The following is a 72089-nucleotide window of genomic DNA, read 5'->3' on the forward strand; positions in this document are numbered from 1 at the left end:
CCATGATTTGCTCAATGTTGTGTGCCCAAACTTGAATGAAAATGATGCTTGAAAAACACTTTGAAGAAAATGACATAAAAGCTAGCTTTGTGTAAAGCAGTCTTTTTGGTATGTAATCCTATCAGGACGACAAGCATGGCACTCCTTCCCAAATTCTGGTTTTCTTGGAGCTAAAAATAAAGACGCTTTTATGCTGTCCTGGTCATCATTCTGACCTGACGTACCCTTTCCTGTGAGTCTTCATCCACCACCCAGAATAACCTAGTGGGTATCACACCCTGGCTGAAACATACGCTGTTTCTTCACAACTGTTGTTCCCTACTTCGCTTTGTTCCTCAAAGGGAGAAAAACTTCTCTTTCCATGTTTCACATGTTCCTTTGAAAATACCAGTGGAGAAATTTGCCCGCCGGAGTAGTTAAAGCCTGGTGAAATCCCTGTGGTGCTGCAAGTCCCCTATGCTCTCATAGTCATTCTCTCCTGAAAGAGCAGAGTGGTTTGTGTTAGGCACAGACAAGGTCCTGTCTTCTTCTTGGCTCACTGACTGGATCGCTTCATAGTCAGGCTCCAGCTCCCCATTTGGTCTGTCCACTGACTGAGGCACAGTGGTAGTATTTAGGGCGTTCTCAAAGTCCTTCACACTTGCATAGAGGCCGCTGCAAATGGACGGGGACCTCTGAGATGCAATTTCTTGAATACAGGTGTAAGGAGAATCCAGTGCCTTGAGGGCCTGTCCCGGCTTACTCACTGATGAGTACATGGCTGAGATCTAGGAAAAGGAGACATGTGCTAAGTGTTTAAGCATGGCATAAAGCTTGTGTGCCATTTTGTACCCCTTCCACCACAAGGATGTCGGTTACTTAAGAAAAGACAGGATCTTCTAATAAAAAATATCTAAAAAAAAAATTCTTCCAAACCCTTTCATTTCTGGCATGTGTTTTATAAACAGATTTTCTTTCAAAAGAGAAAGAATATTTATAAATGTAAAAATTGATTGAACATAAATCCCTTGCAGGCACATGAGATGTGGGACAAAAGGGAACGGCTTTATGAGCAGGAGCTCTTACAACTTTTGCTATGGTCCTGGAGCCAGCTGCCAAAGGGATGATCAGGTTTAGCTGCTGTAATGTAGGAAAAGGATGCTGACTGATCCTTGGAGGTTTAAAAATTATTAATAATTTTACTGGTAGTGGCTACATTTAGAGACCCCAACAGGAGAGTAGTTATTTGTTGTGTTCATAGGCAGGACCAAAGACGCACCAAGTCATGTGAAAAAATATTAAAAATCAGGAGATAAATTACCCACACCAGAAAATAGCAAATAGTCAGTGCTGATCTTGAAACACAAAGTCTGTTCCATTGACTAAACTGCCTTCAAAGAGAAGCTGCATCTCAGTCACTGTGTATCAGTGCTTAAAACTAAAGACTGAAACCTTTCAGCTACTATAAACACAAGAGAGGGAGCTGGAGTCTCTGAGGAGATGGTATGCTTAAACAAGTGCACTGAGGTGACTCTTAATGAAAAGCTGAAGGAGAAGCCAATGTCCACACATGTGCCTCTGTTCAGTGCTCACCAGGGTTGGCACTGGGTGCAGGGAGCCACCCTTGACTCCCCCTCCCAGTCCAAGTGGATACCAGCCCCTGCACAGGGCAGATGGATGAAATTCCCTGTGCTGCTTCTCTGCTACCTAATACTGCAACAGCAACGTAGATCTTCTCTTACATTTAAAGCCTTTCCCAAGCATGCAAGGCCACTCTGGATTCGTATCAATGCAATTAAAATAGTATATTGGCATGAAAACCTCCACTGCCATTAACCACCACTGACAGATGCAGATGAACCAGATCACTTCTGTTAATTCTATATGTTTGTTTTTTTAATAGAGACATCCAATTGCAGATGGCAATATGTCTTACTTTTTACTGCTTTTAGCCAATCAAACAAAAAAAATGCTTTTCTGCCCATCCTTACTTAACCCTCTCCAGCAATCCAGTTCAAGGATCGATTCATTCATTAAAGCCTGGGAACACTTCACCCAGCAGAAAGCATTAGCTTGCTCAGCTTATTGCCAAGTTTGTGTTTACTTTTATGTCCAGAAACATTTTTATAAATTGCATGTGTCTACTGGAGATGATCACAAGCAACCTCATTTCTGTCTCACTTTTCTTTGTTCCAATCTCCTCAATTTGTTCTAATAACAGTTTATGTTCCAGTGCTTTTATTGTGCTTCTGTTAATTTCCCAGAGCCCCAAACACTTTGTGTGGGGAAGGTGGAGCATGTTTCAAAAAGCTACTGATTATTATCCTTAAATAAAGCTTGTAATCCCAATCAAGAATCACCTGACCAATGATCAGCTAAATGTGGCCTCCTGTTATTTTATGACACCATTTTTTAACTCATTGGCCTGATATAGCCATATGCTAGAACAGTTCTGATTTCAGGAATGTGGCAGTACAAACTGTGCAGAGAAACTTCAGCTTTCATTTTCCTTTCAGACAAATTTCACCTTTCTTAGATCCTGCTTAATCATGCATATCTCATGCTAATTTCTGCCTATAAAAAGGTCTCTAGTTGGTTATTGAATTTTGTGCAAGAAACCTACCTCATCTTCTGTAAGAGATGGATCTTCCTCACGAGACTTGTAAGACATCGAACTATGCCTCTGTAAAAAAGGAAGGAAGGAAGGAAGGAAGGAAGGAAGGAAGGAAGGGAGGGAGGGAGGGAGGGAGGAAGGAAAGAAGGAAGGGAGGGAGGGAGGGAGGGAGGGAGGGAGGAAGGAAGGAAGGAAGGAAGGAAGGAAGGAAGGAAGGAAGGAAGGAAGGAAGGAAGGAAGGAAGGAAGGAAGGAAGGAAGGAAGGAAGGAAGGAGAAAAAGCTCATTACCAGTCAACAGTGAGAAACATATAATAAAGTCTTCCTATTACAATCAATACATTATATTTTATAGTCATTTGCTCACTTGTTCCATTTTACATAGAGAATATCCCTAATATCTAGAGTACATTTCTGGAGATAACAGCCCTGAGGATACTAGAGCTTTTTAATGTATCTGCTCTTGTTCTGACCTGAAAAAGGTAAAAATAAAGTAATGGTTAAAACAAACTCTGCTCCACTATATCCCTGCCTTTACATTTCTAATGAAGCAAGAAAGAGTCTGCAAAGGCTTTTGAACTGTTAAAAGTCAGCTGTTGTGACACGCTAGTTGGCCTTCCATGTGATTTTCAGATATGTTTTCAGATGACAAAAGAACAAACCTGACACCTTCCTGATAACTATTACCCTACAACCAGTGGATCCTGGAAGTGCTGCAAGGGAGGTGCTGTGTCCTCTTCCCACAGGAAATGCAGCAGCTGTGCACAGATCATAGAATGTAGATGTGGTTTTTCTTGATTTCAGTAAGGCATTTGATACTGTCTCCCACAGCATCCTCATAGATAAGCTAAGGAAGTGTGGGCTTGATGATCAGGTAGTGAGGTGGATCAAGAACTGGTTGAAAGGAAGAAGGCAGAGAGTTGTGGTCAGTGGGGCAGAATCTAGCTGGAGGTCTTTGACTAGTGGAGTCCCTCAGGGGTCGGTGCTGGGACCAGTGCTGTTTCATATTTTCATCAACGACCTGGATGAGGGAACTGAATGTACCCTGAGCAAGTTCGCTGATGACACTAAACTGGGAGGAGTGGCTGACACACCAGAAGGCTGTGTTGCCATTCAGCGAGACCTGGACAGGCTGGAGAGTTGGGCGGGGAGAAACCTGATGAAATTCAACAAGGGCAAGTGTAGAGTCTTGCATCTGGGGAGGAAAAGCCACATGTACCAGTACAGGTTGGGGGTTGACCTGCTGGAAAGCAGTGAAGGGGAAAGGGACCTGGGGGTCCTGGTGGACAGGAGGATGACCATGAGCCAGCAATGTGCCCTGGTGGCCAAGAAGGCCAATGGCATCCTAGGGTGCATTAGAAAGGGTGTGGTCAGTAGGTCAAGAGAGGTTCTCCTCCCCCTCTACTCTGCCTTGGTGAGGCCGCATCTGGAATATTGTGTCCAGTTCTGGGCCCCTCAGTTCAAGAAGGACAGGGACCTGCTGGAGAGAGTCCAGCGCAGGGCAACCAAGATGATTAAGGGAGTGGAACATCTCCCTTATGAGGAGAGGCTGAAGGAGCTGGGTCTCTATAGTTTGGAGGAGACTGAGGGGTGACCTCATCAATGTTTACAAATATGTAAAGGGTGAGCGTCAGGATGATGGAGCTAGGCTTTTCTCAGTGATGTCCAGTGATAGGACAAGGGGTAATGGGTGTAAACTGGAGCATAAGAGGTTCCATGTGAACATCAGGAAAAACTTCTTTACTGTGAGAGTGACAGAGCACTGGAACAGGTTGCCCAGGGGGGTTGTGGAGTCTCCTACGTTGGAGATATTCAAGGCCCGGCTGGACAAGTTCCTGCGTGATGTACTCTAGGTTACCCTGCTCTTGCAGGGGGGTTGGACTAGATGATCTTTTGAGGTCCCTTCCAACCCTTGATTTTCTGTGATTCTGTGAATGACAGAATGGTTTGGGTTGGAAGGGACCTTTAAAGACCATCCAATTCCAACCCCCCTGCCATAGGCACGGACACCTTCCACTAGACCAGGTTGCTCCAAGCCCCATCCAACCTGGCCTTGAACACTGCCAGGGATGGGGCAGCCACAGCTTCTCTGGGCATCCTGTGCCATTGTCTCACCACCCTCACAGGGAAGATGCACAGCAGACATGCAGAGGTGCGTGACAGCAGCACCTCACAACTGCTCAGACTGCAAACTCAGAAAAGGCCTGCTGCAACCCACACTGAGATGGGCAGCTCAACCCCCAAAGCATCTGCCTGGATGCAGTTCACATTTCAAAGTTCCTAAAGGGTGAAGGGTTTGGTTTGGTATCAAGTCTCACTTCAAACTTGTAAAGCACCATGTAGAAATTAAGCCATGAAACACTGAGGGAAAAGGATTTTGCTCTTTTGAAAAATGTCTTATGGCCTTCATGGCAACAAAATCCCTTGCTTCGTCAGAGCAGCCATGTGATTCCTCCTCCCTGGGGCGAGAAGGCTTTGCTGGACTCCTGCTCCACAGTGATTCAGAGGGAACCTTCCAGCACTGTTTCTAAAGGGCCATATTTTAGAGTTTCATAAAAATTCTCCACCTAAAATACTTCAGACTTCCCCCAAGTGCAGACCAAGGTGGAGAAGCAGAGCCATTCTTAGCACAGTCAATTAAATGCCGCTTTCAGGCACATACTAGACACACAAGACCTTTTTTTTTCTTTTCCCCCACAGAGGCTCATTACAACAGATTCTTTCCTACTTCCATTTTTCTTGTTGTTTTTAATTCTGGTAAATACCAAACTTCAGACCCCTGGGGCACTTGTGATGAAGACCCTGACCCAAAGCGCAAGTCTGTGGGCTGCTCCCCAGGAGGCTTCCCTCCCACCTAACAACTCCCTTGTTTCTTTATCACTGTTTGGAGAATGCACTCTTTAAATTGTGGTTTGTTTACTCACAACAACAGAAAAAGAAAGATGAAAAGGAGAGGTTCAAGCGGATTTTGGCCTTTTCTGCTTCATTACAGCAGCTCAGTTTAGTCTTTATTTGCAGGATATATTTTACTTTCAGGAGTAAGTTACTAATTTCATCCTCACACATTAGAACAAACATGTGCTTGCAAAATTCTTCAGAAATTATTTTCTCTCATCAGTTTGTCTGTAAGCACCATGTGTCAGGACCTCTTCTACAGTTTCCCACTCAAGTACTGACAAATACCCCAGGGTGCTGGCAGTCCTGTTCTTGTTTCCTTGAGACCCAGAGTACTTTATTCTAAATGTGAAAGTTGTGACACATCAATTTTGAAGGATATTGTCATTTTAGAAACTGAAAAAAAATGAACTTGCTCCTAAACATTTTGTACCTAGCAATGTTATAAATTATGCTTCAAGCCTCAGCACAGCAACACAAACAAGCATGTGTCCTTATTTGCCTTCCACTTTCTTTTTGTTCCTCAACAGCATTTGATTTTTCGCTCTTTGGCTCAGCTGCTGCTCCAGACTTGGGCACTAGAACAAGAAGACCATTCTCCTCTGGTGCATCTGTAAGAGATGCTTTGCCCATCCTCAAGCTGCACAAGTCTGAAATCAGATGGCAGCAGCCAGATGGACACATGGAGAACATTTCTACCAGTGCTCACTCCGGAAATATTTGGGTGAAAAAGGAGATCCACACTTCCTTTCTTGAGTAAAGAAGGAAGAACTACAGAAAAACTATTCTGCCTCTCTAGTTTTATTAGAACTATGTCCAAGTTTTTCCAGGTGATAGAAGCCTGTAAGAGCCTTGTGCTATTAAAGGTGTCTTGCTTCACCAAAACTTTCCAAAGGATTTGGTTGGGTCATGGCCCATAACCAAGTTAGATTATTTTTCAGCAATTTTGCACATTTGGCTCTGGAAATGATTACTTATCCTTTTCAAATTGTTATATACTGGAACAGTCTCTGGCTTGATCCATCCAGCTCTCTCCCAAACGAGTGTGCTTCAGGAACTGGCATGGACTGGGGATCATCTTGGCTGCCCTCATACAGGGTGAGACTGAAACAGCTTGGACATCGTCTGTTTTCTCTCTGTTGGCAGGTACAAGTCTTAGTTACACGAACAGGCTTCCCACCTGTCCCTTCTTTGTGCCCTACTAAAGCAAAGCCTAACTGTGGGGAGAAAGACTCCCACAACTTACACCCACCCTCTCTCTTCATCAGGGTCAGGGCAGAAGGTTGAAAAAGTTTGGGATATGGATTTAATATTAAGCAGGGAGGCTAAGCAAACTCGCAAGAGAGGAAGCAAAAAGAGACACCTCTGGAGTCTGTTTAACTAAAAGAGTTATCAATATAACATACATTTCCATAGATACCTTGCTCTTGGTTGCCACACTGGAAATAACAGGCATTGCCCCGCATTTTTGGAAGCAGCAAAATAGAGGGAAAAATTATCATCATCACAACAAAAAACAATTCCGCAACCACCTCTCCACACAATGCCAACAATAATGACATTTATATATTCCATTAATTACCATTTCCAACTCTGCTGCAGCTGTAGCTCTCAAGGACAGGACAGGAACACGCTTCAATGCATAATGCATGTACCTAGCAGTGAATGCAGGAATGATCTGATGCTGCTGAAGCTTTAACTCAGGATGGCTTTAGCTCTGAATAAATTTTAATTAGACAAACACCTTTTTTCTGGCACTTAGGGGACTGCATGTGTCATCTCTTGATTAATCCTTCAAAACCTGAACCATTTTAATCAATTCCCACTCCATGCAGTTACTGACACTGCATACATGGTGTGCTGGGGAGCTACAGAGTTGCAAATGCTTTTCCTTTGTATTGGTGCCCAGGAAATACAATGATTTTCTGCAAGTCTTTTCACACCTGGTAGGAGAAATGTCACTATTACGGAAAGCTGTTTCTCTGAAAGTTTAATTAGAAATTACATATGGCCTGAATTTGGGAGGGGGGAGTGGTGGTGGGTTATTGTTGACAATCACATCTTAATTTCTTGCTTAACGAGCTCATTATATGTAAGAACTGAGGAGTCCAGATAAACAATTTTTATATCAGGAGTAATCTTCAGTTAATTCATTTTGACTGTACTGTGCTTCATAGGTTACATGGTTAGTCCGTTTTGTAACAAGGTATTTTCCTGCCCTCTGCCTGGATTACTGAAATACCTCAAATAAGAGAACAACCAGAAACAAGTAACACCACCTCAGCTCTGTTATGATTTTTCAGGTAAATGTTTACATTAAAATTTCACATTGCATCTTAAAGATTTTTTTTTTCCAATTTTCATCAGTGCCTATTATTTGATGCCACAGACACTAAAATTATATTAAGCTGATAAAAATCACAGTTCTTTCATTCACAATTACTAAGAAGTGACCTAAACTAGTTCTGAAAAATGCACAATCAACAGTTTAGGAAAAATCTATGCAATGATCTGAAAGCATCCTTTAAATTAATTCTGGTTAAAAACTAAATATGGGAAAATAAATTGTTGAAAATTTCATCATTCTATTTTTCAAGGAGTTCCTAGGCTGGGATGAAGAATAAGCTGCTGAGAAAACATAACTTTTGGCCAAGATTTCAGCAGGTAGAAATTTATTACTCTATTTACATGTGATGTACAGAACTTGACAAATACAAAAGCCTACAGTTGCAATCTCTTTCTCTTGCTGTCCCTCTCTCCTACAGTGGGAGATGAGACAAGTGGCTTTGAGCAGATGCTTAACACTTGCACAAGCTAAGTCAAAGGAGCCCAACAAAGGAGGCACATCTAAAGTTAGGGAATCTACCAAGAATTCTCCCCTCTCCTCTCTGTAAATTGGGGTTTCATTAGAAAAAAACAAGGAAGGAGAGGGATTCTGAACACGATATAGATGCTGACAGAGATACTGGATACCCATTGTAACAGTTCCCACAAGTATAATACCATTAAATAAAGAAGCAGAGTCCTGTGCAATTTCTGCCTAATATCTGGGGAAAGCCTTAATGGAGTGCATACTGCAACAATCCGAAATACGAACAGGAACAGAATGAGTGCATGCCTATAATGCAAAGACTATACTGTACATTTTCATATTTACATATTTTACAGTCTTGCATCACCTTGCGTGTTTTTGTTGCCTTGGCATTTTTTTGTTATTGAAGAAAAATAAATCCTCTCCCACCCGTATGTTCTCTATCATTATTTGGTTGTTTGACAAGTATCTGCAGTATTTACCTTCTCTGGTTTACTTGCTCCTTCTGTCACTTCTTCTTCCACTTCTTTTTCTTGCACATTCTCATTTTCATCGAGAAGCTTCATGGGTACTGGCGGGGGAAGCTCATCTTCTACATCTGGTGTGTTGTCAAGAGGGCTTTCTGAATTAGCACTTTGGCGACTTTTCTTATTTCGGTCAACAGATGCATATTCTGCTGATTCAATTCTGCACTCAGGAATCTGATTCTGACCTTCAGAAACTGTCAGTGGAGCCTTTGATTTGCTGTTACAGCTCCCTTCCATGCTGGCTACTGCACCAACATCTTTAATTTCCTTCACAGTTTCGTACAAGCAGTCTTCAACTATGTTCTCCTGAGAGGAGCTGTCTTTCAAGACTTCGTAAGGCCCTTCCGTTCCAAGACCTTGATCATTTTCTGCATTTCTAGCTGAGACAATGGTTTCCATGGTGGTATTAGGGGGAATACTGGGTAGTTCTCGGCTCTGGTGACATTTTATAGACTTTCCAAGACTATCCTGTTGATCTAGCAGATCAGATGTCTGTACTTCTTCATACGGCTGGATACAAGCAGCTGCACTGTCCTCTGAGAGTACTAGAAAAAATTATAAAGAAGTATTTAAAACAAATGTGTAACTATAAGGTGAGTATAATTTGGTACCTTTCTACATCACTTTGGTTTTGCATCTCATTGGAGAGGATAAATGATTCTAATGCCTGGAAATGTCTAGTGGTCATCATGTTTTTTGTTGATCGAAAGGTTTCAGTTACAGAGATTTCTGCACTCTACTGTTAAAATATCTTTCTCACAATATCTTAAATACTCTGTGCAGCTCCAAGTCATGTTATACAGCAACAGCATTCACAGTGAGCACAGGAGACAGGTGGGTAGGTGCAGCTGGGTATGGATGGTCATCTGGCTTGTACTCAGTTATACTGAATGCTTACAGACTGCCCAATAGTCTCAGATGGGGAATGCTGGTAAGAGGCTTCAAAGCAAGCAGCTTTGAAAAAAGCCTTGTTAGATTTTCCTCCTTTCATTTCCTTATCCTTTGGAATCAAAAAGGAAAGCATTCTTGCTTCCTCCCTGCCCAGCCCTTGCCTTGTTTAACATGCTGGACAAATTCTTGTCTGTGTTCAGCCCTGCCGCAGTCAGCTCCCCACACGCTACACCAGAAGCTCCTCCAGTGGGAAGGCTATGCCGTACTTCTGTTAGTCTCACAGCACATAATGTAGGTTGACAACCTACTAATGAGCCAGCCATATACACAAAAGAGAAGACTAGGCTTCAGAAAGCAGTGTTAGGCAGAACATGTTATTTTATGTCCCAGACTGGGCTATATGTTGCTGTCACTAGAGGGACTGAGATCTATGGGATTTCTCATCTTACGGTGCACATGTATGCATATTGCCTGCATTCAGGATGTATGCATGGGCATGTACAAGCATGTTCCATGTAGTATATAGCATGTAACTGTATGTCACACAATTCTTTGAAAAATCACTTCTGAATAGCTTTACTTTTCTTAGTACAGTTCCTATGGTTCCTACTCTCTAAGCAAAATCAACCCATTCTTCCTTCAGCATGTTTGACATGAAGACATGAAGTATTGCTGAAGCAATCAATACACTTGATTTTGTGGTTTGCCTTCTCTAGTGCTCAGGACATGCAGACTCAAGCAGTCAGCACCCACAGGGAGCTGTACCCTGACAGCAAAACTCAGGTTGGAACTGGGAGATATGAGATGGCAGTAGCTATCTGAATGGGAGACGGGAGGAGGAGAAAAGGAGAACTACCTTCTCCATTCACTTGGCTCCTACATACCACCTGGGGAAGAACAGGAGAGAGGCACGGTGTCCTACTTAGTCCCCAGGATGTCTCCAGACTTTCTGAAGGACATCAGGAACCACCCTGGAGAAGCTAAAAGATGTTCTCCCTTCCTGGCCCTTGCTCCCAGGCATTTCTGTGCTGTGCAGAGCACCATCACAGGTCCCAGAGAGCACCCGCTCCATTCAGCCTGAGGGGGATAATCAGAAGCAATGAGCTTGTGTTTCTGTGCTCTTGTGATTATGGGTAGTAGCACAGAAGGGGTTGGTGTAGACAAAGGGTTGGCATGGATAAACACAATGCCTGTGGGTTGGGTAAAAGAAAAAACATTTGATGGTGCTGCTTCGATAGCCTTGCCTCTGTTCAAAAGGCTAGAAACAGCAAAATAAAAAGAACTATTAACAAAAAAACACATGAAGTATAAATAAGAAATTGAAGCACATTGGTTCCCATTTTTCAAAAGGGTTGTTATGCAGAGTGTAAGCTCTGCAGTATCAGAGAGTCTGAAAACTGTCTGCTGGTTGACAGCACACCTTTCTGTAGCAGCTTTGGCAGCTGCATGTGTGGTGTCTTATGGCAAAGAGAAATGCTTCCCTTCTGCAGGGCTTTGCTCTGCACATGAAGTCTCTTGGTAAGCCACATACCTAAATACACAACAAGCCAATGGATGGAAGCAGCAATTAGCTGCAAACCAAAGTTTAAAATTTTCTTTGCATACTCGTCTCTGAGGGGGAAGGACTGAATACCTCTGGCCACACAAGGAGATGAGGAAGTGAGCTGTAAGTCAGGAGCATGGTCCCAGTGTTAGTGCCTAGTGTGGAGACAACAGTTGGTTCCCAGTGGCTCTGAGCTGAGAGCCAGTTTATTTTTAGGTGCATCTGAGAAAAATATTTTCCAGTGATACTTCAGTGTGAATCATTTTGGTTGTTCAGCAAAACAAAGACTAGAAAAAAAGAAAAAAAGCCTGTTTATGTGGATTGCTTAAAAAAACAGAAAAATACAAGCAATTACCAGGTCAGAAGGGATCTCAAGGATCATCTGGTTCAACCTTTCCAGGCAAAGCATGACCTAGATGAGATGACCTAGACTAGCACCCTGTCCATCTAAATCTTAAAGGTATCCAGTGTTGGGGAATCCACTACTTCCCTTAGGAAATTATTCCAACAGCTGATTTTTCTCATTGTGAAAAAATTTCCTCCTGTGTCCAGTCAGAATCTCCCCAAGAGCAATTTGTGCCCATTACCCCTCAACTTTTCCATCTGACTCCTTGTAAAAAGGGAGTCTCCTTCTTTGTAGGCCAACTTTAAATACTGGAACATGCTGATAACATATCCCCTGAGCCTTCCTTTCTCAAGGCTGAACAAACCCAGTTCTCTCAGCCTTTCCTCATATGGCAGGCTTCCCAGTCCTTTGTGGGGAGGAGGACCTGAAAGACTTCCACAGTCTCCTGGAGTGCTTTTGAAGCTCTAAGGTGTGACTGCATCCTCTGATCACATCCCAGTTCCACTGCTGGCCAAGATTAGGGAACACCAGTCTTTGCCCGATGGCCTCGTCAATCTGCAGGTGTAGCTTTGGTGGCCCAGAGGAGGTCCTTAGCCCTTCCCCGGTGTTGGCTGGTGCAGAGGACTGGGAGCTGGGGTGTAGTGCTATGGCAGAGCATGCCCAGCAGGGAAGTGGAGATGCAGCCTAAAATTCCAACATCTCCTTGGGATAGGCTACTTCCCAGCAAGGCAAACATGCTCATGTGAATTATGTTCTGTGTGCCCTAACTGCCCTCCAGAGAGCTGCATGCCCAGCCTCTAACTTGGAATACAGAAGCTGATCTGGTGACAGACCTCCAGAGATGAGCAAAGGGAAACAAAGGGTATTCAGACAAATGGCATGACTTTGTGCTTGGAAAGCTAATCCAGAAGGCTCGAGGGTTCACCACTGTAGGAGCTGTGAGCAAGGGGACGGTGATGCTCATTCATCCCACACACAGGGTCTGCGCTACTCACCCTCACCATTGCTGAGTGCGCCGTTCTGGTCAGTGCTCGGAGGGGGTTCAGTAGCTGAACTTGTGATCGAGTGGCTGAACACCTCCTTGTCAGAAGGCTGGAACACAAATAGTGAGATCTAACCACTGCTGGATCAGAATACGTGTCTGCATAAATACATAGGTGACAAATTTTGTTCTGATCTTGGGAGCTGTGATTCACAGGTATTATTGGCAGGAAGAGTCAAACCACGCTGACTGTACTCAAAGATTTAGGTACTTGGGTTTACAGATGTAAAACCAAATGAATGCAAGTATGCCCAGAGTGATCTTCATTTCAAACTTTGTCACAATAGACATTACCATGGCTTTAATCCATGGGAAGGGTACGCAGTGCCCGTGCTGCAAATGGAGTGAAAGGCAGGTGGGAGACCTGGAGTACAACAGTGGCAGAAAGAGCACTGAGAAAGTGCAGATTATTGGGGTCTACTCAGGTCCCCTCCTCTTCCTGTTCTGCAACTTTTAAAGTTTCCCTTCCTCAACCATCTCCAAATTCCTGACTTATTTTCCAATCTACAGTATTTTGCAGGGAGCTTGGTACAAACCAATTACAAGACAGACACAAGCTGCTAGAAATAAATACTTACCACATTCATCAGATTTTCATGATCTCCGTTCTGATATTTGGCCTTCTTTTCCCTTAATGAAGAAGACATATGAACTGTTACTACAGATTATGCTAAAATACAAATGTCAATCATTAACAGACCTTATACTCCTACAGGGAATAGAATCGTGGTTCACAATAATATTGAAAACAGAGTAACTGAAAATTATTACAGGGACTGGTATGACCTCTGTGTGAGGTCCCAGCCAAGAAAGGCAGGGTGGTATCTGAAGAGGTACGTATATCACCATCCTTTTTCTCATTCAGTAGAAGGTCACAGTAAGCAGTAACTGATTATAATAAAAATAATATTATCCCAAATTTAATCATATCCAAAATGCTCCGAGATAAATGAGATACCTGTTTTGGTGACAGACTACTTGGGAAGTTCCTTAAACTGGTTCAGCAAAAGGTATTTATCTTATGAAGAATTAGAAAAGGCCCATAAAATCTAGCTTATTCCCACACAGGATGCTAGCAACAGTTAATAATAAGCATGAGCAGTTCAGGAAGGCCCACAAATTTCATAGCAGCAGAAGCCTTAATTTCAAAATGAGTCCTGCTTCACCAGGTACTTCACAGGACTCAAAGTATGGACCAAGTTTTCAGTTTTTACCATTTTGGAAATACAGTTCTTATTCTGAAATACTGTAATAAACTATGAGCTTAAAACAATTACAATCTTTTCCCTAGATGAAAAGCCAAGTAAAAAGGTGAGGAAATATTGACAATATGAAATCTGTGCTGCTTCTGAAATCTGCAGTGCACTGTAGTTCCCACATTAGCAACTGTTAAAATTCTACCTAATTGGGAAATAAGAAATCAGAGAAAGTAAGGATCAATGCAGAGCAGAGTTAGAGTTCAAAACTACTTTATTTCCTCTGTGGAAGTTTTTTTTCTTACTCTGACATTACAGAAAGAGCAGATTTTGTTCAGTTTTCCATATCCACAACCATTTGTTGAAATTCTACATAACTGCATTTATGCATAAACAACCTGCCCTACAGAATGATCTGAAATAAGAGATACTGCGTTCAGACTAGCAACACAAGAACTTAATAAAGAGCATCACCAGATAGTTTCTGATAATCTATCTCTGTAACTGCAAAGATATACTCAGTGGTTTGACTCTGTTTTAAAAACGTCTTTCTAGAGATGTTTCTAGCTTCAAAGACTGGAGTGTTACAAGGCAAAGCATGGTACCTAGCGCAATGTTTGTGGGCTTAAGGATTTTTAAATTAGATTTTATACTTTTAAATAAATAAAAAAATTACATATTTCTACTGTTTTTACACAGGTATCACAACGAACTGTGATAAATAGGAATGAATAGGAAGTGTTCAAGGTCAGGTTGGATGGGGCCTTGATCAACCTGGTCTAGTGGAAGGTGTCCTGCCCATGGCAGGGGGATTGGAACTTGGTGATCTTTAAGGTCCCTTCCAACCCAAACCATTCTAAGATACTGAAATGTTATCTTACAGCTTACAAAAGCATTTCTCCTGAGTCACATGAATTTACAAGTTCCAACCTATGTTTTTAGGGTTTCCACCAACTTCTGGGGTCTAGTCTTTCCCATGACTGTTTTTTACAACATTGACAATAGAGAAATCCTGCTGAAAACCTTCCACTGTAGACACATGTAATGCCAATGCAGTGTACGTTACAGTTGCACAGCTTCCTCAATGCTCTCAAGGTTGAATGGCTGAAAGAACATGCTCCTGCAGGCATAAGGGTGCTGCTGTACTGAGTTATGGATAAGTTTCCTCTCAACACACACACTTGGCTGATTGAGCTATGCTGGCAAAACATAGCAATATGGACCCCAGCAGTTGTGCTCCTCATTATGAAGGGTCTGACCTGGTGGAAGGGCACTGCAGATTAAGCACAGGCTGCCCAGCTCCCTGTACAATCAGCAGGGCTCTGCTTAAGTGTCCTGAAGGGGCCTTGAAATGTGACTCAATAAAGTCAGTAGAAATGCCTGTATTGGTAAAATTGAACCCTCTTTTGGAGAAGAAAATAAGGATAAGGTATGAATACGAGACATTAATTAGTATAACTGTTTCAGGTTAGCAGCGTGCTCTGCTATGTCAGTGTCTGCCTGTGCTCCAGGCCTCAGTGTAGGAGAAAGCACCTAGCAAACACAACAGTGTTTTGTCTTCACAGCAAAAGAAAAAAAAAAATTTAGATTTTAGAATGAACAGAACTCTTCAAACTCAGGTTTGCTCCAAAAACACGTTGTACTGTACGTTTTTATTTCTGTACCCAAGTCCTCACTTTCTAACTAGTGTCTTTCTAACTAGTTATTAGTGAAGTTATTTCAATCCCTACACTATTTGACTCAAGAACCATTTCTCTCTGCTAAGCTCTTGACCTCACCTGTTGCAGCTGGAGCAGAGGAAGATGAGGAAGGTGAGGAACAACAGTGTTGTCATGGCTGCCAAACTTCCCCACAAGATGATGTGGACCTGACCACTGCCTAAGAAACCACCTTCTGGCCCCATGGTACTAGGAGGAGCTGGAGTCACTTGGGGATGAAGAGGTTATTCCTTGAAGAAGGCTGGCATCTGTGCTGTGTGCACCTTCTGTTTCTGCAGAAAGAAAAACACCATTAAGAGGTTAATGTAAATTTTTGAAGATAATGAGTCTGACAGCTACAAGTCCGGCAGGAGAGATTTTCTAATCCAGATCTTACAAAAAGACAGTTTCAAGTACAAGCCATCCAGCCAAAGAGATTTTCAGCTACATTTCTGACAGTGACATAGAACAAACCTTGTCAAATATTAACACAAGCTGTTACTTATCTACCTTCTCAACATGAATAAAAGGTAGTACAGTATCTCTGTACTCTTATTTTGAGGAAAAAGACTATAAATCCTCTTTGAGGGATAAAGCAGTCTATTTTGCAGTGATATTTGTTAACTTCATTGAAAAGTGAGCTTTCAAACCAACTACAGCTTCTGCAAAACTACAGACCAAAAGAACTGAAGCAGGCATTCACCTCCTTCCCTCTTAATGTCTCCTGTCTCCACATGATTCGGTGACATACAGTGACAAATATGCTAGGTAAACCTTTAAAAGGAGTACCACAAAAACCTATCTTGTAGTGGATCAGCTCTAGTCTTCTTTCTATGTGAAGTGCTTATTTTCTTCATAGTATGTCTGGAGAGTAATAATAATGAACTTTCTTTTTTTTGCTTCTCCCCACTGAGTCTAAGAAAATGACTAACAAGAAAAGTAGACAGAGTGGCTTTCAAGAACTTGAACAAACACAACTTTTGCTTCAGCACATCAGCACATGGAGAGACATCCTGGCAGAATGCTTTGGGTTGTAAGAGACCTTCAAGACCGTCTAGTTCCAACAAGTTTTGGTATAAAACACATTCTAAAATTTTAAACACATTCTTAATGTAATATATTGTAATGCATGGCAAAAATCGAAAGGTGTCTTTCATTCTGCACTGCTGAAGATATCAATTTAGGAATTGGCTATGCAATTTAGGAATTGGTTATGCAAAGTGCATTTACAGGCTTTCACCATGTCACCATTTTGTTATTAAAAATCTTATAAGAAAAAAAGATTACTTTTCAGAAAAAGGCCATTCACATCAAAGGAAATCTGGTGAGTCAGCAGAAGAAACTTGAGCTATGTGACTGGGTAGCTTTTACAAATAACATTTCTGTTTCTACATAAAATGAGCTCGTTGGTTTCTAGCACAGATGTGTCTTACTGGTAGCCTTGAGCACCAGCATTAAAGAGCCACCACTCATTGGGGATGACCACTGCCAAGCAATGCACATCTCTCATTAGCTTGGTAGAGTTCGAAAAATTACACATTTAAAAGCAATGGCAGACAACTCTAAAAAATACATATATTGCAGATGTGAATCTGATACAGCTCTGCATCATCCCTATTATAAAGCAAAACTTGGGTTATTTCTAACACTGAGTCACAGTCACACCACTGACTGTGAAATGGAGAGACCTTAAGAGAAGCTGAATTAGATTTAGTCAGGAGAAAACTTGGTGTAATGCCCACAGAGACCTCTCTGATGAGGTGCTAGGGTACTGTGCACTGGGATGGATTCCTGCAGAGGCAATGGACTGTTCTCATTTAGAAAACTCTACAAAGCCCAGTGCACTGACTGCCTTAACTAGCTCCAAACCTTTGTTGAGTGTTTTGAATAGAAAGTCTTTTTCTTTACAACTTTTAATTTTTATGAATTTTCAAAGAAATTTTCTGCCCTGCTAAAGCTTTTTAGTTATTTTTAAAAAATCTTTTGCCTTCTTTTTCACGCCCTTTTGCCTTTAAAAAATACTAATTTTCTTCCTTCCTTGACAAAAAAGGATGAAAATGAAATGTGAAAAAAAATGAAACCAAATTAAATCTTCTGTGAACATTTCTGTTGTCTTTTTTTTTCCTTAGTCTTCCCAAGAAATAAAAAGAGAGAATGCAAATTAAAAAGAAAGCTTTAGTCTTTTTTTTTTTCTTCAAATATTGGTCAGAGAAAAATACATGGAAGAGAGATTTCAAAATATTTTTCTTCTTTCTTAAACCAGAATCACAAATTCATTTTTTAAAAAGAAGACATAAAATTGTCTTAAAAGATATAATTTAAATAATTTCTAAGTTTATGAACTTATACCTACTCTGAAAAACAATATTACACTACTCTCATATGACTAAATAATGTATCATAATCTAATAAGGTAGGAAAAGTTATTCTTTTATTATATATACTTAAGGCTGCTGTCCTTTATATAAAGATAATAGCTGATCCAAGGAAAGCTAAGGATGCATGGGGAGCAGCTCCATGGGAAAGCTGTATCTTTAACGGCTTCAGTATAGAGTGAGGAAATGTGGGGAAGAGCAGGAGCAGATGGAGTTGAGACTGAGCATAAAGAGGAGTGAGATCAGAGAGAGAGATTCAAGGGAGACCTACATGTGAATGTCAGGAGTGAAGTGCAAGATTGAAGCTAGACCCGAGACATCCCGCCAAATGGAGCTTTTTTTTCTCTTTGCTAAATGGAGCAAAGAGACCGACCAAGGACAGAAGATGTAGTTACTGTACAGCAAAAAAGCAGGAATTCAGATACCAAAGCTTTGGCTGTAAGTTGAGAGAAAGAGGTCAGAAAAGGTCAGAAAAGTACAGTGGCACTTGAATGAGGGGAGGCAACTGCTGGAGACACCAGTTACCAGTGCAAGCAGAATAGAGTAATAAATGGGAACAGACTGATGACGGATGAAGCCCTTCATGAGGGAAGCTGAGCAGGTAAGATGTGACCAGTGACACCTCTTAGCTCCTTGAGTGGTGAGAATCTGGCATAAGTGCTAGAGTATCTAGAAGCTGTCCAGCATACAGGACACCCAGAAGAAAATATAACACAAAAGAATCATGACCGTGTTCATCCTCTGTGCACCCTTCTCATGAAGTGCCATCAGAGGGCTTACTCCTACTGTTTAATGCTACCCGAACAATGAGGCTGAAAGAGTATTCACCCAGGTTGGTGCCTTTAACACAGGAGAGCTTCTGAAATACTTGAAGCTGGACAAGCACCCAGCAGGTGCCCTGACTAGCCCTGGAGAGAAACCTGGCAGAGAGATAGATTGAAAACACAACTGTCAGGACTCTCCTTGCTTGCACGTGGTAAATCCCTGGACCTTAAAACATTAATGGATGTGTAATACAAAGGACTGTGGAGCTGATTTAGAGGCCAGCTTTAAAAAGAAACTTATTTGCAACCATGACTATGGAACAACAAACAGCTAATTTCAAAAAGCTTTTATACAGCTGAAATAGTTAACTCCTACTTTTACAATATAAAGTGATATTATGCTGCCCTCTGGTGAATCTCTCCATCTGGGGACAGGGATCCGTGGTTCTGATGAGGGTGCTTCAGAGATTGATGCAAACCATGAAGTTTACATGGGGCCGTTCTTCTGCTGGGCTTGAAAAAGACCTACTTCCACCCCTGCAGACTGCCAGAATTGAATAGTTTACACAGAGACATGGCTAGGAAAGAATAACAGACAACTAAACTGTATTTTTTTTAATTATCATTTTTGTATGTGACGATCTTTTAAGATGAAGATTTCTTGCATTGTGCCCTTTCCACAGAAATCTCCACACAGATTGCTGGTGATGCCAAAGTCTGAAAAAAGAGTAGTAGAGACAGGCCTGGAATACCTGGATAAGAACCTTGGTTATTTCACTGAAGACAAAATGCAAACAACAGCCTGCACTCACATTTCAGAGCCACTATCACTTTAGAAAACCAATTCTTACGCTATATTGAATAAAATTTCTCCTACTTGTGGGAACTTTCTCTTGCTTTTTAGACATCAATATTTGCCATTAGTGGAACCTATATGACAAATAACACCTGTAGCCATTTCCTCAAAATTGCACTTAAATGCCCAATTACGTCTGCAGTTTCAGAAATACAGGTATTTCACTGCATGACCTGCACTTCCACGGTGAAGAATGTGTTATTTTTCCTTGCAGCTGTTGAAGGGATAAAGCAGAGCTGAGGCTGTGCAGACAGATGCAGTGATGTAGGGAGTGTACAACATGCAAGTATAAGTTTGTGGCCAAACAGAAGAAGAAAAAGCTGTATCTGGGGTGAAGCAGTTTTGAGCCCAAATGTAGGCTGCAATTTTAGGGAGCACACGGAGTGAAAATTTTAACTAGTGGGGAAGCTGCTGCACAAACTTGGACTGAAACCTGGACTTCTGAAGCTCAGGAACTGACCAATCCAGTGTGCTTCAGGTCCAGCATCTGACCTGGGTTTCCTGAGCAAAGATTTGCCCAAGCTTGTGGCAGAACGCATACGGGATGTGCTTTGTGAGAGGCAGACACCATGCCCTGGTGGCCTCGCAGGAGATGGCAGCATGTCGCTCTCCCACCACCCTCCTCTTGGCTTCTGGGTTTTATGGCTGCTTCATTCACACCCTGCTGCAAACCATGCTCAGCCCATGTCTTCCAGAGGGGAAGGAGTGGGAAAAACTGACTGCTTCACCCCTCCGGGTTTTTTAATGAATTATAGATGGAGTGAAGGCAAGAGAAGAAATTATTCTGACAACTGAGTGACTCTGAATGCAAGATGCCAAATGTGACAGGACAGGAGAGATTTGGGGAGGGCTGCAGGATCACGACTCCCTGTCCTGGGCTGTCAGGCCTGATTCGGCTAACATGGGCACTGCCCAGGAGCTTCACATGCTCGCCTCTGTGCAGAGCTTCAGTTATTGGGCTCCTTCTCAAGCTGCTTGGTCTCCTGCTTCTTTCTTCTCCTTCCCTCCCGTCATGTTCCCAGTGCCTTCAGTTATCCACTGCTAAAGTGCAGAACAGATCAGTGAGATCACTCAGTTCAGAAGATCCCCTCCATCCCAACAGTGCAGACCTGGGAGGGAGAGGGGAAAGCAGGGAAGAAGGTTGTAATTTTTAAATGAGATTTTTATTGCTCTGGTAGCACACCCTCGAGAGCTGTGTTAAACCAGAAAATGGCAAAGTATGAGATATGTGGAACCAGAAACTGAGGGAGGAGCTGAGAAGTACGAAACTATCATCCCCTTGTCTGCATCCAGCTGCAAACATCGTCATTCAAACACGAAACCAGGAAAGAAATCTGGGCTATGAAGAAGAGGCAGTAGCAGAAACAGTCCTGCAGGTGTGAATAACTCCCCTGAACCTAGATCCTTCTATCTTCCATTCCTCCAAATCCTCGAAATGGACTTTCTCTATGAAGCTAGCATCCTACTGGAGACCGAGAGAGGTCCTGTTACCTTACTCCCTCTCCACAAATCTCCCTCTGCAACTTCAGACCCAGCTCAGGCATCAGTGGGTGCAGTATATCTCCAAGTGCCCAAAGACTGAACGCATCCTCAGGCCACCCTAAAGAAAACACCCCAAGGCAAGCAGTTCATTACCTTGCCATTCTAACTTCATAAAAGCAGATCCTTCAAATCTCAGACTGAACATCTGATAACAGTGGGTCCCCTTTTGACCTCAGCCCCACTGTGCAAGAGCTCCTTCCCTTTTTTTGGTACTCCATCACAGGACATGCCCAGTGTTCTACCCACTCCTGCTCCTCTCACCAGCTGCTCTCTCTTTTCCCAGTTCCCAGTTGTTTGCTGTCAGGGGCAATCACCTCTATTACAGGTGACAAAAAACATATTAAGATATCAAAATAGCAATAAGCATGCATGAGTACTTAATAAAGTACAGAGATACTGAAATTTTATCAAAAAGATACCACACAGATAATTCTCAGGAATTGTTACATTAAAATAGATAGCACTGTGGAACAGCCTGAATACACAAACATTATCCTTGTTTCAAATTGCTGCTAGGAGGATAAGCACAATTAAATGCTTCTGGAGACAACAGGTGACAGGACTGCTGCTTACCACCACAGTGTCACTAGAATCAAGATTGCGACGTTTCTCCAAATGCCCTGTAACAAAGTTGTAAGACCGATATGCATTACTGTTTCTGCACCTGTGTTGCCTTGTTTTGGCCTCTAGCTGCTTGTATGTAGATCCAGTGCTGAACTACACAAACCTTAAGATCAAGCTCACCTTTTTCACGTGGTACCTACTGCATTTAACTCTTGGGGTTCCTACACACTTAAACCAGGACAAATCCTTCCCTACAACAGATTAGAACTCCTCTGGTGCAGTTGTGTTTTGAGCTGCTTGGCTTGGCAGCATCCATTTAATGAGAACGGTTTAAGACAGACATGTCTTACTCCAAGCAGTGAAGACCAGATGTGCACATAATTAAGGCCTGGTCCTGGAAGCCCGGTGCTGGAAGGAATTACTGATACGGACTGCGCTGCTATTGCAGGTTGTCAGACAAGCCTTGCAGAAACTGCGTGCCGTAAGCCTTCAAAATAGTTCATGTTTCTGCTTTGTGAAGCAGCAGAATAATGAGGTTCTGATCCAATTCCCCACTGTATCTACTTCTACAGAAATCATAGCTGGCTTATCAAAGGATATGTGTGCTCTATATTGCAAAAAGAGATCTAAGACAAAACTGAACAGGCCCAAACCACTGGTCACTCTTAACCCCTTCTAAGTCTCAACTTCTAAAGAGAAACCAAGTCTCTCTGAAAACATCTATCTGTGGCACTGCAGAAAAAATAAAAAAGGTTTTGCAGCAGTAAATGCTGATCTATGCCGCAATCTGCATTTAGACTCCAATCAACTCATTCATGCCTTTGTCAGACAACATCACCTCAAGGTCAACATATTAAAAGTTGACCTGACTTCTCTTTCCATGCTTTCCTTTGTACTCCTACTAGAATTTTAGCAATTCCACATGAGCCTGCATTGCAGGCTCCCTTTCCTCCTCAGAAAGACATTTGGGAAAGTGGGAAGAATCAAGGAAGTTGTGTGAACAATCAAGTGTGTGAATTCAAGAGCTTGCTTTAAGGCAGTGGAACAGTTTACATTAAAATAGTGGAGAAATTCAGAACATAAGAGATGTCACTAGCAAGGTTTTCTAGCAGACTGTAAAATTAGATTTTCAAAGGAAGGTGAGCATAATTGCATGTGAACATGATTATGTCCCCGTGAAACACATCTGCATCCCGGGGTTAATACATGTGCATAATTATGGACCTAACTTGTCATGTAGCTAGTACATTTATTTCCCACATTCACAAGGTCTTTCTGTGTATAAACCACACACGCTCACAAATCTCCAATAAAGCTACCTTCCATTATAAATCAGGTCCCGAGCAAACAGGTTTTTAAACTAATAACTTAAAGCTTACAAATTCCTTCCATGGTGGGTAATAACATTACCCCCATTCCACTGCCAGCAGTACAAAACCTTCAGCACAAGCAACGAAAAACGGAGCACTGCGGACACAGCTTGCAAATGCCGAGCTGTCCGGACTTGGCCAGCTGCTGAGGAAGAAACCGATAATGAAGCCTCTGTGAAACAGCTCCTAGGAACACCACCACATATTTTCCCCAGGCTTTAGCAGCCAAATAATGACTGTCTAGAATGCAACAGCAGAAAAGCTTTATCTGATGAGTGACCATGCCAAAGATTATAGCTTAATTGTAGCATATTATGCTCTTTCCCACACCCCCACAATATCCCATATTGCTTTCTGGCTGTGGTGAGGTAATTAGACCATGATTACTGCATACTTTAGAGCATACAGAAATGAAAGCTGTCTTTGTGAAGTGCTTTGCAGCTCTGACACAACTACTCCTGATATCTTTGCTTTTTCTGGAACGAGGTGCTATTTCATATTCAGCACAGCTTGTTTATAATTGCACTTTACTGTTTATGTAATTCTACCATCCCAAGTCCCCTTTCAGTCTTTGCAGTGAAAGAACATTTTCAGCAACCCTTTTGCAAACTCAGGTAATAATAGAAATACAGAACTCCTTTAGCCTGGGAAGTGGGAACACACAGAGATTGCCTCTGTCATCTGACCTAGAAGACCTCTAAAACCCATGGCAATCAGATTTGTTCTCAAAATGATGTTTGAATCAGGCCCATGAAACACGACAGGCAGTACTTTTCCAGAGACCACTTCCAATTTCCAAAGGACCCTGAACATAGAAATACAGAAGACTGCAAAATACACAACGGCAAACCACAATGCTCTGATTGTCCCCAATGAAATGCTGCTGAAGAAGAAGTTGGAACTTCTCTTAAAAAACAAGGCTCTTACTTAGAGTGGGATTCAACTTCTTCACATTAACTTCTCTAAAAGCAGGCTTCTCTTCACCAAGATGCTGTCTACGGGATCCCACCTGAGAGGTCTCACCTCTGTTCCCATCACAAGAGAAGGCTAAATGACTTCCATTGATGCTTCACTTCTAGATTGCTAAAATTTTAGTATTAATAGTTAGATCAATTCTACCTAAACTGAGAAATTTAAAAAGTGCCTTGTATCCAACTGTCAGGGCATTACAGCCTTAATCTAAAAAGCCCAGATTACTGAGTGCCAAAGATAGCAGGTATCTATACATATATAAGTCTGGAAGACAAGAGTGTTCCAGGGAAGCTAAGTGATGGTTTTTAGAGGTAGAGCACAAATTACATCAGAGGGACCTATTATATATGATAAAATAATCTTGAAGCAAAAGGAGTTAGTGAGAATTGAACTGTATAATATCCCACAGCAAGACAGGCAGCAGTCAGTAAGTTAGGGACAGACCAATTTTAAGAAAACAGTGTTCAGCTTGTGATGTGCTCTGTAAAGCTGAAGGGCTATTTCAAGCTCAAATTTCTTGTTATTCACTCTAATTGATTCAGTAAAATTAATTTTAACTTTCTAGCATTTGTATTTCATTAGGAATGCTAGCTTTTCTTAAATATTTGGTGTAGATATAGGTGCAGAAGCCTTCTTCATTGCTGATAATGCTCCATGTCCTGAAGAGTTTATATTTTACCTAGGTAAGACCAAAGTAGCAGAGGAGAGACTCCCTTTTCATGAATAAAAAAAAAAAGTCCAAGACAGAGATGGATTCAGTGGTTTTCGAAGAGCTCTTTGGCAGAGATGAGAACTGCTCCCAGTTACTTGGGGTCCCTTGCCAATGCCTCATCTACGTGATCTTCCTCTTCTTCTTTGACTTGGAAGCATGGAAATACGGTCCTCAAGGACTACGTGGACCTTGAGGAAAGGTGCTGCCTTAACTTCAGTCATCTAAAAATAATCTAAATTGTCTGCATTGTCACTGAAGACAAACTTCTGCCTGCAGGGAGAGGAGTACCTTCTCAGCTAGAGGAGACTAGGAATGGCCTTCACAGCTGGTCATACCTAGTCTCCTCTTATAGACCAGTGAACTTCCAGACACCTAAAATAAGGAGAGGAGATATCTATACATCATGGGCAAAAGCAGGGAAGTTAATGTGAGGTGACCAACTGGGAAAGGTCTTCAGATGCACTCCTTTGAGTTGACTTCCTTGGCTGACATATCAGAACAGAAAATGTGGCCTTTGTGTAGTGGGAGCAGCACTGACAGACCAGGGCTTTTCACGGCCTCATGTTGTTGCACCATTTCATTGTAATTTCTCCCTGACATTTACATGATGATGTCATTCTGTCCTTTCAATGGGAAGCAGAGCTGGGGCAAATGAAAACGCTACTTTCTTCTGACAGCACACCCTGCAACTTCACCTCCCCACTGGGTTGCAGGCGCTGCTCTTCTTGCCAGCTGGAGCAGCATGGGGTAGTGAGGCAAAATAAATCCAACCATTTCCTGCTCCCCACGCCAACATCCCGGCACGTGGCACATTTTATCCTATGGAGAGGGAAATAAAAACTCTGGGCTTGATCCTGATGGACTGAAGCAGTAGAAGGTAATCATGTATCCTGTGGGAATGATCTACGAGCTGGGTCTCTCCCATGCACACCCAAACCCCTCACTCCCTCATCATGACTCACAGCAAATACAATTATAAGATCTAATGAACTGCAACTAATGTAATTCTGAAAGTTTCAGAGCTAATGAAAACCAGGTCTTCCCCTTCTTGATTTAAGATGTTTAGTTCATACACTGTGGAAAAGAAGCTGTCCATAAAGCTATGTATGAATATTGCATTTACATACCCAGCAAATGCAGTTACCTGTCACAGTGTTGGACTCTTTCTCCTAACTGCTGGATATTTAACAGTAGCAAACTACCTGTGAAGGGAAATGGACTTCAGAAGATGCATACTTCCTCACACTGTTTCAAGGGAACTCACCATTTTTAGTATCATCTACTAACTACCACTTTTCAATCTGAACTCGGTATAAACAGAACATTTCCTCAACATGAATAAATCATGATCATTAATAAAAATACACCCCTTTTCCACCTAAGCAAGAATCAGAAGACGGAATTTGGCCTACAGCTTGTAAGTTTGAATATAATGACTAAAAAAACCCTAACTTTTTTCCCTTCCCTCCAGTTAGTTCTTTTTGCTGCCTGTTGGCACCCATTTTTCTCCAATTTAAGCATCACTAATGCTGCAAGATTTCCCCTGCCTCTCTGCTTTCCCACATTACTATCATTAACCTTATTTCAGCAGGAAGCACTACAATATGGGAAGCACTTCAGATAGAAGGGTAAATACATCATGCCTCCTGCAAGGAGTTTGAGTTAGTACTTTGAGTTACAAGCTGCCAAAGCATGATGACAGAGAAGCAATTGCTGGCAAGCAGGACAAGCAGAGCACCATATCACAGAGTCAGCAATCAGCCTGGCTTTTCTTCTTACAGGTTTTGCTTTTGTGCTGACCCAAATCATTACTTTATCCCCACAGAACTTGGTCTTGTTAAGGCTTTGAAGGAGAAGAATAAGACTCGAATTTGATGAAAACCCTATACTGGATACAAGGATAACTGCTCTCCAGGGACAGGAGAGCAATCAAGACAGATCAGGTAAGATGAAGAACAGTTTCAGACTGGTGATGTATGAGGTGAAGAGCAGAAAGCAAGCTCAAAACCTCTGTACAGTAGTCCGATACGCATAGAGCTGAGTCTTTTAGCTGCACACATGCAACCATAGTGTGCATGCACACCAAAGCAACTACTGTCTCCACTCCTGCACAGACAGGAAGCCTTGACCTCTGTTGTCTCGCTTCCTTCTGGTACCTTCAACCACCCTCTACCACCAGTAAAGCCTTGTTCCTTCTTCTGTAACCACCACCTCCTCCTTTCCAGAGGCTACACCAGTGCTGCTTCAGTGCCGCAGCTCCACAAGGGCATTAGCTGAGTATTTTTCACCCTGGACAACACTTTTGGTTTAGCACTTCTTCTTCCCCTAATTATTTTTCTGTAATAATATATCGATCAAGCAAAATCACACAAATTCCTTATAAAATTACCAGTACAGATATCAATATCTATTGATTACTTCAGATATGGCCTATTAATACTAATGAGAAGTCAGCTCAAGAACATATACAGCTACAATACACCCCTGAGCCCCCCAGCAATTTCAACAGCTAGTTATCTTTTACAATTTACCATTACTTCACTGCTATAATACCCTGTTCAGGTTTGATTTTCCTTCGTCAAGCAGTCCAGATTTCATCTGCTTTATCTTTATTCTTTGAGAAATTCGCCATGCTCGGGCTTTCTGTAATACCCTCCTGAATGTGGCTCATTTCAAAGGATAACCTAACACTAAGTGGTGAAAAAACACTTTATCTTTTATCCTTTTCCATCACTTCAGGATACAGCTTTATTGTAAAGCAATCAGATTCTGCAGGAAGAAACAGGTTTCAAAAGAAACCATTCCCAAATCAAGAGGGTGACCATTAGTCACTGGAAGCTGAAACATTTACAGGTTAATTTGGTGGCAGCAATAGCAAATTCATTTTCCTTTTGCTGAAAGATTTTCTCAGCTACAGCGAACAGTGGGCAAACTGCCTGAAGAGCAGGGGTCATCAGTTCTGCGCTTACTTAGCACAGTGTCAAAATGACACGCTACTTTCAGAAACACAACTGTGCCATCCTTCTAGAGAACCCTCTTTGAATTTTCAGCTGGCTTGTAACACATGACCACAGACCTTAGTTTTGGGCAGCTGCTAAACTACTTGTGTTGCTATGTATTCCCATGAGCTATTCAACCAACAACAGAAACACAAGACTGAGTTTGCCTGGAAGAAAGCAAAACCAACAGAAGGACTCATCACTCTCTTTACCTCAGTTTTACAAGTCTAAAAATAGCAGAAGGGAGCTAAGAGATATAACGTGGGCAAGAATGAGAACCAGACTAGCAAGGGAAAATTTATTCTTGGAAAATCCCTCATTTTGGAATGGTTCCACACAGTCATGCACTGACCCAAATAGATTGTGGCTCCTATCATTCCCTAGTGCATGCAAACAGATAAAATGCTGACATGCATCAAAACGGTTTGAGGCAAAAAAGCCAACAAAATCTGCACAGAAACTGCCAAAAAAAAGAAAAAGCACAGCAGCTGGTGCACAACTTCTAATAGGCAAAGACAGCACTGCTGGCAAACACTGGTGAAACAAAGGCAAGGAAAAGGCAAAATGATCATGGAAAATCCAAAGGTCAGCCCCAAAAGATGGAGAAAACAAGCAAGTTACCATAGAGTACCTACTGCTGCCTCAGAAGGACAGTCATTTGACCCATTTCAGGACACCCAATTTATTCCACTGTGGTGGTGCTGCCCAGTGATCAAGCCTCAGGGCCACCAATTTCCCCCTGGTGCAGCTTTCTGACTTGGCTTGATTGCCTGTGTTGCCATTCTGTGGCTCTGCAGATGAGACTTAAGAACAGAGAGATCATGGGTCAAATCCACAGCACGTCTCACCAGCTGAGATACAGAGCACAGCAGAGCAGTAACATGGACAGCAACTACAGTTTTCTCTCCTTTATTCCTCTCAACCCTTCCACAGTTTCTAATTTCCTATCAATGAAGTCCCATGTGGCACTGCAGGCTCATGTCACATGTGTGATGCAATGGGCGGGAGTCAGCCACCCATCATGAGATGTGAGACGCTCAAGTGTTTTTATGGGCAAACAATGCATTTGACCCTCCATGTTCCGAGGGGCTACAAGGCAATGGAGCCTCGCAAGGGATGCAGCTGACCAGCCCATGGGAATGCTACTTAGTTGCCTGAACACTGGCAGATAGGATCACCTGAGCTGCCACGGGCATCCAAGCTATCTGGATGTCCGTGCAGATATGTTCATGGAGGTGGACAACTCGATGCATGAACTGCGGGACATTCACGCCTTCTGAAGTGGCAGCTGGGGGTCAAGGGGCATAGCCTGTATCATTTAAAACAGCGTTAAGTACCTTATCTCTAGGCAGATGAAACCTGCATCTGGATGCCATTGGCAGACCTGGCACAGGAGCTACAGAAAACTCTCTCATGTTTCTAAAATAGCTTTTGGAGGCTATGAAAAACATCCCAGGGCATCTCAAATGGCACCAGCTGCTTCTGCATGGGCAGCTGAAGGGGGCTCTTACTGCTACTGACTGTAACAGGGCTTGAAGATGCCTTGCAGGTATTTGCCTAAATTTGGGAATTTTCGTTTGCACTTCAATCTCATACCAGTAACATCATGCTAATTTTTACACAGATACAAGCATCTTCCTCTACAATAATTTCCTAAACAAGGCTGAATGCTTTTAGCACTAAATAGTTCTCAGAAAGCTGTAAGGATTTATGCAGGGATGAAACATTTTAGTCTAATATCAGAAAAACACTTTTCTTCAAGCAGAACAATGTCACAGCATCACACTCCTTCCAGCTGGCAGGATGAAAAATGAATGTCCAGAATTTCAAGAACATTCACTACCACAGACCCTGTAATGTTTAATTACCTGATGGTGCTTAGGACTCCTAAGTAGAGAAGAAAAGCAGCAAATAAAACCACATGAATCTAGTCACTACAGGCAACTATTTGCCTAACTACTTTACACAAAAGTAGAATAAATAACAAAGCCTCTTACTATCCAGTTAAAGAGCCCAACAACATTTACAAGGCTTCGAGAATTCAGAGACCTTAAGAAAAATACAGAAGTATTCTTGCTGTAACAGGAAATTCCCAGTAAGTCAGGTCATGGACTTCTCTTGTAGTCTGTTCTTGCTTTGCCTTTAATACTGGTGAGCTGCTATGAAAAAAAAACCCAACAGCTAAGTGCCCTGCAGTTAGTGCTAAACATTAGTTATTATTTTGTAAAAGTAAGTTGAAACTTAAATGTCATCTTTCAGTGTAAATCTGCTGAGATTGAGTCTCTTCCTAGGGTAAATCTATTACACTTCAGTAAATAGATGGGATATAAATAAAGTAGGAACTCGGCAGAGTTTAAAACAGGAACTGCCACTGTATTACCATGCTTATGGCAATGTTACTTAGAAGTATTTGTTTTAAAGTCTCAGCAGGCTCATTCTGCTGAATGGTTTGTGTAGAACATCTACCAGACAGACAGAATTGATCTCTGAGTGTGTCCTGCTTGGTTTGTAAATTTACCTACTGTGACTAAGTACATAACTCATTATTAAAAACCGTCAGACCTGGTCTTTCCTGAGGGTAAACTAATGTTTCCCATCATCCTTAAGAAAAACCCCACACAACAAGAGATAAGGAACAGGTAAGGCATTTAAATAAGAGCCGTGATTTGAAAAGCTTACTCCCATGGCCTGAATCAACATGCAAACACGGACTCCCAATCATCTTCACAAGATAATTATAATTCATAATTGGTAGTTCCAAAGTGTTTTCACAGAACTGTGCAAATATTGACTAATTAGCCACACCAGAATCCTGTGGGGTAGGTGAGCAGATACATTAACCCCTCTTGCCTGCTGAAAGGGCTGAGAAGGTGGCGAGGTTTCCAGCCCCATCCCCCTCGTTCAGCCCATGTTGCTCCCTCCACTGATGTGATGAGATGAGCTCTGTGTTAACAGAGCTCTGGAAACAGTGGCCAAACCTCAGTTATTCAAAGTCTTGTTAAACAAAAGGTATAGATATTCAAATGTCAAAATAAAGCCTGAGGGTTTGATACAATTTACATGTAAATGGTAGCCTCTTCTGCTGAGGAACACTCAAACAATTATGTACTACTGCACAATCATTACTTATTCCCAGGAACAAAATATTACACAATTCCTTGTAACTGAAGAGTAGAAGAAGAGCTCTATATCAGCGGAGTGAGACACTCCTTCACTTGAAATTCAGAGGAATCTACTGTGTACTCAAAATGAACTGTGAAGAAACTGTGGAAGTCCTGATAGAGCCTCCAAGAAGTTTTACCTTCCTCATATAATAAAACACACAAGGCAGGCAGCATCACTAGTCTAGAAGAAGGGTCTAAAAATGAAGTGAAGATCTTCCATTAAATCTATCTCTTCAATTAAGTTGCCCTTAGGAAAGCAAGTCATTAGTGTCTCAGGTTTTTTGCTTTAAACCAGCAAATACTAATGATGGCTTTATTCCAGAACTTTGTTATTAACCACCACTTTCAGGGGTGACAATCAGATCTTTTCCAAATAATTGTATTATTGCAAGCTTACAATGTATATAATATACATCATATGAAACATTTTTATTTGGTGTAATCCTGTTTTGTCTATTGAAGCCATTGGTTTTGTGTTGTGTCTAATTTCAGCTACAATCTCCTTTGGGGAAAGATTGTGTCCCTGTGGTTTTGTAAAGCCTCATTCACAGTTATAATGGCATATAAATAAAATAAATAAGGAGAAATCATGAACTGTGGGAATTTATTCTGCATTTATCAGGAATTCACAAGTGAGGATTTACATAGTTTTAAAAATGGATTTTGAGATAATATCTTCCAGAGATCTGGTTCTTTTCTATTTTTTAGAAACTGAGAAATTGGGAGATGTCTTTTATTTACCTGCAGCAACTATCTAGGTAAAAAAAATAACAGAAAAATCCAGTTAGTGTGGACCAGTTGAATACTAAATCCAGGGTTATTCCACTCTGAAGCTCATTCTTCAGCCTGGTTCATGTGTAACTGCTCCTGAGACAAGCAGGTTTCCATTCCTGGTAAAGAACATTGATATGACGGCATTTTAACTGCTGCATTAGTTATCTACCCTGAGCAAGGCTAGACAAAACAAAACACGGGAATAGAGTAGAACTGGACGATCTAGTGAGCAAAATTTGTCAAAAAATGCCCAAACCACAGAAGTACAGATTAGGTGGCTTGGGCTGCAATATGATAAAAGGGCAAAAAGAGCTTCTGTGCTCAGAAGCTCTGGAGAATCTTGAAACAGTCCAGCAAAAATTAGTGTTTTATAAATTGGGCACTGATGGCCATTCATCCTCCACAAGTCCCCTACACACTGAAGCAGGGGCTGAGGGATCACGGCCACATCCAGAAACACACTGTAGGTAGTAATATGGCAGAGTCATAAGCCAAAGCAAGTTTATGATAAAGTTCTGCATGCTATACTGTTTTGGTACACACAATACTCCTCTTCAGGAGGAAGAAAGGGGGGTAAAAAAAGAGCAATTTTTATTTCTATATAGAAGTATGTTTATGAAGACAACCATTCAGCCTGCTCTGAGGCTTTGATGAGCCTCAGGATCTCAGGAGGCTGCTAGGCTCTTGCACCTGGAGCCGGCACGTTACTGAAAACACAGGGTGACTTTGGTCTGTAGGAATAAAGGACAAAGACTAGGGTGAGTGCCTCTTTTAAGGTACAGCAGTGTTCATTTACAGTAGGTAAAATGCAGCAATACTGATAAAATAAGCAGCTGTGTTATCAGAAATATTAATTGTTCTGGCTAGCCTTAAAGACCTGCAACTTAACACACATGTAAGGTGAGGGGTCTGTTCCCTACTGCCAGAGCAGGGACATCTCCCATCCTTCAAGATGCCAATCCTAACTCATCAAACTCATAATTTTTCTAATTTTTTTTTGGTCAACAAAACTAAAACCTACAAAAGGAACAGCATGTGAGGTCAGCCCTGTACACTACGATGGAAAATGCACCCATTTGCACAGAGTTAATAACATGTCCTAAAATGGCCATTCATCCTCAAAAGACATTAGCATGAAATAGCAGCTGCTCATCCTCTGAGTGCAGACAAGTGTTGGGAAGAGGTGCTGAGAGGCTTTGTCCTAGAATTACATGTCACTGCTTTAAACATGATGTGAGGAAATTATTTTAATTGCCTGTATCAGTCAGGGACTGAATTGGTCCTATATTGGTAAGAGTGGTGCAAATATCTTTCTCTGATCACAGTGTTGTTTGAGAAGAACATGCACACACCCAAATACCTAGAAAAACCTCACATGAAATAAAATGACAAAATATCACCCAAATAAAATAGCTTTGCAAAATATTAGCTAGTAATGATAGATTCTGACCGCAAGTCTCACATACAAAGATCCATTTTCTTCCAAGTACGCGCACTGAAAGAGCAAGAACTGTTATTTTTGAGATCAATGTTACAGTTCAAACGCCACAGACCGTATTAAAGGCATTCACAACTGGCTCTGGGATTTAGAAAGGAAAAAAAAAGACTTACACTGTCATAGGGAGGTTGGTGGTGATCACAGTGCTAATGACCATCAGAGATTTTTTTCTAAGCATCGTTATCTAGTGGCCTTGAGTGCTAATCAAAATAAGGACTATAATGCCTGCTTTAATGGGGTTTGTCTCAGTAATGCTCCTAAACGGAATAAACTACATTAAATCCAGACAAGCTACAAAGAGAGATAAATGGCAAAACAATGCACTGAAAACCTAAAGATTCTTTTAATTCACTATTAACTGAGTTGCCATCCATGGCATTCACAGTTAACTGCAGTTTTGTAATCCATTTGCTGAATTATACAACTAAACCAGAAATGTGCTGTCCTTCCTTTTAAAACAACAGACTAAAGGCCCAAATTAACCTCCAGAACAGCTGCTTTGGCAAATACTGCACTAGAACAGGCTGCATACCTATTTTCTTCTTTAAAAATAAGGACAGCAGCTCCCCTGGAGTTTTTTTGTTAAAGTAAATAGATGGAATCTGCCCCCACCAAGGCAGCCCTGCTTATAAGCTGAGCGTCTGCACATCACAAGAAGGATGCCCTGGCTGACAAAGGACCTCGCATGCTCCCTCAGCAACCACTGCCATTCCCCACGGCTCCAGTGCTGCAGGGACAGAAGCTAACTGATCTCAGTGGGCTTCAGATTATCCTCTTAATGTTTATGGGAAGGAAAACTGAATGCCAGGAAGCTTAATTCATTGCCATTGTCCTTCTCCTCCTTGTTCCTTTGGCCTTGCTCATCTCTCCTCTGCATACCCTGGCTCACTGCATAGCCACGCTGAATTTCTTCAGCTGGATACAGAAGATCAGTTACATTTGAAATCCTCGAAAGCAATTAAACAGGTTTCCTGATGTATCTATTTTGCTGTACCTCTCACACTGAGATGGGAGGATCCTCAGCAGAGGGGAATGCAGACTACAGGATTTTGGACAGATTCTGCAGGAAAAGATGAAAATGTACAGATACAAATGACAGCCAAGATATAGAAGCAGAGCTCCTTCAGTGTTCATTTACAGGCAAGAGTGAAATGCTTCCAGGGGTCCAGTTTTGGAAAAGATGGATTAGCTCTTTGTTCACAGTGTACACAAAATGTAGGATCACGCATTTTATCTTGAGGAAATTTTCAATAAAGGTCTTTACAAACTGAAGCTGTAGCTTAGGGAACATAAAATACATTCTGTAATTAATTGGTTCCCCCTAGTATTGTAGAGAAAAAATTCCTGTGGTTTGATTGCTTTTGTAGAACAGTTGTTCTTCTGCTCTCATGGGACTGTGAAAGGTCAGTGGTGTTGACTACACATGATTTATAAAGTACTCTGGGATGAGAGGTGTTGTGTAAATGTAAAATATTATTAGAGCATGCTCTCCTTAATTCACATACACCGAAATGGAATTGGCTGTTCCACAAGATCAGAACTAAGGAACCAAGTTAGCCTGATGATAGAGGATTGTCTAAATTACTGCTAGGCTATGACAGCACAAGTATAGATTAATCTCACAAAGAGATTTATCTAATGCTGAAAGTCATTGCTGTTCATCTGGAACAGGTTATATGTAGATTATGAATGTGAGACTGGGCTAAACAGAAATGACTAAATAGGCAAACTGTAGGCTACTTTGTACCACAAGGAAAACGTGGCTTTTGAAGCAGATGTAGGCACAGGAGCTCCTGTGTAGCCCATCTACCTTCCACAGAAACACTGCCTCAAACAAGCCAGTTCTCAAGTGTATGCCAGAGATGCTTGGCATGCCATGGTCCTCACATGCTTTGCAAAGCCACACACACAGAGGCACTTTCAGACTCAAAATATGCATCCTATTTATCCCTGGCTTTGCTGGAGGCTTCCAAGTTTCCCTTGCAGATTTGAACCTTGAGACTTGTTCACTTACAGCTATGCCTAAAGAGGCTTCCTAAAAACCAGTGTCACCAGTGATAATGACCTGGCCTGGACTAGCAGTCCCATCCCCTCTCAGGCAAGCATAAATTATGCTTTCACCCCACTTTTTGGGTTCAATTCCAGTTTCTCTCTTTCTTCTGACCACAACACTTTATACTTCAACACTACAATAAATAACCAGTTTGAAGTAGATCTTAAAATATTTTAATAGCTGGGGCAATGACCTTATTACTCCACTTTACTGTAAATGGAAAAACTCCCATTCCCCCTCCCAAAGACAGAGACTGCAGATCATATTCTGAATTCTTTTCAAGACCTAGGTCAAAAGATCTCTCCAGCACAGTCTGTTCCCCTTCACATTATTGTTCCCACTCTCACAGATTCTTTTATCTCATTCCCTTCCTCCCTGAAGTTTACAATGTCCTTCCAAAAATTTTTCAAATGCACTTCCCTTCTCCTAAATTCCCTGTCATTGCCATCTAAAACCCTTCTTCAAATAATGCTAGTTTCTTTTAGAGAAACAACACTACGAATTCAGCACCATGAAGTAATCTCTTCCTGCCTTTTCTCCTGTGCTAAACCATTTTAGAGCCTTTTTTGAAGGGGAAAAAAGAAAATGGCAAGAAAAAAAATCACACAATACAGTGCTTCGGCAAAAGTATATGAGCTTCCTGCTCCTAAAGAGAAAAATGAAGCTCTTATTTTTGAATGTATTCATGCTTTCCCATGAAAATTGACTCATCTGTCTGAGCAGTAAAGAAGATTTGGATTATCTGTATTTGAGAGAATAGTTACATGGAGTTATTGCATAAAAGGACTGATTTTCTAGCAACAGAAGTTTTACTCAAGGATAACATCAAAGTTATTCTCATCTGTGCAAAACATTTCTCATCCATCCACACAAAAAAGGCTCCTAATTTCCTCTATCCTGAAAAAAAATTATTGTATTTTTCTCTTCACTGTTGACTGAAGTATTTCGTTTCTTCAACTTTCTTTGGATAATTTTTACACTTAATAGATTTGCTCATTTGGCACAGTTAAATTGCTGTAGTAATAGCAGACAATGGCGCTCTAAGGCTACACTATACGCGATTAATCCATGCTCCAACTAAAACCACTTATCATCTGGGGGCTACCCTTTCCATTTGTCTTTTCCCTGTGTTTCCAGTTCTCTTTCCTAACAAGGAGAATGACAAAAATTATTATGGGATTTTAACCTAGGGAATGACATTTTTAGCTCTGAGCCCTATGTGTAAATGTAAATTTCCAGCTGTTAGAACAAAGAAATAGCAAATGTGAGGCAGATGTTAATATACAACCCATTGTTGGTAATACAAGCAAAAATCAACTTTAAAAGTCCCCCAGCTATTCCAGTAATGAAAGCTAACTTGCTTGGACATGTACATAGGCCTCTGCCTACAGAAATAAGACCTAACTAGTTTCCTGCAATCCATGAGTCTAGTTGAATCCTCTGTGTCATTTCTTCTTCTTCTGATATTAACAATCCATGGGCTAGAACATAAAAGCAATGAAATAATTTCCAGATGTTTCTTCCATTTAGCAATCTGATAAACACCCAAGGAACATTTAGAGTCTCTATTGCCAAGTAAAGTCAAGTGGTATCTGGACGATTTTGAATCCTATGCTATAGGACTATTTTCAGGAACATACTCGGCATCAAAGGTTAAACCCCATGTCTGGTTTCTATCAACTACGACTTGAATATGTGTTTCCAAGAGCTTATGAAGCTAGTGTAGGCAGAACTAATGAGCAACTGCTCTGAGCTCCCCAAGAACTCTGCTTTCCTTTGAAACCACCAACTGAAAAATCCACAGAATGTCTGTGAACGAAATAAGGTGCTTCTTGCTGTATCTAGCATCTTTGTTGCTTCTACCATCTTCTAACCCTTGTAAACTTCTGAATTAACTGTCCTGGCATGGTGAACACAAGTCACAGCCAGAGGCACAGAGGAGCATGGATATTCAGGGTAAAATTACAGTTTAGATTCTCCTCCAGGGTTTCCAGCCTCTCTCTAGCTCTCACCATCTCACATCTCTCATCATTTCATCTCTCTCATCTCACATCATCCCTCCCACGGACCTCGATCCTCATGAATCTTGAAAGTCCTTCCTTCTAATGTTAATACAGCAGTGACTTCCGATCGTCTTGTGTCAGGCACGCTTGTGTTTGTAATTCCTTTCACACTAGGCAATTCATTAAGGGCTCTGTTTTGATTACCAAAATGTGTGAACACAATTTTGTATCTCATCTATACGGGGTCACTCCTATGTCAACTAATTTTTGACTGCAACAGTATTTTCCCATCCTAAAGGCAAGACAGTGTTTACATTTGGTTAGTTAAAATATTTACATTGCACATTCAAATGATGCATTTTCCCAGTGACAGGGCTCTCTGTGGTATTTCCTCCTGTACCTACTATGCAGCGGAAAGAGATGATTAAGATGAATATTCTGGGTGTCTCTAAACAAGCAGATTAAAGAAACAAGCAGCACAGCTATGCTATGCTAACGCTGCTGGACTTTGTGTCTTTAATAGACTTTGCGCAGGCTGTGTAATTTGTACTGCATGAAAGCCTGCCCTTTAAGACCCCAAATCAGAAGAGCTACACATTTTCCAGTCATTGTATTTCAAATAGATTCTTCATTTATTGATCATTTATTTGTTTATTCAGTACATGAGGTAGAGTAAAACATGACAGATGTAGGTCCTGGGAAAGGAGGCAAGAATGATGCTGTTGCTGAGCATCAGTCTGCCTCTGGGTAAAAGCCTCGAGTGCACCATGTCTGAAGGGCTGCAGAGATGATGGAGGCTGCTACCCAGCAGAAGAAAACAGAAGTGAAGTTGAGAAGGAAAGGCAACAATAAAGCTGGCAGCAGAAGGCCACAAAGCCATGGTATTTCTGGGAATCAGAAAACACACTGGACTCCCTGTGTTAATTTAACACTACAGAGCTCAATAAAACACTGCAAGCGATGCTGCACAGGGACCTTCTGCAGACAGCACGATCCTTTCCCCAAAGACACTGTTTGAGCCTCATGGGAGAGAAAGAGTATGCATATAAAACTTCACATGATAGTGAAATTCATCATCATTTAAGACATGCTAACATGAACACAGTAAACTCATGTATTTACTCATTTTGCTCATGCATTTGTTACTACTGAACAAAAAGGACCACCATATACAAGTCTTTCTGAGAAGAAACCAGATGCAGAGTGAAGCAACTTCTCACACAGGTATTCCACAGCAATGCAAAATTAGGGAAAACTTAAAACCCCCAGCTGTCAGTGGGTGTATTCCTTACCTTACAACACCATCCACACAGGTCTTCATACAGGCTCTCCCAGTGAGGAAGCAAAAGCTTCTGTGCTGAAAAAAATTATGATGGGCTGGTTAAGAAGTTACCGGTTAAGAAGACCCTGCCTGTGCTTACGCCCATCACAAACTCTGCTACATCTTTTTGTTTACAGAAACATATACAATAGATGAAAGTTCACTGTGTAAGCAAAAGCTATTTATTTTAGATTGACCCTGCCCACTTAGTGTCATATACTCGGGAGGAAACAGGTTGTAAAAGTCACTGTGTAAATGAGGCATGCAGCATTTAGAAAATGAACTTTAAGCAAGATTATTTTATGTGTGGGAGATGTAGTTGTTCCATTTTATTCAACTAAAAGCAAATGAAACTTTGTGTTTGCCAGTTAAAACGCAGCAGTAAAAGTAGACTCTACACCAGTATGAAGCAGTATGTCACAATAATAAATGATCAATTTTGATTTAACCTAAAAACCTGCGCTTATTCCCATGTGTTTTTATTTCCTGATATGACTGCCTTTAGTAAAGCGCCTTTAGTAAACCATCAACTGAAAAACGATTGTGAATTGCAACTCCTTTAATTATTCTGGTCCTATTGTTTTGCTTGTGCAGAACAGCTCTGCTTTGGTATTTCCACACTTGCTGGTCCTTGACAAGTGCAAGAAAATCATTGAAAGACACAGAATCTAATCTGGGCTCTCACTTCTTTTCTCATGGAGTTAATGACCATAAATATCTCACATTTGATATAAAAAAAAATTAGACAAGCCTAAATGTTCTTATTATTACTCTAAAATGTCCTTCTTACTGTAGCAGGTGTTGTCTGTAATGTCTCTCCCTGATGAGAAGAGTATTGCTAAAATGCTGATGTCCAAAAGGCAGGATGAAGGGTCCAGCACCATACCTCCAGCCCTGCTGCTGGCTGAAGGGGGGGCTGGGTAGCAGAGACCCTGCTCCCTCATGCTGGAGCCCACAGTTCCCTCTCCCTCAGTGAGGATGGGTGCATAGTGAAAGCCTTCATGGAGTGAACAGGTTCATTACCTGCCCACCTGGTGCCTTGCACCGCCCCATCACAGAGCAGCCTGGGGAGCTGCGTGTGGATAACTTGGGTGGACACTCCCGCACAAAGGGGATGCTGCAAATCCCCAGGTTGAGGGCCAGGATAAATCCAGGTACCATATTCCGAGCAAGCGGTTAACAGCCTCACGGTTTTAATGTAACTCTTTTAATGGTTATTTCCCCCAGCCATGCCCGTGAGTACACAGCCTGCAGCTCCCAGCTTTGGCTGGCTGGCTAGCAAAGCAGCGCCGGTTTTGGCAGAGGGACGTGCAGTATGATAGGCAGCGGCTGCCACTGTCACTAGCAGGATGTCTTCCAGAGTTTCTCCTGCAAGGCAATGTGTTTATTCTTTGAAACAGTTGCTCCCTGAAGATTAAAACTGAGCAGCAGCACAAAAGCAGCGTGTGTCCTCTGGGGCTGCTACACGCCATCAAGGAAACAGGAGGTACAAGCTACGTTCTCCTGAATTACACACAGCACATAGTGCTGCACTGGCGGAAAACAGTGAAGCCCTTCAGTGCACAAATTAAACTCTCTTTTTTACGCTCCCTTGGGGAAACAAAACAAAACAAAACCTAACAAAAAAAATTAAACAGAAAATTCCCCAATATCCTTCAAACACCACATTAAGAGCTCCAGATCTAGAGTTGTGTTGGGGGTACCCACCACAGCTGAGCCCATTCACTCAAGCTGGGCAAACAAAATGAACAACGGTCACAGCTCCAAGACAAGCACTTTTAATACCATGTTCATTATCATCCCCAAATAGTGTACACTCTCAAAAATACAGTCATCAATTGCAAGGGACAGAAAGCATTAGGAACAGCAAAGATATCCAGAGAAGCACTCAGACAAAGAATATCTTTACTTTAGAAAAATAATAAGAATTTTTAAAACTACTAAAAATATCACTGAAGTAGTAAGAACACAGGAGAAATATCTGCACAAAAGCATAAATTCTGTTTATCACAGTCTGCATAATCTTAGTTATTACAAAGTGGCTGGAAAAATAAATGCAACAATGATTTCTCTTTCTGCTGAGGTGTGTGGAACAGATGTTAATTTTTATCACCACACAGGATGTTTTATACCCCAGGAAGTGCCTGCAGGGCTGAGGAACTGTCTCTGGTAATAGGAAGAAGTATTTACCTTGCTTAATGGCTGCATGTTAATGTATTTCTATTAGCAAAATCTATTTAATATTGCACATACACAGTAGCTTCTGGCTTAAAAAATAAGAATGCTTGAGAAGGAGACTAAAGAGACTTTCTTCCTCTGATGGGAACACATACAGATTTCCTCATTACTGGTAATCTGAACTAAGCCTGCATAAAGGGGACAAACTTCAATAACCCTCAGCTGCAGGACGATGCCACCATGAAGCTTTATTCTCCTAAGGAGTTCAGCTGACTTCATAACTTTTCCCACCGTATCATCCATATTTTAATTAAGAACTGAATAGCAGCAATCACTACTGTGCTACTATAAAGACACAAACATTACCTTTGATTAACAAGGTCTCCTCAGCCCAGTCCCCATCGGCATTGTGTGGAAGACACCAGGAGAAGCTATTAGTGGTGCTCTGAAACTGCCTCCTGTTGTTAACGCAGCTCTAGGAGTTTCTGGACCCCTGTCCTCGGCTGCTCGCCGATTCCGTATGCACCGCGCAGATCTCCACCTTCTCTGATTGCCAAGCCGGGCACAGCCTGCGAACAATGCTGCCTCTGTCAGCCCGCCCAGCCAACAGTGGCACAAAGACATGCTCATGTACAGCCCCGGACTTTCTTTCTTTTTCCTCCTTCTTCTTTTTTCTGGAGTACAGGCTAATGAGAACGGGTGGGAGAAAAATGCCTATGGATCTGTGATTAGCCAAAGCTTTGATGTGTTCAGGAGAAGCAAGACGGTGTCGGCACAGGATGGGCACGCTGGCGCCTAGAGAGGAGATGGAATCTGCACTGGTGAGAGTGCTCCCTGCCTCACTTCACACATTTTTATTTCAGATCTGTGGGTGGCTGTGTGAGCAGGCAGCCCAAACAGGGGAGGAGTCACATGAAATGCAAGGCATGACTTGAAGCCTTGTCTGCCTTCTCGAGAGCAGGACGGAGAGGCAAAATCACAGTGCGGTGACACAGCAGCGAGCTCAGTCACCCCACCTGCCACTGCCCGCCTCTCCAAACTGCCTGGGAAAGCTCCTCTCCCTGTTGAGGAGTTATCCTGCGATGGAGCATGGAGGCAGCAGCTGCTCTCGCACCCCTCAGAAGCCACACTCCGGAGAGCCTCTGAGCATGCTGGCTGTTCCCTCCCTCCCCACAGCATTGCCAGTTTGATTGTCAAAGATGCTCCATGATCTTAACAAATGACTGTAGGATGAGACAATGAACGACATCCTCAGGAGATGTTTACAGCTGTCACTAGGAAGTGGGGAAGATGGCAGCATCTTAAATGTCAGTTTTCTGCAAAGCTCCCCTTGGAAATCAGAGGGGCAAAGCAGAAAGACCTTTTAAAATCTGGTATCTGTATTTTTCTTGTTGTGAAAGGATTATCATGTGCATCATGCACACATTTCATATAACTTCAGCTTTGTTTTCTTTCCTATCAGAAATTGAGAAGTGATCTGGCCCAGGTCCAAAAGAATCACAGAATGATAGAATACCAGGCTAGAAGAGATCACAAGAATCATCTGGTCCCACCTGTCTAGGCAAAGCATGACCTAGACTAGATGTCTCAGTACCCTGTCCAGCCAAATTCTGGAAGTGTCCAGTGTTGGGGAATTATCACTTCCCTGGGGAGATTATTCCAATGGCTGATTGCTCTCATTGTGAAAAAAATTTCCTGAGTGATGATCTCTGCTGAAACCTATTGGAATTTTAATTTAACCCTAACATTCCCAAGACAAGTTCCACAATAGATGGTAGCTGTTCACATTCCTCCACATTAATTATAGTTCAGATCTTAAAATGCTGCAACTGAATGGAGCAGTGAGCAACAACGTGCTTTATTCTAGAAGCACAATCAAGGGACATGCAGCTCTAGGGTGCAGCACAGCTGCGAACTCATTCCAGGTCCCTGATGAACCATTGCAGTGTTATAATAATTTCCCATGCAATTAGTATTAATTGGTGATTTCCTGGCAATTCCCCAGGGGCTCTATCTCACCTTTTTGGCAGATCCTATCAGATCAGGCTTGATCATCAGCGGGGCCATCATTGGTGCCACAGCAATCAGGGTGCATTTTTGAGCCGTATTTCATGGGAAGTGGCAAGGGCTATCTTGAATAATGAACAATCACAGATACGCCACTTTCTATGTAATCCATATGAGTTTGTAACATGAGACACCAAAATAAGAGGAATTAAATTAAATATAATTAAAATTTTCAGACTAAATATAATTAAATATTATTAAAATTTCTAGAGGGAAATTGTAAACTTTTTTGAAAATAACTTGTTTAAAAGCATTTCACTGATGCCAAGCTCCAACATAATTTTCGTGAGCAGTGGTGCTAATAGATAGCAACAGATCAGTAATACTCTGCATCTTGTGCTCAAAATTAAGATGAAACCAGAGCACTGCAGATGAGCAACCACCTCTTCTAATTTATTCTTTAACAACAGTTAAAGTTAAGTTAAGAAGTGTCTTCCTTTTATCTATTAATAAGATCAAGTTGCCTTAAACATCTTCCCAGATGGACTTAAGCAAGATCAGGATTGATTTATATCAGCAAAGCCCCACAATTCCATGGCAATAAGCAAAATCAGATGCTCTTTGACAGAACATTGGAAATATCCAAAACATATTTCAGAGTAGCTTCTGGGTCAGTATCACAGCTGATGGATCTCAAATGTGATCTCTTTTTCCTCTACAGAATTATTTAAGTAATCCTAAACACCCAGATATTTCTACCCTTTAAAAAAAAGTGCTGAGAGTTATTTAGAGTCAAAAGGATGCCCTAAATGAGAACTGTATGGAGACCAGCCTACATACACCATTCAATAACTAGTAAAGGATGCAACAACTACTTGTAAAATACATTAGGAAATGCTTGTTGCTAGAGGCAAGTAGAATTACTTCACCTAAAACAGGTCAAATATAATTAAACACAAAGTCCTACAGGCCAGCTTTATTCCTCCTCTCTTTCCTGCTTCTCCTAAGTTTTTAGTCCACAATAATCAGTGGCCCTCAGCGTTACTCTTCTCATACAATTTTCCTCCTTTGCTACATAACGTTTGGGAACCACAACACAGCATCAATTGGCTGTTTAATGTTCTATCTGCTTTTTAAAGGCCTTATTGGCTTCCACCCCAAACCCATCTATGGCAGATCCAACCACTACCTTTTAGCTTTACATGAAAAATGAGTATTTTCAGACTATTCTCACAATTATTTTAAAAGCACAGAACATGACCTAATTTTCACTGGTGTAACCCCACAGTAATTCCATTAACTTCCAGTATCTTTGCAAGTACACCATCTGAGATATCCCTCATCTCTCTCTCACATATCCTTAGCTCTCAAAGGATACAAAACCACAAACATATTGCTCAGGGCAGTTTAGGTAGCAAAAGAGGTTTGTCATTCAGTGGAGGGATGAATTAAGGAAGCACAGAATGAAAGTTTCAGAGAAGATCTTTTCCATAAAAAAATGCAAGAGGAAGGAGCACACTGCACACTGTCAAGGACACTGAGGTGCAGTATGTGTTTTTGGAGTTGCAGAAAGATTATTACATTTCTTAGTACGCTGCTACTCTGAAAAAAATCTGGTCTGCTCACAGACTTTTACAACACACACATGGTCACACTCTCATTTTACATCTACAACCAAGAGCGCGTGGGATATAGCTTTCAGGTTTCCAAAAACACAAGACCAGGAGTTTTGCCAGTGAAGCATGCCAAGGCTTTGTCACTGCCGCTCTAATACATTGATATCAAATTCAATCTTTACAAATACAAAGCAAACATCATTAAGCAAATTATGAACATCTCTGTCCATACAGATAAGGGTTACAGTTGTAAATTACTTCTCTAAATAGGTGTTACATCAAATCTCCATCTAATAGAAGAGATATGTGTTCAGCCTGCATAAGGTAATAATGAAGCCTTAACCCTGGAGATCTTAGTTAAATTTAAATTAGCTGTTGATGAAAACCAATTTGATAATATTGCTTATTCTAGACTTCCCTTAATTTTTTTTTCAGTCAAACTCGCCACTGCTGTTCCTTCCTGCATTAACTTTCTGAGAGAGTTACCTCCAGTGACAGTTTTATTTGTAGCACTGCACAGCATCCGTATGTGCACCTCATCAGGTCCTTCTACCAGCTTGAGCACAGTGCTGGACTGTACCAGGGTCTCTACAACTATAGGAGATCCAGAGATTAAACAGATAATTGCATGTAATTGAGCATCACCTTTTGCTCTGGCTGGGAGTTCATCAGTCCTGGGAAGTACCTGCATATCTCCTATGTCTACTGAAAGACATACATATGCTGGACTGCCTCCATTGCCGAGAGCCGTATTTAATTTTGAGCTATCTTCCTGAAGTATTTCACTTGGACACGGTCTGTTCTCTGCTAAAAGCTCTTGACTAACTCAGGTGAATTCATCACCTATACAAGTTAAGTAAGACTTGCGGCCTTGTGGATTTTATTTTGTCAAATTTAGCATGTGTCTAAAGCCCCTTCTTAGAGCAGTCAAGTCATAGAATGAGAATCATTTAGTTTGGAAAAGTCCTTTAAGACCATCGAGTCCCAGCCATTAATCCAACACTGCCATGTATACCAGTAACCCATATCCCTAAGCATCACATCTACACAGATTTGAAGTCTATCAATACAATCTAAGTTCAGTATTAATGTGTTACAATAATGCAAATAATTTTTCTATATCTTTTTTCTGATGGAAGTTGGTTTGCAGCATTACACTAATTATTAACTACTCCACATTTAGTAAAACTTTTTTAAGAATACCTGATGTTCTTAAAAACAAACTTATTTCTTGTCTTTCTACCTCTCTAATTAGCACCGGTAATTGAACTCAGACTTTCACCTCATCTGCTTCCAGTATTTATCAAGCATTTGAGCGTAGCTCTTCAGTTTGCATTTGCAGTAACCAGAATTTCCAACTGTTTTTTTCACCCAAATACTTCATAGATTTGGGCTTGCTTCATCCAGACAAGACCAAAAGTATTCAATCTGCTACAGTCAAGACTAAATACTTACATATGGTTTCCTAATGCTACTCATTAGGATGTGGTTGGCTAAAAATGTGATTCCTTCAACCTCAGCTTGCTCATTCTTATTAAAAATGAAGAAAGAAATCACATTACTAAGTTTTCATTTTCCACCCTTCCTAATTTTCAAATTTATTCCATTTATAAGGCCCAACTATGACAAGAGCTTTTTAGACCATTTAACAGGAGCAAAGTCTTAAGTGACCCAGGGATCTTATTTTTTGTTGAATCCTCTCCAGCATCCTCCCACTTTTCCTATTTTCTACTCCTTAATTAAATTTCAGGTTAAAGCTTTCTGACTCACAACATTCAAATGTTTTTCAGATTTGGTTAAAAAGTCTTGCAAATCCATTATCTTATATTGTCACAGCTAACCAGGAGAAACTCCTGAATTATTTGGATATATGGACAAGATCTAATTATCTAAATCAGATTGCTAAACTGTAATGTGCAAGGGAATAATATATATTTTAAAAAATATCAAATCTGATTAAAATGTGCTCAATATAATTGGCCAGACTATAGGGTACTAGTGGGCAGAGGTTCTGGAAATTGAAGTGACAGAACGCTAGTTGGCAAAAGAGCCACCAGAAAATATAGATCTAGTTGTGATTCAAGAATTTCTTTTTGAGATTACAAATACAAGAGACAAACAATGAGATCCTCCTGTTATTTACTGAGAAGCTGCATTACAGCAGCTGATAACAAGGACACCTGTGTCATTACTTCATCACCAGCCATAACTGCTCCATATCCTGCCTCCTACAGCTGACTTGTATTTCCACATCCTGTTCCTGTTAGACCTGTCTGAATTATCCTAGTTTTGCTGCCAGGACTTGTGGCATCATACTCAGCAAAAGCATACCAGATAAAACTGTATTCAGAAAATTGCATTATGTGGAAAGTCATTATTAAGATGTAGGTTTCTCTGTACAAGCATTTGCACAAACTATACAAGTCCTTCTACCAGAGCTACTCCTCTGTAAAAACTGTTGGAAGCACATTTAAGTATTGAATTAGTGCTAAAGATGTCTGTAGCATTTATTTATTAATAAAACAAGGAATATATAATAAAAGAAAAAGAAACCACTCTTACAAACTTTTGTTAAATCACAGTGAATTGAAACAGTGTTTAATACTGGAAGATTAATTTCAGGAAAAACAAGATGTAGACTGTTCTGGTCTCCTTGATTATTGTAACAGTTCCCGGTCTCTTTGCTTATCATTGTATCTTTCACAGTGAAAACTGGTTTAAAAGACAGGAAAAACAAGATGAACAACCTTAACCCCCCTCAAAACATAAAGTTGGTGAATTACATCAAACATTTCTTAATGCAACCCAGGCTGTTTGTGCTGTCCTCCTAAGTACTTACAGGACAGAGCAGAGACCTGGCTACCCAGGCACCTGCTTATACCTCACTAGACTGAAATCTAGCAATAATGCCCAAAGTTTGACCTATGTCAAAAAAACCCCAACACCCAGAACCCAAACAAAATAGCCTAAATAAGCTGCTGCCACCTCAAATTCATAGAGCTCCTGAAGCAGATGATCAGTATGAGAAAGCATTTACAGCTCCTTTCTGCTACTGCTGCCTTGGGATTTTATGCTTTTTACCTGAATTCCATACTACTTGTGAGGGACCAGACCCGGTTTTATATCTGGTACTATATTGTCCTTTGATACTTTGTTCTCACTTGGACATACTTGCCACAGATGGATTGGCACATATCTGAAAGCCTCACCCAAACTTGGTTCACAAGGCCGAACTGAAAGAATTCAGAGAGTAATTAAAAAGGAATCTTAAAATAGCCAATCTCTCAAGTACCTGATAAAGCCAGACTTGCATAAGGGTACTGAGGAACTGGACCCTGCCCTGATTTTCAAATATATCTTCAACAAACATTTCTGAAAGAGAAGTGTTCCAGTAAGCCAGTGTCTGACAACCTGGGGAGCTCTCTAAACCTCTGAAAGTATCTGTCCGTAAAGTTTTTGCCCTGATCACACACCATGGCAGTAACAGAAGCTGGTTGGTTTAGTTTTTATGACATTGTTATTAGCTATTAAAACCCAAACCAAAACCTCCAAACCTCTCGAGCACCAGGAATCAGTAAGAGACAGCAGAGGCTCAGCCTTTGGCATGCTTCTACTCCATCAGCCATACAGGAAAGCCAGTATCTGCAATGGAGACTTTACCCTGTGATTTTTAAGTCCACTACAGGAGCATGGCTCAATAAAGCAGGCAAAGGCAAAGAGAAGCTGCTGAGACAGACCACCATCGGCAGGCCCTCATCTACCATGATGCCTTCATTCCAGTGGATGTGTTCTGCAGGCTCCTGCTGTCTTTGTGCCATCAGCAACTACCTTTGTCCCACGTAAGGGAGGTTGCAGATGGAGTGGACTGATGGACAGAGGGCACAGAGCATCCCTGCTCTGACCAGTGCCTGGAGAAGGAGGACTTCCCAGAACATTCCTATGCCTCTTGTCTTTGGAAAATAACCTTTTAAGTCACTGTCAGTGAGAACAGAACATGATGCTTAAGGAATCCTGCAATAACTTGTGGATGACAAAGATTTTTTTCTTTTTAATCTTTGAATGTGACCTCTGTCATTTTTACAGAAGTTGCTGAGGTAGTCAGTGAGTTAGCAGAAGCCTATTCACTACCTCCAGTCTCTGTGCTGGACAAGACACTAAATCTGCCTATGCCAATTTACAGAACTGGGACAGATGCTAGAATAAAATCCTAAACCAGAGATCAGAGATCGTATTTGTTAATCAAGGAAGCTTTGCCAGAAGATGTAATTGCACATGACAGAGGATCACATAAGACTACTTTTAGAAAAAAAACCCCACACTTAACCAAGTCCTGAAATTCTTCTTCAGTATTTGCATTAAATCCATGGAATTGTATAGGCTTCAGCATGTGTTTTCTCCCACACCAAAGCAGCCAGATGGGAGACAGGGATGTGAAAAAAACCATTTTCTGTTAAGCCTGAGGGGAGATGAACAAGTAAAAAAGCCCTCATGAGCTTCCCCCCACCCAAAGCATTCCCCCCCTCCATACTGACAGCCTGGCTTTCACAGAGCTGCCTTCCCTTGACTACAGCGAAAGCAGTGGCTGGGGACAGTACCCCTGCCAGCACCTCTGCCACAGCCAGGAAGCATTTGTCAGAGCGGGAAACAAGCCTGGGGCTCCCCATCTCTATTGCCCTGCCACCCAGCACAGTCCCGGGAAGAGCTGTTCCCCTGTTTCACAGCCATCAGTCATAGCAACACAGAAGGTGGCTTTGTAGAAATAGTTTCTGTTGTACTAAAATTTATCAACCATAGCTTGTTCCCTTCCTAACAGTTGTTAATGGATTTCTTTATGTTTTTTTCTCCTTTTTCATGCACTTTCCTCCCTCTGTGAGGAAGGCATCAGAGCAGCTGCAGCCAGCTGTGAAGTCCCCAGTGGGGATCCTTACTGCTGCTGCTGAGATATCAGTGACAGTCCCACGATGATGGAGAGCATCTTAACTTCAGATAAGATCACTTGCTGCTGCTGTGGGAATCAGGCAGCAAAGCACTGTTAACAAGAGAGCGTGCCTTACACACTATGAGCAAACAAATTAATCATGCAGTATGTTTAGGAAAACCTCACCTTCTCTGAAGTGTTTCAGGAATCATGTTCAGTCTGTACACTCCCCAAAGACAAAATATTAGTTCTTGTTTCCCATCACTTTTAAAATCAGATTTTTGGGGTGGCTGCTACCATCCTCTCTGTATTAGACACCAGAAGTCACAGTGAGTCAAAGCCTGAACCTCTGCTCAAACAAGTCTCCTAGGAACATCAGCTTGGAAAGCATGCTCTGGGAAATGAACTCCTATTCTCTGTTCCTGGAAGCATCACAGCCACCAATCCCAATAATCAGGCCAACTAATGCAAGTCTCTTGATTTTTTTACTTTTCTAATAGCGAAAATAAACTCAAAGAAGGGTGGGTTATCTCACATGGGCAGCCCCTTCAAAACTAAACCACAGACATTAAGAATGTGAAATACCAGCCACATACAGATCTTCTCCAAGAAATGCTATTAGCACAGAGATATAACTTGGCTGGCAGATATGCTTTCAAAAATTACAGGTCTTGCAGACACAGAGAAATCTCCTTGCCTCTCTTTATGAAGGAGCTCTGTCTGGTTGGTTGGTTAGTTTTGTTTTTTTAAGTTCAATCTTTCCATTAATTCCAAATCCTGACAAAGCAAAACTTATTTGCTTGTGTTTTATGAGCTTACGACCAAGAAAAGCTTCATGTGAACAAACATTAATATGTTAGGCAGTCATTTAGATGTTTGCTGATTTAAATAGGAGGCCTTTCTTCACATTAATCTTGTCAGTAAGCACAGCAGGTGTCAAATGCTTTGGACTGTGTGTTGGTTCTTACTGACCTAGTAACAACTGCCAATGGCTCCTTTTTCAAAAAGTAAAACACTCACAGTGCTACTTAGATTTTTCATAACAATATTTAATGTGGAGGGGGGCACAAAAGGGTAAGCAACTGAAGTCACGCCTCCAGACAAAGTACGTATTTACCACCCAGCGTACACGCCTGTGCAAACCCACTGTTAACAGATGCAAAGACAAGACAGTTAAGCTCTGCTGTTACCTGTGACCTACCATCTCCTACTTCTGCTCTGTGCTCCCGTTCTTCAGCCATTCCTTTGCTGCAGCCGCATCCCTGTCTTTCCCCTGCTGGCTGCTCCAGCCCCTTCAGCATTAGCAGTACCACTCAGAGCACTAGGTATTGCCTACTTGATTCATCACTGAATCAACACAACATAAATCCCCCAGGCATGCCAAAGCAGCACTACATTAATGCTTTGTCTGCCCTGCAAGAGCATCTCTCAAAACTCCCAGAAAATAATTTCAGATGACTGTGGCTTTGTTCTCACTGAACTCTGGCCAGAGAGTGGTTAAAACGGATGGGGATAACCACTGCAAATAATCTGAAGGACTGCATTCCTGTTATGTTTGCCACTTTAAAACCTATTTTTTGCATATATAAATTTTTGTTCAATACTGCCCTGCTGAAATCATTAGAAACACTTGACTTTGTGCAGGTGGAAAAGTTCAGAACCTGATCCAGAATGCAGGAGCGCCACTGCTTTGCCTGCCATGAGTCTGCAGTGCCGTGTCAGTCATTTATTCCTTCAGACATCCACCTGCTTAGGAAGAAGCGTTTACAGGAATTGTTTTAACTACATTCTGTGCCATGCAAGTGCGCAGCCAAAAAATTCAAACCCTGTTCTTGACATAGTCTTTTTCAGTACAGATGGAGTTCACAGGAATTGTTTCTCTTTCACATTTGTGTTTTCAGCTTTATCAATCCATTTGTTCATGACCCCTTGTCACATCTCATTCTTATTTTGGTGCTAGCCCTAAAAGAGTCACAGATGTGATTATTTTTACTCAGCATCATCTTGATATCCTCAACTCGGCCTTAATGTAAAAAAGATACAAGCAAAACCCCTACTCCTCCATATAATTTTACATTCTTAATAATAGCGTTCAAATGGCAGGTGTACCTGTGAAAACAAAACAGAGCTGCACATGTGCAACATGAAGGATTCCTATCACTGCAGAGACCTTATCTTCTGTGTTTTCCTGACTGCAGTTAAGTTAGAGACACTCCCAAATGGTGAAAACTAGCAAAAAATTCCCTTAAAAAAGTCTTGCAAGGAACTATTTGGTAGGGTTAAACTTTTTGTCTTTTAATATGTAATTCGCTACTGAAAGCGGATAATGTGAACTAAAGTACTGGAAAATGAAGTGGCTAAAGATTATACACAGTCAGCTGGGCTTTCTCTACAGAAACATTACACGGCCCTTTACGGCTTGCGAAGCTGAGTTTTTAGAAGCCAAAAGAAGCAGCATGGAGGCTCTTGTCAAAGGACAGCAGCAGGCAGGACTCTGCATAACGGGTCTGCATTGCAACTGCACTAATACCCTTGTCAGATAAAAGGACAGAGCAATAAACGGGAATGAAAAGGAAGATTAATTCCTGGTAGCTTTTATATCTAAGAGCCATACCATCAGGGCAGCAACACCAGCCAGGAAGTTTTGTTCCCCATGGCTAGGTTGGCCCCAGCTCCAAACTGGGACCTTGACTCTGCAGCATCGCAAGCAGGACACCTTGCAAACACTACAGATGAGGAGTCTTTGGAGAGCTGAATGGGGAAAATATATAAGGATACAGCATTCTCCCTGTTGCTTGAGAATACCTGATTCTGGCCATTCGGACAGCCCATCATTTCTGTACCACCAGTCTGTAGCACTCCCTGAAGCACTGCAAGAGGATCTGGCAGCTAGAAAGGCAAAAGATGGATTTTCAAGCCCCTAGGAAGATAGAGGCAACTCAGGATAAGCAGGTTAGATGGATATCTGTGCTAAAACAAGACTCAGCGAGATCAGTGAGCTTAAGTGGCTAGGCTGGATGGCCACCAGAGATTCACCAGCTTTCTGTCCAGTGGCCGTCCAGACAAAGTTGAGGAAAAGTGCCCTGAAACAAGATTTAGTATCTTTCCACTGAACAAAAACCTCCAGAAAACCTTACACCAGTTCCCTTGAAAGCCAAAGTTTTCACATTTTTTCATGAAACCTGTCTCAGAATCTTAAAACAGAGCATGCCTAAGCAAATGATCTCCTTCATGGCTTTAATTTTTTTAAAGGAGCAAAATTAAAAGCAAATAAATGACACTGGTGATGCTTGCAATCACTGCCAAAGAGTGGAATCTACCATATGAGCTGAAAAATGTAAGAGTTTAAGAATATAGGATGTGTCTTGCAACAAAGATGTGTCCTGCAACAAAGCTAAAAGCAAAAGTACTGGTGGCACTACAAAAAAATACAAAGAGAAAAAATATTTAAATCATCAAGTTCAAATCAATACTACTTAGACCTAGCTAAAGGTATGAAAAAAAGTACACCTATAAGGAAGAAAATAAAGCAATACAGACTCAATCACAGATGTAACTAAGCTAAAATACAGCCATATAAAATTGTGTGGAAGTTCAGAAAGACTCTTTGCTTTTTATTTCTTTTTAATAGTACAGCTTCCCATCTGCTGGTGGACAGCAGACAGGAAGAGTCCTGGGGCCTTGAAGAGATCCATACCAGAAACCTCAACACTCACTCTGGTGTCCCACAGCAAAGCCACACCAAGTTCAACTCTCCATACGTTGCTGAAACGTTTCTGAGCTGCTGAAGCCTGGAGGAGCTCACGAGTCTCCACAGACAGAACACTCTTCTGGAGCGCCCAAGAAAAGCATCCTTTAATTTTGGCACTATGCTCACCTAGGGGCTTAACACAGCCATCCATACTGGCCTGCAGAAATGAATGTCTCTCCTGGACACAACACCCTGGTGTGGTGCATCGTGGACAGGCGGTGGCATTGCCCTGTCCCCAGGCACTGCCTTGGCTGCCTGGCTGCCTTCCTTTGCAGGCACCTGGGGCTGACCACAAGGGAGGGCTTGCTGCAGGAGAAAAGCCAGGAAAGATAGAGAAACTGAAACAAAAGTTCTATCCTCATTCTCCCCCTATACAAGGACCTGCCAAATTGTCGCTTTATCATCTCCACCCTGCACACCAAGACTGCAAGCCTTCCAGGCTGAGGAGATGGCTGCCACATCAATATTCATTGAGGAGATCCTGAAGAAAGTTCATTTATTTTTCAGAATTATTACAGTTAATTGGAAACATCTGCTACAAATATCTGTATGCCAGAAACATCCCAATCTACTGGGCAGCCTCAGCAGGAATACCCACTCTGTCCTTTCTGGATAGGTTTTGCCAAAGGCATCTTTATTGTCAAAGAAAAAACACCATAAGACTAACCGGCCAAATGCAGAGTTTAAATTGTCTCTGTTCATTTTCACACAAAGTAGTAACATATGTTGTGCTGTCACAGCTGTGAAAGATATTTTCATCTTCTCGTTTGGCTTTTAACTGCTTTTCTGCAGTGAAGCAGGTCAAGGAGTTTTGGGAACACTGTTCCCTTATGATGCCCAGTAGCATCCTTAACCTAATACAGTTCAAGCACATGCAATTAACATTTTACATTTGTGTTGAGATTAATGTCAATATATTACATTAATGTAAGTACATTTTTTAATGTCATGTGAATGTTAAATATTAGTGTAAGTATTTATGTGAATAAAGGATAATTATTTGAATGTCCAGGGGCATAAAGTTCCTGTGGGAATAGAATGCAACCTAAGTATGAAGTATTTGCAAATCCCAATAAATATATTAATTGAAACCTACTGAAAATCCATGCTGGAATTTACACAGACTTTCTAAACAGGCTGTCAAAGACAATGAAAAATTTAAGCACAGACTGGACTTTCTAAGTATTATCAGCCTTCTGATTCTGTTGTAATTTTCTTTTTAATAGGATGAAATGTGAGGCATGATAATTTTTAGCAGATCTGTCAAAATTGTGACTAACAAAAGCAAATCACAGTGTCAAATTTATTTTTTTTTTAGGGAAAAGATGAACAAAGACACTCATATTAAGGAGTGAACATGTGTGTTTCTCTCTCTATTGAATTCAGATGAGACTAGGTAATGTCTATATAGTATAGAGCTTGCCCACAACAGCTGGAGACTTCTCACTGTCTGCACAAGGCAGCATGATAGAAAATCTTTTTAAAAAGGTGAAGAGTAGTAACTCAGAATCTCCAAAGACATCCTTCAAGCAGATGCTCCTCCCCCAGATGCCAGACAAGGAAACTTTATTCAGGGATATAAAAAACCCCCAACAACCCCACAACAAAAGGTGCTGAGATTTTGAGCAGGATTTCTTTTTTTTCTTTTAAATTACCATGGGTAAAACTTCACGCAGATGGTCACTATGAATTCTTATCTCAAACCAGATTAGAAACAGATTTCCCTTTTACATGAAGAGCAGAAATCAATCTTCCATAATACAATCTTCTTAGATCCTCTCCCACCCCAAGGGTAAGAACAGCCCCAAATTTCTCATTTAAGTGTGGGAATGGACATTTCTTTGCTGACACCATTAAGAAGTTCCAAATCATGGTGAAACAACTTGCACTCATTAACAGACAGAAAAAATGGGCTGTGAAAAGCAGAAGACCACGTAATGTCTGGATACATATTTTCATTTGGCAGAATCACAATGCTGACAGTAATAATACAAAAATAATAAGGTTTCTGACTGAAAGAGCTAGTATTCCCTTACTCCCTGAAACAGAATAGTTCCCACACTACATCTGAACTGCAACAATAATTATGATGTGAACTTCTGGGCTAATTTTCTTCATTTTGTGTAATGAGTTTATGACAACCATTGTCAAATTACCTCTCATGTCTGAACAAGCTAGTTTGTATTTCTGCTTTCCTCAAGAACAGGCAATGATAAGGTTGGTAGTGATTATCACCTGTACTAAATTCAAGAGGTGTTAATTGAATAAACCTATGGACCTCAGTGTCCAAGTTTAAGTTCAATACTGGTTAAGTAGTATTCTTGATCCCTCACCATACTGCTATATAAAAATTAACACAACTGCTTTACAATTTTAAGCCATCATCAACCAGGAAATTATACAGCGAAGTGCATGGTTCCTGAGCATGTTCATAGGTTTTTATGCCATGAAAAACACAATTACACCCATTTTCTCCTTCGGACTGTGAAACAGCTTTCTCTTAGAGAAGTGGTGGGTTCAGTGGACAGTGCCACAGCTTCCTCTGTCCCCCTGGGGAAAGCCCTGATCAAACTACTGTGAATTCACTGCAGAATGCAGAAGTTGTACCCACACAAAGGTGGGAGATGTGCCATTTCTGTTGGTACGAAACAGAACTAGAGGAAAGAAAGAAAATCGCACATTCTTGTTTGCAGCATCAAGTCACTCTCGATTCTCACGTTTGTTGGCTTGCCATGCTGCCCGTCTGACACAAAAGACAATCTCACTCTCAAAGCAGAGTAAATCAGCAAGTAAAATTCTTGGAACAAACCCAGTGAAATCTGTCCAATACTTTCTTAAAAATGCATATTAAACCCGCTTCAGCCAAGAAAACTTGATTAATGTGTTTAATATATTTGGAAGAAATAGTAATTCATGTCAAGGGTAAACAATGTAAGCATGGAAACTAGGTGAGAATAATCTTAAGAAAAAAAAAAAATGATGATGCAGATGTTTCAGAATACAGCCCCACTACTGATAACCATTGTGTAATGTGCCCTAAGTGGAAAAAAACTGTCATCCCTACTCTTTCCTTGTGTGGCAGTTAAAGAAAGACGAGCATTAGCATATGAATTAATGAAACAAATGGCTGGATTTCCTATGAAATCTCAAGTTCTGCTTTTTCAAGATGAGGGAGAACAGAAATTGTGACACATGGTTTCTCCTGAAATCCACAGAGCCCTATGAAGGGCAAGGAGGGAATACGAGCAGTGACAAGAGCGGAGAAGCAGCACCTGCTCTGGCCCGAGCGTCACAAGCACAGCCCTGGCGCAGAGCTGCCATCCCCTAGGCCTGCCCGTATGGCTGCAAGTTGACCCTCTAAGCCCAGCAAACCACCTGCTACATCCTCCTCTCATGTTGAATCTCTCTTCTTCACATGTCCAGGTTCCTCTCCCAGTGTCAGTATGTAAGCATCAGAGAAGCCATGCTTTGCTCAGAGCATAGATGGCACAACTACAGCATCTAAGGGTACCTATATGTCTACTTATGGCAGCACACATGCTGGAATGTGGCACAGCACAGCTGGTAGTTACCCATAGTGTACCTGGCGTGGAAAGTCAACCTGACTAATGAATCAATTTAAGAGCTCCAAACTGCCTTTGGGAACTATGTGAATGCAGGATGTGGCACTCACCACACAATCAGGATTCGTCTCTCTCATCCTGCATCTTAGCTACCTAAACCTCACTTGAACTCCAAACCTCCCTGCAACTGTCAGGAATCTTCCCATCTAATGTCTGCCTGTATGATGTCAACCCACTTCCACAGAAAAACTTCCACAGGTAGTGGAATCTCCATCCTTGGAGATATTCAAAAACCTGGGCAATCGGCTCTAGGTGGCTCTGCTTGAGCAAGGGTTTGGACCAAATGACCTCCAGAGGCCTGTTCCCACCGCAACTCTCCTAAGATTCTGTGAAACTGCTTAAGTTTCCTTCATAGCACAGGTAGTCTTCCAAGAGGGAAATCAAAGTGCTGTAGAAAGAGAGATTTTCTATTTCTCTGCAGGCAGGGCAATATTTAGGTTGTGCTCATCAGCAGTGATCACTGAAACAGGGTACAGAAATTCAGAACATTCCCACAACAGCAAAAGGCTCCAGATGAGTGGATGTGACTGACAACTGTCCCTCCAGAAGATGCAGTTTGCTGTCTCTTAGGTGTTCCCTTTTTCGGCTGTGCTGCAGCTGCTTGCATGAGAACACGTCTTCGTTCATGCTGCTCACAGTGCACAGACACGTGCACCACAGGGGAATGCTTCAAACACATGGAAGCAGCTAGCAAGTTAATTAAAACATCCACACACAGAGAGGCATGTGCGTAACCCACTCCTCAAGAAAAACACCTTAAATACATACAGGAGCACAGGACTGCAAGAAAGCTCCTGAGTCCCTCTCATCAACTGAAGAAACTCCATCCTCAAGCTGCTCTTTATATTTTACCTCTGCTACACCCAGGAAAAGGCTGTTCACAAACCTCAGAGATAACCAGGGACTGTTTTCTATTGTCTGGCCTCACTTCACCCATGGTCTGTTTACTTTCCTGATGCCCGCTCTATCATTTCACCTAAAATTTAGCTCCTTTCACCCCCTGGTGTTTACTCTCCTCCTGTGTATTTACCCTCCTGAAGACAGCAGTATCTCATCTGCTTTATTACCTGAACAAGACAAGGTTTTTACAGTGCCTTCTGGTACAACACATGATCTGTTGTCCCCCTGTTTATCCTGAGAGCCCTTCTGTGAGCCTGCTCTGGGCTGAACTCGTAGAATCACAGAATAGTTAGGGTTGGAAAGGACCTTAAGATCATCTAGTTCCAACCTCCTTGCCATGGGCAAGGACACCTCCCACTAAACCATGCCACCCAAGGCTCTTTCTTTAATGTGAATGGTACACACTGTTCTCACTGTCAGCATTTCAAAATATGTTGTTAATACTTTCTTTCTCTGCTAGAAATACCTCACCCCTATCAGCATGCATTTATCTTATTACAGTAGCATCAGACTGTAGCTTAATCCCAGATAGGACAGGCCCTAGGATCCTAGATCTACAATAGGCCACAGATCAAAGATCATGGTCCTAGATGACCTCATTAGCCATATTTATTTTTTCCTGATTTTCAGCTGATGAGTTCCCAGCTACAGACTGAATTCAGATGCATTATTCCCTGAAAGCGCAGCCTTGCACTTCGCACAATTACATTTCATGCCCTATCTATTACACCAGCTTGGAACAAAACCTTATCCTTCTTCATGATGCTATGATCCTCTTCTGAAATGTCAGTGACTCTTACCTTTGAGTCATCTGTAGATTCATAAGCATACTGCTACTTATTTGTGACAGTAACAGGAAGATATTAAACATGTTTCATCTCCTTTGAGGAATTTAATTAGCAGTCTCCCTTTGGCCCAACACTGCCATTTCAAGACTAATGTTGCCATCTCCTCTTTATTAAATTCTCTACCTATTTAAAATTCATTCTATAAATCTCCTTCTTTTCTTACCATACTGATAAATCTCCGTGTGGGAACCATATTCAAATTCTTTATCAAAATTGAGATGGATTACATCTATTGCTTTTGTTCAGCAACAGAACTGAAGATGAAACGGCTATCCTTGGCACAAAATATTTATTAACAATTTTTTATTTACTCCCACTTTCTGTTTGCTTCCCTGACTTTATTATCTTGTTCAAAATTTGCTCTAAAATATGACATACTCTAAAGAATGGCCTAACAGGCTGATTATTGCCCAAATACACTCCCCCCTGGATCTATCTCATAATTTGATGTATGATATTTTGCATTTCTCATTCTCATGCCCTATTGTTCAATATATTCATTAGAAATTCTGAAATCTCAAATAACAATAAATGCTTTTCCGGGGATGAGCAGAAACATTTTAGAAGTAAAATTTGATGACCTCTCACTGTTAGTCTCTGGAAAAGACGTGCTGGATATGTTTCTCTTAACTTGTCCCTGAAACTGCACTGACATTCTTAATGTCTCTCTCTACTAGGCTTTTTTAATAGGTGTTATGGGAAACATGTGGTTCCTCTTTAAAGAGGCCTTCCAAAGCAAACCTAAAATCAAGTACCTCCCCGTAACTTAATTTAAAAGGTTAAAAATGTCAAGAGTCTCTTCACCACCAAAGTACTTGTCCAATTCTCAATGAGAAATTCAATTTCTTCCATCTGGAGCAAATGTGTATAATGCAAATGGCATTCAGAAACTCTACTGCATTTTGGAATTAAATGCACTTTTTGCAGCTGCTGTTTTAAGTATCAGAGTCTGAAAATGAAACAAAGCTTTGTCTCATTGACACATCCCTGCATTAACATCAACTTCAGCAAATGAGTTTAAGTGTTTTCAGCCACCAACTGTGGAACTGTATATTCCACTGTACACTAGCCCAAAGCCTAATTACCAGCACTGCGAATACCTTAGATATCTGCTAACGTTATGCACAAAGATGTAATTAGAAGTTTGTGTGAACACAGATAGATTTGTAAAAAAGAGAACAAACGTACAGCTCCAACTGATAACTTTATCAACTCATTCTCAGTGGCAGTATCATACACAGGGTTAGAGCAAGGTTAATGCATACCCCACACTGTGACCTCTCAGACTGAATTTAATTGCATCCCTACCAAGGATACAGAAAAATGATAAGGTGCACACTGATTGATTTTCTTCCTTACAGACCACAAGAGCTTATTTCAACAAAACCTTGCCATTAAATTTACAGCACAACTGGAAGAGTTTTAAATGATATACACCCTAATCTAATTTTTGAAACTGTTATATCAAAGACTGTCCATCATAAGCCACAAAATCCCCATGTACCTCTTCAGTAAGCCCTCTGTACTGCATACTGCACTATCCTTCAATTGCTTGTGTGCTTAAAATGTGTGTATAACGCTGTCAGAGCCTTACTGTCAAGCATTAAAGAGCACTTTCAGGCATTCTGCCCCTGTAATCTTTGGGGACTTCAGTAACTACAAGTCAGGGGAAAAATCAAAGTAAAAAGAAAAAGACAGGTCATCATGAACCTAAATGCAATGAATTCTCATGATAGCCATTTCTACTATACATGCACAACACATACAGGTTCTACAAGAATTTTACTGTCCTTACTTGAGTAAAGCTGGGATGAGTATCCTCGTGAACATACCAGTGCACAGTGAAATTTTGCCTGAATTGGGAAATTTTGACAGAATATTTTATACAAGGACTGCTGTGTAAAATATGACATGCCTCATTATAGAGGGTTTTATTCTAAGCTTTAGTTTCTTTTCTTTGATACCAACTTAGATTGTTTTGCCAATTTTTCAATATTATATATATTTTTTTTGTGATATTTGCAAATACTCAATAGTAACACTATATCCTGTACTAAAAATACCCATGGGGAAATCTGAGGTATTTGTGTGTTTAAAACAGTTTCCACTTGCAGTGGATGATGGTAACAGCCAATCACACTGAGGTTTCAGTTTTCTTTAAGGAGGCGACGGCATAACACTTCTGTTATTAATGCATAGGGGGTTTATCTACTGCATTCATCATCACAGTCAGAACAACTCATCTCCATTAAAGTACTACGCACAGCTGAACAATCATTTGGATCAGTTGCATTTAGACAAGCAGAAACTTGGATGAGCCCCAAATTATGGTGGACCTAACGTCTCATTTGCCAGCAAATAATTTGTATCAGAAATTACTTTAAATGACAATACTAAAATTAAATTTGTCCCATGTTTAACATGCCCATTAAAAAAAAAATCCTTCAATGTTATTCATGGAGGCTCAGATGTGCATAGTCAAAATGACCATGTGGTTGGCCACAGGCCATCCTCTGCAGTACCCCTGACTTAGACAATCTGCAAATGCTGTGGAGTCAAGGACAAATTTATCCACTCACAAATTCACCTTTACAGTACTCCATTTCCATGAGTCTCTGATGCTCAAAGGTACTGGGAGTGCCATCAGTAGCCTAAACAAACAAAATTCTGGGAAGACTGGGATAGTCTGACCTGCGTGGGGTTTTGTCACTTCACCAGGTAAAACTGATTTTAGTTTCACAGCAAGGCTGTACCTGAAGCAGCGCAGCAGCTTCCTGAAGCCTTCAATCACTCCTAGCTTCCTTTGGATGACCCTCAAGAAATAGAGCACAGTGGCAAGGGTGGACCTGGAGCTGGGTGAGTTTCACAGAGCTTTGAACAAGCAAATAACAAAGCAATCTCCAGAGAGCCTACTGTGAACCTAAATTCGTAATTCCTTATTTAATTCATCAGAATAGAAGCTCAGTGTCAACGACTCCACTAAGGCAAAGACAGAATTAGCCTCATCACACATGCAGCAGCATATGTCTCTTTCAACATGCACTGCAAAATAGATACCAAATGGAAAACAGATGATTTTTAACTTCCTATTCTGTCTACTGGTTAAGAAAACATTCTCAAACCCCTGCATATCTTTATGTAAATTACTCTATTGCAAAGATAAATATCAAAGTTATGTGAGATGCTAGATAAGTAGCGAAAAAGGCTTCAAAGAACAAGGAAGAAATAAAAACACCTACAAAATCTCCGAAGATGAAAAATAAACAGGAGTTTATTTGTGTTCCCAGGAAAGCCCAAAGCCAAACATTAGCATTTTCTTTTGGAGGCAACTTTCTGCATATTGAGAGCCAGCTTAAATAAAGGGCTGGCTTTTCTTCTTGGAATATCTGGAGAGTCTGCAACTTTTTTTCTCCTTTGAGAAAATAAACACAGAAACCAACACAGGAAGAACTCCACCCAGGAGTAGCACAGAAGAAATTCAAATACCTTCTTAGATTTATAAATGAGATCTTGGCCAGGCAGAAATGCATATGAAATGCTGTCAGATGGAGTGTCTGCCAGCCATCCTTCAGGAGCAACCATCACAGAATTCCACCCTTGTCATCTTCTTGTTGATACCTTTCCCCACCCTTCATGAATTCTACATGGCCTTTCATTTTTATTACCACTTCTCTCTTAATCTTGCCTTAGCCCATCCCCTGCTAGGTCCCAAGACTCTTCTATCCCCAAAACCCTCAGCTGGTATCTACATGAGAGGTTCAGGGCCTCTAGTCAGCATTAAGATGCAGTCATTTTTTCCACTTAGTAAAGCCTGAAGGGAAAGTACTTCTTCTTTGCTAGATAGTAAACATTCTTCTTCCACTGGGCAAACAAATTATCTTCTGTTAGTTGTAAAATCACTCAAGTAATATTCTTGTTTACCTTTATAAATGTCTTTGTGCTATCCCTAGTCTATCTCAAGGAACCGAGACAAAGATATTGCAAGTAATACATTGTGAACAGGAGTAAGAGCCTGAACACTGAAAAGCAGCACGCAGAGAAACAGCAAAATACATGTAGAGTCACTCTGAAGTCCGAGTTCAGGCTAAGATAGAAGCAGCAAAATGGATCTCAAGACAGTAAATATCTCTCGTGAGCAACTTGTTTAATTCATCAACTCAGCAGAAACATGGTTTTCTGCCTCTGGGGAAGGGTGCAACGTGTAGTCATTAATGACTGTTTATACAGATCAACCCCACTGCTGTATTAATTCCCCCTCTTACATGAGGTATTTCATGATCAAAGTATTGAAATCAACACCGCCAAAACAACAGTATTTGAGCAGTCAAGTTAAGCACATGCACATTTGAAGGATCAGATCCTAATGAGGGTTTTTGGTTGTTTTTTGGCATGAACACAACAAACACTTCAACACAAATATAACTCTGCCCATGCAAAGTGAAGAGCTCTGCTTATTAATTAGCATCTACAAGCACAAGTATTTGTTTATAAGAATCAAACAAATAATTAAATATTTATTATTTCATAAATAGACTAATTAGTTCTGAAATAGCTACTTTCTTAAACCAATATGTAATCTTTTACCCTTCATTTTCAGTTTTAATTGAAATGAATCCTGCAAATCTGACACAACTTCAGTAAACCCAACAACTGTTGTTCAAATCTTTGCAGGTGGCACATGAAACTCAACACACCCAAATGAAAATCTGTCTACTGCCAATTCAGTCAACAAGGTTGTAGACAAACCCTTACCTTTAACCTGGTCATCACAACCTCAACTCTTTGACGTGCATCAGCATAGACCTTAGAGAACAGAAAGGTCCCTCTGAAAATGTGAACATATCCACTGCTCACCCAAGTTAGTTTAAATTACCAAAGCTGGTTCCAAGTTTATCAAATTTGTTTTGAAACTGAAGGCAGTGCATATGTTTTTGCAGTAATACATCACTTCCCAATGAAGCGGATATCAGAAGTATTTCCCAGATGTGGATTAAGATTTCCAGATGAATAAAGAGAGCAGGAGAAAGCAGGAGGTAACAGTTACTGACCAAAAGCCATTGGCTGTCTGCATTAAACAGCATTTGTTCAAGATGTGTTAGACGAGAGACCTGAGGCTGAGTTCTTGGTACAGGAAAGCGCCTGGCCAAAACACAGTTGGCTGCTCTGGGAGGATTTTTTTTCTCCATGTTGTTTCATTAACGTTTCAAGAAGGCCCAGTATTGCTTCTGTATGAAAAAAGTAAGCTTCAAATCTAGCATTTTGTATCAAAATAAATTAGGTTTGACCACAGACACAAGCAACCAGGCTTCCAGTGCATCTCCTGAATTACCAATGCACAACAGAACATTAATATGTATTTTTCATAACACTCAATACAAAAAATTACCTAAGCATCTCCTTCAAACTCCTGCCAGTACTGGCTATGTCTCAGATTACTTTTGCTGTGCATTTTCCACATTCAGAACCATTTTAAAACTCACTTATGATATCAATAAGCTACATAAGGAACGAGGCAACTGACATGGCAAAACCAAAACTAACACAAAAGGTCTCTACTGTATACTGTAATGTCAGAAACAGACAATAACTACAGAAACATCATATTAAAAATACAGGCAATAAATTGAAGCTATGTGAATATTTATTTTTATTTTCAAGACAACTCCTGAAATTATGAGATCAATTTGGCTTTGTTTTTCTCTCACTACTCTTCCATCTTGCCAGAAGGTAGTGCAAAAAACGGTGCAATCAATACTTTCTTGCTAGTTTGAAAATTATGAAGATCAATTATGAAATTATGAAATCATAATGAGAAATTATGAGAATGAAATTATGAGATCAATTTGGCTTTGTTTTTCTCTCACTACTCTTCCATCTTGCCAGAAGGTAGTGCAAAAAACGGTGCAATCAATACTTTCTTGCTAGTTTGGATTGATAGATTTTAATTAATTGCAGCCATCTACATAAAAATACTCCTTATTACTCTTCCACAGACTTTTACTAAGGATGAAGTTCTGAATAAACAAATAAAAACACAAATAAAAGTAAAAATGAAAGCTTTTGGGTTTTTTTAAGGAAAAACTTACCTTGTAACACACTTTCAGCAGATGTCATGAAGAGGTCTGATTGCTTCCAACACCTTTCATCTTGCTATTGTGCAGCAGCTCCTGATTGAAAGAAGTGACCTCAGGAGGACTGGGAATCACTCAGCTCAGAAATGGTCTCCTCACATCAGATATGCTTTTTCATACTCTATTTACTTTCTGTCTGGGCTGTGTGAAATACCAGATTTCTGCAGCCCGAGCTAAAGGGATGGGAGTTATCAGCTCCACAAAGGTTCATGCTCCTCAGCTGCAAACAAGACAGCAGAATACCTGCTCTCACAAAGACCCTGCTGATTCTGGTGGTGTGATGCGGAACTTCACCTCAGTTGTGTGAAGAACACCAAACGGTGAAATAACAGAAAGACAACTAGCAAGCATATATTGCTTACAGCTTCCAGACAGGGAGAAAACCAGGAGAAGAAAAAGCCTTAGTCAATGTATTGGGGGGTTTGTAGCATTTGCCATTTCTTTCAACAGCACGAACTAAGCCCTGGTAGACAAGATGTGACGAATGAGTTGCTTGTCCTGGCTAAGCACTGAGCTTAGATCGTGGGATACAAGCTAACAAAAAAGATCATTGAAAAGGCAGCACCTGTAGACATTTTCTAATATGTACTGACCTTTCCAACACCATTAGATTTAGCTTTGCAGCACAAATACATTGTTTTAGCTGTACATATCAATAAGGTCTTATTATCTGATCCTATCAAAATCTTTACACTTTCAGTGAGAGCAAAAAAAAAAAAGGCATTACTGAAAAAGGTGTGTCTGAAATGATGTTCAGTTCAGTGACACCAGAAAGACTCCCATATGGCTGCTGGGGTTAATCCTTCACACTACCACACTATAACCTAGCCAGGTAAGTACTGCGTGGATGACTCCTGGGGACAGTAGTAGGTAGCCAAAAAGCAACCCATGCAATATTCAAGGACAGAGTACAGAAAATGAGCCTCACAATCACAAGCACACCTGCAAACCAGAGATCATTTCATGATACATGAGAAGAGTCCAAGTTAATTTTACCCCTTAGAACACAGGCCCCCATATTCTCCCTTGTTTAACTCACTTCATGAGGTTGACCCCCATATTCTCCCTTGTTTAACTCACTGCATGAGGTTGACCCCCATATTCTCCCTTGTTTAACTCACTTCACGAGGTTACAATGATTAGTTTTACCTCTGGCAAACCTAGCAAATTTGCTTTCCTTCACTTCCCCTCCTCCATTTACATTTGCTTAATATGGAAAGGTAATGCGCTTTATTAAAGAAATAAGGAAGATCGGCATTAAGTCATGTCTGCTTCAGAACCCAGTTGATTCCCCACCAGCTGGAATCTATTATTTGATTAAAAATGCTGTTGTGCCAGCTGCCATGTAGCACGTTTCACTACCCTGATTCCTGGTGGAATTAAATCCATATTGAAAATGTAGTCTAGCATGAATCAGCCTCTTGTCAATATTAATGCACACCTGGAAAATAAAAGCACTAAAAAAAGAACACAGCCCTCCTAGACCTGGCCACTCCAATCCCTAATGCAAAAAGTGCTCATTGGGGAAGAACTTCAAATTTCACGTATTCTAAAGTAGTAATTTCAGAAGGCAATATCCTAATTATACCCTCAGGTTTGTTTTTAGGAGTGATTTCTCTCACAATACAAAAAAACCCAATCTCCTCTCCCCACAGAACCAGTCCTGAAATAAAAGATGGTTGCTGGGTTTAAAGAATTAAAAGCTCTTGTATCTCACTGATACGGTGAAGTATTTACTAGTGGAGGACAATTATTAGGGAATGTGCTCAGAGCAAAAAATATTACAGTTAGTTTAGTTAGAACGAGAGACTGTGTCAGGAAAAAACCCATTTAATTCGAGGGGGATTTTTGCCTGATGTGGACTGCGGGAACATATGCCAAGAGTATGCTGTGAATAAGCACTGACAAAGTTACTCAGCTTCTTACAGTGCACGAACGTTAAAAGCTTTAAGGCAATTGTTTGCAAAGGCATGTTTAAAAGGCCTTTAAATAGAAACATAGCAATGGTGTATTGATAGGACTGATTCTTCCCATTTTCTTTTTCAGTTACCTCAAAGCAAGCTGCAGACTCCAGCTTCACTAGCTCTGAAAAGAAGTCCATCAATAGCTCTGAAGAAAGGTTATATTCAATGGGATGTTTGCAGCTTGCTCTGTTTAATGGATGGCCATAAAGTTAAAATGGTTTTGATGGCTTCACACAATATACAGACATAAGAACATGCAGAGGTAAGGCTGAAAGCCCAAGCCCACATTCATTGCTTGTGGTGTCAAGGCAGAGAGTGCTCAATTCTTTCTTTAGAAGAATTAGCATTGCATGGATATTTCACTGATTAAACTGATTAACAATAGTCAATCTAAATTCCCAAGTAACAGTTATGCCTTGTATAAAATAGCTGGAAGAGAATACAGTAGGTTTTAGTCACAGTACTAATTATAATTGAGGGGTCAAATTACTACTGAGCCAAGCTGCTATGATCTGATGGTTGCTTAAACTGAATACGGATGCATATGGATCCATACGCATGATAGAAAGTATCCCAGTGTCTGCACTACCAAAAGCGTCATTGTAACGGGCAGCTTTGCTGACAGTGTCCACAGGGAGGCAAGTCCCTGCAGCGGAAGTCCCACAGGTACTGACCTCCTTTTCAACCCTGAACATGAATATCTAGTTTAAACTCTCCGGAGAAACAAAAACAAACTAACTTTGCTGCATCTGAGAGATCTTCCTTTCAAATATATTTTAATTCAGCTTTGAAAGGCCTGACCTAATACTTCTGATTTTGTAGTTTTAGATTATTTCCATTTCTAGATCCATTGTACAACTTTCTCAACAAGCAAGAAGTGTATTATTAAATCTTAAGTATTATATCTTATACTTTCACTCTAGAACCTCTTTCACACAATTAAAAGTGATGTAGCTATGTTTGCTCAAGCATGAATTAGAAATGCATTATGCATGTGCATACAGACAGATACCCCACAAATACAGCAATTATTTAAATAATGTTTATATACTTCTCCTATTCACTAAGTTTTCTGGCAGCATACGCCAGCAACCTCAATCTACCATCATAAAATGAGTCAACCTGTCATGGAAGCATTCCTCTTGTCTAGCAAGCAAAATGGAGATACTCTTCGTGCAAAAGACACCAAGTACCCGGACCTCGAAGAGTACCAGCTTTACTGATAGAGAGCAATGGCTCACCTAAAGACATCACCAAGAGGATTTATACCACTGAAAAAGAAGTTTAATTTCTCCCTGGTATATGCTACTTGTCTCAAAAGTGTCACAAACAGTGATATTTAAAATCATTATGTTCCTATACACCAAGAAAAGCCATATATTGAGATTTAGCATGATTTCTGGAAGGGAAAAACATCCAAACCCTGTATAATAAAAGTACAACACCCAGCTTTGCCATCAGAGACATTAAAAAATAGATCCAATGGCAATTACAATACTCGTATCCCAAACAGTAGCTAAAAACTTTATCCCACATTGCCATGTATTGTGTGTAGGCCCTATATTTCAATGAAAGGAAGCAAATGCTTTTAACAGCACACTGGAGAGTTTTTATGAGATATGCAATCTACAGGAAGACTACTGTCCCTCAATAAATGTTTGTTGACTAAATGTGCTATTCCTGTTAACACTACCCTTATTGCAATGATAAAATCTACTGAAGCTTAACTTAAACTTTAAGAAAACAACTGAATAGTAACAGCACTAATGTATTTTATGGTAAAAAAAGTTTGATATTTGTATTTCTTATAGTATTTATAATTTGATAGTATGGTGTAAGAAATCTCCATACATGTTGCAGGTGTAGAGGAACCTTTGTCCCAGTGTAGACCCCCCAAATCTTCCCAGGCTGATGCTCTCCCAATAGGAACATCCCCCAGGCTCAGCTGAGCACTGCAGCAGTGTGTGGAGGCTGTGACTCTGCCACACGCCTGTCTGTGGCAAAACACATGCTGCCCCACAGCTCCTAATGCCTGCGGTCCTGCCTCTGCCTGTCTGTGTGGCACAGGCATGCGTCATGCCCCCATGGAAAAGCTCACGGTCTACGCAGTAGGGGAAGGCTCCTATATTACTGATTTTTTGAGCACTGCAGCCCATAGGATCATGTCGCCTTCAGTCCATAATCTGGAAGGCATAAAAAGTCACCATGGGAGGAGACCTGAAGAGGCGTAATGATTAAGGTCCTGCACCTGGGTCAGGGCAGTCCCAAGCACAAACACAGGCTGGGCAGAGAATGGACTGATAGCAGCCCTGAGAAGGGCTTGGGGGTGTTGGTTGATGAGAAACTGAACATGAGCCAGCAGCGTGTGCTCACAGCACAGAAAGCCAACCATATCCTGGGCTGCATCAAAAGGAGCGTGTACTCTTCCCCTCTACTCCACTCTCATGAGACCCCAGCTACAGTACTATGTTCAGCTCTGGGGCCCCCAGCATTAAGGATGTGAACTCTTTGGAGCAGGTGCAGAGACAGCTATGAAGATGATCAGGGCACAGGACCATCTCTGCTATTAAGACATTCTGAGAGAGTTGGGGTTGTTCAGGCTGGTGAGAAACTGGCACAGGTTGCCCAGAGAAGTTGTGGCTGCCCCACCCCTGAGGTGTTCAAGGCCAGGTTGGACGGGGCTTTTAGCAACCTGGTCTGGTGAAAGGTGTCCCTGCCCATGGCAGGGAAGTTGGAACTAGATGGTCTTTAAGGTTCCTTCCAACCCAAACTCTTCTATAAATAAACTGGTGCCATGGGTTCTGGCAAAGAGCTTCTATGGATGTTTGGGAAAACACTGAGCTGATGTCCCATCTATACTTAAACCTCCCATTTTCCAAGCTCCTGATCTGCAGCAGTGCTGAACATATGCCTACAAATGGAAGCACTGGGAGATCTAATATTAAAACACTAAGGAATGCCAGAAGCCCTTAAGAGAAAAGATATCTGTATTTTAGCTCAGACCTTCAAAATTAACAGAAATATTTATAGAACATTCCTCATTAAGGACATAAGCCTTCATTTGTCACTTTTGTTATATGATAAAAACATTCATTTTACTTGTTTGGTGCTGTGAAAAAAGCTTTTGAAAGTTGTGAAGCACTGAGCCATCAGTTATATTTTCTTCCTTGTGTTACGGAGTCTCAGGCCAGGCAACAGGCACAGTGGAAGCTCAGAGAGTACAAAAAAGATGGATCCTGCCTTGAAACATTAAAAAAGAAAAAAAGTCCAGCAGGTGCATATGGATGGTTGACAAGGAAGTAGGAGGAAACAAAGAGACAGCCCCAGTCAACACAAGAAGCGGTGGCCATAACCTATTGCTAACCTACTTTTGTTTCTTTCAGGGATTATCGCAGAGGAGATTTTAAGAAGGGATTTAACAGGAGAAAATGAGGTTAAGTGTGTTTATGTCTGCCCACAGCTCATCCTCTAATTTCGGCAGTAGCAATGAATAAAGCCCACAGATGGTTTGAATACACAGCAGGTCAGTGGTGAAGCTGATATTATAGGTGAACTGAAGGCATATGTGGTTGGATGGGCCCAAAGGACTTTGAGTATGACATCAGGCTGCTTTGTGCTACCATTGTGATAAGAAAGAATGATGAATATTACAGAAATGCTCACAAGAAAACAAGTTTATTTTTAAAGCAGATTTAAACAAGGAAAAAGTACACAAGCTATATGTGTACCATGCTTGACAGTGGACTGAAGGGTGGCATTACTTCATGACCAAGGCATCCCTCTAGGGCTGGCTCCTAAACACCTTTCAGTCCACAGACATCTTTGGAGAAAGGAACATACCTTATTCAATATCCTTCACAGATGCTTTTCTAAGTCCAGGACATCATTAGCCAAGCTGGTCGTTTTCGTAAGTTACTATCTTCTAATGACTTGTAAAATATCTGTATGCACCAGTTGGAAACTTCTGTGTTCCACAACTAATTTGCTCTTTTATAAATTGATTTACATATGTACTTGCTATTTAATTCTGTTAGAAAATATTTCAGATACTAGTTTATCTGTCATTTTTCCTTAGCTCAGCCATTTTACAAAGTTAAGAGACCAGAGGCATCCAAGGTCCATTTCAGCTCAGTAACAAACCTTGGCCTTAAAATATATTTGCCTTTCAGTAGCTGACAGTCTCAACAGCATTGCTTCCTTTTGTCCAACTGACATGTGAGATGGACTAGTATCTGCCAACCTATTCCTAAGCCTCTGAAAATATCTGTTGTTCGGCAAAGCAGGGTGTATAACCAAAGACATGTTAAATAAGGTAAGTTATTGCTTAGGAAAAAAAAAAATATGTAAAAATAGAAGATGCAACAGGCCTCCTCCCATACACAACCTTTTCAATGGTGGTTTCCAAATCAGCTACTTTCCATTAAATGTTCCAGCAAAGCATCAGAAGAAACCAATTTTAGGAACACAACAACATCACAAAACTAAGGGAACTTTTTGCTGTACTGTATTCGGGTAAACCTGAACAATGAAATGCCTGTTAAAAATATGGCTTACCTTTCATTAATTAAGCCAAATATGGCTTACCTATAATTTTTTTTGCTTAGTGCCCTTTGCTACGTCCTTTAAAAGCTTGTAAGAATCAACACTCAAAGTAAAGCCCATAGGTAACATGCTAGCTTTCTAATGTATCACTGTCCTAAATAAGGAGGTTGGAAGAGCACAATGAGTACCAGGATCCTGACGACAAGAACACTGTGCCCTTTTCAGCCTCATCAGTTGTCCATAGTGAGCAATTCCACAGTGCAGTGCCTGGCCACCAGCCACAGGGACATCTCCACTGATTCAAAGGGAGATGTGGCGCTCACATGAGGACCCAGCTGGGCAGAAGTAACATGACGTGAGTGTGTCAGCCTGAAGCTGAATCCACTCCACAACTAGGTACCTACAGTCTCTTCAGAATACAGCATTCTTATAAGATGCAACTTACCACACAATAAAATCAGCCTCCCAGAATACGTTAAATGGACCATGTCCTAAAAGCAGCTACTTCCTTCCCTTGACTAGAAGGACATCTTGGGTGACCAGCTCTGGTGCAGAAATCCTCCATCTGAGTGACCTGAAGAGCACTCCAGTTTGGTGAAGCAGAAAATGCATGTATTCATGGTTTAGCGCATTATCTGGGGGTGGGTATTATTCTGCTGTCAAAAACAAAGAGCTGTGTTCTTGACAACAGTAATGACAGAACTAAATTAAGAAAACAGAGTTCAGAGAGGCAGAGAGTTGCAGTTGAGCTTTGGATGAACAAACCTCATTAACTGACTGGCTACTAGCTATCTAAATAGATTAAAGGAATTATTACTACAGCTGTAGTTTAACAATTTGGAAAAGTGACATTTAAAATCACTACTTAACAGTCAGACAGTAAATTTGTTATTTAAAACCTACTTGTAAATACAAGGTAACTCTTGCAAGGGCAGCATTTGAAAGTATCGGCAAGAACAAATCAAGATGCATTGATTTTTGCAAAACAAAGTATTTTCATGACTTCATGTTCTCATCAGAATGCAACCATAAAAATGTGCCATTGCAAGATGTACAATGTCATTTTGCTACATTTTCTTCAGATCGAGTCAAATGAAATAAAAT

The 72089-nt window shown here is 41.1% G+C and overlaps 1 protein-coding gene across 1 annotated transcript; it reads right to left on the bottom strand.

The window, feature by feature from the left end:
• Positions 1–416: 416 nt before the first annotated feature.
• On the bottom strand, positions 417–15746 carry PAG1 (phosphoprotein membrane anchor with glycosphingolipid microdomains 1; the record flags this gene model as incomplete). Its single annotated transcript, XM_080610340.1, has 6 exons — positions 417–767; positions 2603–2662; positions 8781–9370; positions 12601–12697; positions 13226–13277; positions 15622–15746. 6 exons carry the CDS (start codon positions 15744–15746, stop codon positions 417–419), a joined length of 1275 nt encoding a protein of 424 aa, XP_080466466.1.
• Positions 15747–72089: the final 56343 nt, after the last annotated feature.

Source organism: Psittacula echo (genome assembly GCF_963264785.1).
Source record: "Psittacula echo genome assembly, chromosome: 2".
In the NCBI taxonomy this organism is placed as follows: domain Eukaryota; kingdom Metazoa; phylum Chordata; class Aves; order Psittaciformes; family Psittacidae; genus Psittacula; species Psittacula echo.